This window comes from Harpia harpyja, chromosome 3 (genome assembly GCF_026419915.1).
Source record: "Harpia harpyja isolate bHarHar1 chromosome 3, bHarHar1 primary haplotype, whole genome shotgun sequence".
Taxonomy (NCBI): domain Eukaryota; kingdom Metazoa; phylum Chordata; class Aves; order Accipitriformes; family Accipitridae; genus Harpia; species Harpia harpyja.
This window is the reverse complement of record NC_068942.1, coordinates 15136475-15208563: the sequence shown is the minus strand read 5'-3', so window position 1 is coordinate 15208563 and position 72089 is coordinate 15136475. Positions and strand designations below refer to the sequence as shown.

The 72089-nt window shown below is 44.0% G+C and overlaps 1 protein-coding gene and 1 long non-coding RNA gene across 2 annotated transcripts; both read right to left on the bottom strand.

The window, feature by feature from the left end:
- Positions 1-42986: 42986 nt before the first annotated feature.
- Positions 42987-46958, bottom strand: LOC128139286 (uncharacterized). The gene is made up of 2 exons (XR_008234300.1): positions 46851-46958; positions 42987-46248 (listed from the first exon to the last, which is right to left on the bottom strand). It is a non-coding gene; the product is annotated as an uncharacterized LOC128139286 (long non-coding RNA).
- Positions 46959-47121: 163 nt separating this feature from the next.
- Positions 47122-70912, bottom strand: FAXC (failed axon connections homolog, metaxin like GST domain containing). The gene is made up of 6 exons (XM_052781454.1): positions 70584-70912; positions 69838-69973; positions 64334-64530; positions 57216-57433; positions 52150-52266; positions 47122-50560 (listed from the first exon to the last, which is right to left on the bottom strand). Exons 1-6 carry the CDS (start codon positions 70856-70858, stop codon positions 50277-50279), a joined length of 1227 nt encoding a protein of 408 aa, XP_052637414.1. The 5' UTR covers positions 70859-70912; the 3' UTR covers positions 47122-50276.
- Positions 70913-72089: the final 1177 nt, after the last annotated feature.

Below are 72089 nucleotides of genomic sequence, written 5' to 3'. Positions count from 1 at the left end.
CGAAGTATGGGGCAGAGGGCCTCACTCTTACATTTGCTTGAAGATAGGTTGCTGTCTCATATCGTTCCATTCTTCAATCAGGGGGCTGGACTAAATGATCTCCCAAGGTCCCTTTCAACCTGAATTACTCCATGGTTCCATCACGATACACTATAAAAAGTGAAGATCAAGTCACAGATCTCACCTTCAGACCTTGCAGGGCTTTGCTGTCCATCATCTTTGCACGATCTTAAAGTTCCCAGCTGGATAACAACTCTTACCACTGAAACACTGCAATTGCCTCTGTGATACATAGAATAGCATGTAAAGAAAATGTGTAATTTTGACCAGCTGGGATTATTTTATAAACCCTTTTAGAATTAAAACAAGTACCCCTTTTGGGGGGAAATAATTTTAATTCTTCACTTATTATTTAAACCTTCAGAAAAAGCTTTGCAAACAGTTATGTACAGTGTTCTTTGTAAAAAAAGTTAAACCATAAGATACATATATATGCGTTATATCACTTCCTTGAATTGGCCAAATATAAGAGAGACTATAAAGTGAGAATATAAGTGGTTGCTTAAGTCAAAATTCATATTAAAGTTTGGGATAGTTAAATACCCATCTAGCTCCCAGCATTAATAATAGCAACAACAATGATTAAGTTTACTTAGGAGATTTTTCCCAGTCTGTCTATCTAAGGCTTAGATTTTAGTGATGTGTAATGCTAATCCACATTGTTTAAATGCCTGCTGCCCTTCAAAGTATAATCCATCTGGAACCACGAGAAAAACAAGAATCAGGATCCAGTGGTGCTATTAATTATCCTTCATGGATTAAATGCTTCAATTTCACCGAGTTATCACCCTATAACACCACTGCTCAGTAACTTTGCAGTATCTTTCCTTGCCTAAACAAGCTGAATCACATCATTTTTGCATACTGCTGCTAACATAGTGCAGGGCATCGTCTACATAATGTTGTTCCTGGGAGCCAGTGATTGAGAGAGCACAAAATGTGTGTCCTGAGGGTTTCCACTGAAGGACTTAAATGGAATAGAAAGTCAGAGGTCCTGAGAGGTCTCCTGGTAAGGATTGTTTGCTGTGCCTTTGAGCAGAGCCCTAAACTGCAAAAGAAGCTGAATACTGGGTATTTTTTTCCTGCTTAAGAAACCCAGTCCTCTTGAAGTTACTCAGACAGCTCTGATTTTGAAACAATTTATTCTGGGTACCATAACTGCACATTTAACTTCTTACTTGCAATAATTTTATTAAAATTCACTGACATTTCACTGGGATACCAGAGAAAAACCAGTGTTACTCAGACCATACCCTGGTCTTAATCCTGCAGACTGAGTCAGTAGGGAGGTGGCTTGTGTAAGAACTCTTGGAAAAGGTCCTTAGTGGAATTAATCAGTATTAAATGTGCTAACATTTCTTGCAAGCAATTGACGCGTTTCTTTGTAAATCAATTCAGAAACCAGCTGCAATGAAATGGTGATCCTGTCTCTGCTTTACTCTTTCTCTTCAGGACTAGTGATGTGGGGACACACAGATCATGCTAGGGGAAAAGAAACGTATTTTCCTAACGTTTTCCCAGGCACCCAGGGAGGCCTTTTTCTCTCCCTCTGTCAGATCCCATCATCATTTCAGCTCTTAATTTCCTTGACAAACCCAAGCAGCAAGAGCTGGTACTGCAAGAAAATATATTCTTACTGAATGCTGAACATTTGCATTTTGGGGGGGGGAAGCCCTTTCCACCACAGACAAGGTACTGGGACACTATTCAGTGAGTAAGATTTAACTGCAGGATTCAGGGTCTGTCTTCTGCTCCCTGCAGAACATTTGTTCTTCAGTTTTTGCTATTTCAGCTATCTTTTCCTGAGTATTTGCAAATGCATATATACACAAAAAAGATGGAAAAAATACACAAACAGCCTAATTTAATATAGCATATGTGCTCTTCCTTTATGAAACTGTGCCCAGCCTGTATTTTAAAAATAAGCTTATTAATCAGTATGAACATTAAAATAAGAAAAGTAAAAAAGTCAGTATGTACAAATAGGTTCTTCAGCAATTCCAGGAAGCTACAAAATAAATGGAAACAGTCATTTAATGCTTACTAAGTACAGTATATATCCAGTTAATCAATGCAAGAATACAAAGGATATGATTAAAATGCAGGTTTTGTTATTAAAAGGTACAAAAGGCTGACTCTCAATACATATGACTCACCTCCACTAGAAGCAGAAACGGTCAGAAAATTTATGGCTTAGGAAAAGGTTGTTTTCACTGCAAATAACTGCAGGTGAAATCATAGCCAGTTCAGTGAAATTTTCTTTAAAAAAAAAAAAAAATCAGCATTTTGATGTAAGAATGTAATTTGGAATATAAAAATTTTGCTTTGCGTTTATTTGAATTTCATTTAAATGCAAATATTTACTTACTGTATTACATATTTACATGGTCAGAGCATGAATGCATATTTTAATTATTATATTATCTTAATGGCAAATTGACATTTTAAAATGTCACATAAAAGCACAAATTAAAGAGGCTAGCTTAATACAATAAACATGATGTGTGACTGAGAACAGGTACTTTCAATTTTCTTCTGTTAGCCTAGAAATACTTAATTAAGCTATTTTGGGGATTAATAAAACAGTTTCAAACCAGTTTATTAAAATACACACACAGAAGAGAGTTTGATCTAGCAAAAGAAGTTTCAATCCCAGCTAAGTGGCAAAAACTAATGATTTCTATTAAAACTTTACAACTTCACTCAACTCATGTTTTGGTATGCTACTCATTTAGGTAAAGAGTATAAAAATTTTAAAAATATACAAACAAAATTCAGGAATTTAATTTTCAGAGAGGAAGTGCCCAAAATTTGCAAAAGACACTTGAGGTAATTCCTGTTTCATGGAGAAATTGAAGAAGTTTGACATGATTACAAGGAAGGCAAGGCAGTGATGGTTTATGACCCTCAGCATATTGATGTATCGTATTGTGAATGGAAGAAAATTGCTCTGGAGGTCTCAGAGCTCACCTCCTGATTCCTTGTCATGGACCCTGCCCCAGTGCTCAGCCACTCTTGCAGGCAAAAACTCTTCTTCCCAGTATCTAACCTACATCTCCATGACTGCTCATCTGATCTCAAAAGAACACCCGGAGCACTTGAATACCTTCCATTTACGCTCACTGTGTGTTAAAATTGGCCTATGATGTCCTTACTTTTTTTTCTTCTTCAGCTGAAACAAAGCTAATCCTGAAATTTTTCCTCCAAAGGTCGTGTTTGCTGGTGACCATTCCCGCTGCCCTTCCCTGACCCCTCCTCTTTCTTGAATATACAGTACCTAACACTGGTCTCCAGCACCGAGCACCATGTTGTTTGAATATCTGCATACTAACATCTACTACATAGCTTTAATTATGCTTATGTAATGCTGTGGATGCACATTCATCATTACAACCTCCAACTCTTCTGCTGCCAAACTGTTCCCTAGATACTTATTCCCTTTCTTGCATTTCTGCTGTCAATTATGCTACTGAAGTGTAGGAGCTTGCATTTATCAAAATTTACCCCATTTTTGCAGATAAATTCCTCAAAATTTCAATACAATTCTGAATTCTAGCCCTGCCCACCGATGTACTTGAGGTGTTTCCCAGTTTGGTACTTCTCTAAATCTGTCTGAGAGCATCCAAGCCACGGAGGAGGGGCACTCAGTGCAGCCTTGCAGTCTGGTAGTGAAGGGTTGCCTGCTATTCTGTGGCCAGATTTCCAGCTAGCCATCCACCCATCTGTCTGTAGATCGTGTTTTCCAAATTTGCTCATGAGACTGTCATGTGAGACATAAGATTTAGGAATCAAGATCTATCCTATATATCATTCTTCCTTTATCCATAATGTCCGTTGCCCGTAAGTCAGTTACCTTGACTTGACGTATTTTATTCTTGATGAGGCCATTACTGGCTGTTGGGCATTTTTTTGTTTTTATCCAGATGGTTACAAATTGCTGATCCATTGGCATGTATGTCCAAGAATTAAGTTAAAATTAGTCTAATTCCTGGGATCCCCCCTTCTTCTCTATTTAAGAGAAGATAGATACCCAAGCTGCCATCACCCATGCTTCTGAAGCTGCACGCGCCCTTCCCAGAGCTCTGCTAATTCTCCAGCTCCTTCAGGCAGCTCCCAAGCTATCCACATTCAGTCCTGATGCGTCCAGCTGATTTGAAATGTCTCAATTTTCATATAAATTTCTTTCTTATTCTAGCCAGTCTTTCGGCATTAGTTACCAGTATTAATTGGTTTAGCCATCTCATTTAATCCTTCATGAAATACAAAAAATTGCAAAAACTTTGCCCTTCTTAGCTTTCTCCTTGCTAGATTTTCCTCACTGTTGAGGACTGGACTGATGCTTTTTCTGGTCTTCCTCTTACCAGTAGTATATTTGCAGAATCTTGTATCTTTTATAATTAACTTTGCTTGCTGCACTCCCACTTAACTCAGTAAACACCTCGTAAAAATCATTTTTATTTTAAGAGGTGCACACAAAAGAAAAATGCAATTGCTTTCCGTAACATAATCAAATAGAGGTTTTTCAGAGTTACCATGTCATTTAAATATCCCGGATCAGTAGTGACATGGTGAATGCCAATGAAATACCACTTTCATATTATACCAGCATCATTCTGCCAGTAAATTTCCCCATGTAGACAAGTCCTTAGCAGTATTCCCCAGTGTTCTCCCATTGTGAGTGACATTTCATAGAGCTGAGAAGAATAACATTGAAATGACCCTAAACCGTGATAGAGCGTGGCAAAATTGTGAAAATGCAGGGGCTTTGAATATGAATTATTTTAGATTTTCAATACATCTTTCTTTTATTAATCTAGCGGAATTAGGGAGCTATTAAATACAGCAGACCAAACAAAAAGAAGCCAGGAACTGTCGCACAAAAAAATTATTCCAGTCAAAGTGAGACCACCAGGCTAACAAATCTCACTGCAAAATACCTACAAGGTTACAGCTATTTGTACACGTAGACCCTAGTCTTACTATTCCATGTGGTGATAAATGCTAACTATGCATATTTTTTCTGGGAATTGGCCTTTAATAATTATCATAATCATAGCTGGCTCTAAATACCGGGTAGTTTCTCCACTCTCACTACCCTGTCATCCTTCTGTCTGACTTCTGTGTTTCCCGTGAAAAGCAGTGGCACTGTGGGTGTCAAACTGTGCTTGGCAGCTTCACCCGGGAAGCTGGGAAGGGCTCTGAGAACATCTCCAACCATCAGGCTTTTCCTCCTCCTCCAAAAGCAATTGCAGAAAGCCAGTAAACTTCTCTGAGGAGGCAGCAAGTCAAGGTGAGGGTGCCTTTGCATTGGGGGTCCTATAGTAGTTCCCCCTCAGCTGCAGTGAGGTAGATTGCTTTAGCTCCCACGCGTCAGTCATATTCAGGATTACAACAAAAACTCCCTCCTGTAACTTTCAGACACAAAATGGCCAAACTGTCACACCCTGTTCAGTAAGTTCTCAGCAAATGATGCAGAGAGAGAGAGGAACACCTCGATCATAAATTAATCGTGCATCAAAGGATGTCACATCTTGGGGATCTGCTCACTGGCAAAACTTTCCAGCGCAAGAGTTTCTCCCCAAAAAACTGGAAACCCATCGAGGTAGGTGATAAACAAATAGCAATTAATCAGTGTGATAGCGCCGTACTTGTTACACATGGATTTTTCTGGCCGAGAGAGAACTTACAAGAATAGCTATGGAGCTGTAGTGGGATAACCACTCACAGAAGTTGCAGAAGTGTATAGCAATCTATTTCAGAACAACGCAGCTCAACTTGTTTTGCAATACCCCAGCCAGCCTGATAGCCTAGGAGGTATGACATGGGGACAGTTCAGTAGTCCAAGCACAGGACTTGAGTCAATAGGATTTGGGTTTCTTCCTGTAATAAGCACTCTCCTGCACTCTGTCTTTGAGTAGGCCATATTTACAGATCTTTTTTTCGCCAGAAATACTAGTTTCCATTGCCTAACTTGCATGACTGGTAGGGTATAATTATAACCTTCATTGAAATAGAGAAATAGCCTGAATGAGTGAATATTCATAGAATCACAGGCTGGTTGAGATTGGAAGGGACCTCTGGAGGTCATCTGGTCCAACCCCCCTGCTCAAGCAGGACCACCCAGAGCTGCTTGCCCAGGGCCATGTCAAGACAGCTTTTGAGTATCTCCAAGGATGGAGACTCCACAACCTCTCTGGGCAACCTGTGCCAGTGCTTGGTCACCCTCACAGAGAAAAGAGTGTTTCCTGATGTTCAGAGGGACCTTCCTGTGTTTCAGTTTGTGCCCATTGCCTCTGGTCCTGCCACTGGGAACTACTGAAAAGAGCCTGGCTTCTTTACACCCTCCCTCTTATGCAGGCTGAACAGTCTCAGCTCTAACTCCTGTGTATAGAAAGCTCATCAATTTAAAATCCCGGTCTTAAAAACAGGCTTAACTAGGCACTCACCTGGGATGGGGCCTCTCCAGGATGCCTTTGAGCTACATCAGCAGACCACTACAGAGAAGACTTGGCTTCCATGGGCTCTGTAGTAGCTGCTGGGGATTTAAATGAGAGCCTTGTAGGTGCAACACCTTCCATCCAGCATGGTTTAGAAGTGGTAAAATTCCATTTGTTTGAAAGGTTTGTCACTGTATTTAATCATGCTCCTTGGTTGCTCTTTGATAATGCTTGTTTTGTTCTCACATCTTTTTTTGCATGATTTTAAAATGGGTGGGGGGAGATACTTCTCAGAAAAAAAATATATATATATTAGCAAAAGAGAGCTTCATGCAACTATAATTCCATTTAGATCACTGTCAGTGACAGGCGGAATTTACTTAAAGATATTTTCTGTGCTTTACGGTTACTCATTCATGCAAATAAAGATAGCCCTTGAAGCCAAGTCACCTTGCCCTCTCAATCATCCACCTTGCCCTCCAGAGCTCTGGGGGGAATGCTAAATTAAAATCTGTCTGCTCTGGCAGAGGTGGGTTTTTTGATATAAAGCCAGAATAATTATTCAGACATATGTTTACAGCTGCAAGGTTATATTTTGCTGAAGATTTTTTAAAGTGAAAATGTAACTTGGTTGCTAAAGGGTTTTCTTTTTAATCGCTGCAGAGGTATGGAAGAGAGGGAAATTTGTGGATTTACCCTCTTTCATCTCGCTCCTTCCAAATTTGTTTGTTTAGCTCACCTTTTTTTTTTTTTTAATAATCTAAAATTTGGTAGGCTTGAAAATATTTCCAAGTCGTATCACTTAAGGAGTTTCATGATATTTTTGTGCATAGAAACAAAGTTACATTTCCCTCCCCCCCTTTTTGGCCTTCTGTGCTGTTAACAAACACTGGTCAGACTGAAATAAAAGAGTAGAGGAAGGTTACGTTAGTCATATTAAGAAGAGTTCAGTGAAGGGCTTCAAACAATATTTAAAGTTGCTTTGCAGCACTGAAAATTAGCTTAAAGGATGACAAATGCAAATTGAGAAATGCCTAGCTGGAATTTACAAACTCTCCTGTAATGAAAAGAGATCCAGACTTTCATTTTTTAACTGTAGTGATCCTTGAAGCAACAAGGAGAACAGAAGAAACAGAAGGGGAAAATTCTCAAAAGGAAGACAACTCTGTCTTTGATGTTTTAATGGCACTCATATTGCATAACCCTTGCAGGAACAGGTAATATAATACAAAATAAAACTTCCTCAAATGCAGCAGGATTCCACTTCAGGTATTAAACTGTTGAGTAGCGATGCATCTAAAGAAACTGTCATAGGACTAACTTAATGAGAAACCTGAAATACCTCTAGATATTCTCCCCACTTTTTATTTAACCCAGCTTGAGCTTTCAGAATGCTGCCTGTTGCCAACCAGGTGTGGCCAGTTTGGCAGACTGTCCATTTCCACCTCAACAGCTGGAACACCTGTGCAGTGAATGAAGTACATAGTGCATCCTGATTTTTGTCTCTTTCATTAGTGTGTTGCCTAGCTTCTCTTGGAAGAAAATCAGTTATAGTTAGATCAGTGGTTTTCAGCTGTTCACCTGCCTTGAACTATGAAGCCCCTGGAAGCATTGCGTTATGAAGCTGAAAAGCCAGGAATATGGGGGGCGTGAATGCCGGGGCTGTGAGCAAGTGGAAAGTGGAAAGACTGGGAAAAAATCTCAAGTCCTAGTAAATGCTCAGAAAATTTGTCTCATAGTAGAAGACTCCCGAATCTTAGTTATATTATTTTAACCAGAAAAAGACTTAAGAAGTGATTGACTATTGTAAGCAGGCATCTTCATGAGGAAGTCATCTCTGATGCTGCATGGCTTTTTGATTCAGCAGAAAAAGACATCCAGGAGATAGAAGGCAAAGCTAGAAAAAAAGTAGAAACAGATTTTTTAAAAGCAGCATTATTAACACCTAAAAGAATCATGGGGTGAAGTTTTGTGGATCCCTCAAAGGTTACATTTCAGGACTGGATAGGTTTCTAAAGATGTAGGATCTGCCTGGGTGTAGTGACATGGGGGGGACCCTGGCTTGTGTCCTGAGGGAGGTCACACAAGATGGTCACTGAGGTTCCTCTGGCCCTGTGGTCCCGTGGAAACAGTCAGAGACAGCAAGAAAATAGTTTCAAGTTATGAAGCTTCCAGGCAGAGAGAAATTACCTAGAGCCTATGAACCCTGACTTGCAGCCCAGCATAATTTCTGATAAAATCTTTGAAATTAGCCCACACTTTATGGGGTGAGAATAGGCTGAAGGAGGGAAGAAATACTGCAATTAATTAAAAAAAGGTTTGCTTGTTTGTTTTCTTCATCTGTCTGTCTCATACTACTTTATACATAGTGGTGTTGAAGTCTTTAGTGTAATGTAATAATCAAGAGGGCTTGGGAACAAATTCATGTACACGAAAAAACTTTTTCTCACTTACAATCTCTAATCCTGGATAATGACATTACATTTTTGAGACACTGAGATCAACATTGTAACTGAGCCCGTTCCAAGACCTATCAGCTTTCATTAACACAGCCATTCATCCCTGCTTTAATCTTTCTTCTTAAACTAATCAAACTATGAATCAAAGAAAATGTCTGTGTCCATATGGCTTAAGTTTTACCAAAGTCTGATATTTAGCTCAAGGACTGATTCATAAAAACATCCACCCGCCAGTCTAGATTTGTACATTAATTTCCCAGTAAAACACCTTTCTTGAAAAGACCATACTTCACATTGGAATTTAACACTGAGTATAGAAAAAAACATACTGACATTCAGTGCAGGGGCTTAATGAATCAAACCAGAATGGTTCAGGCCTTATTAGCCCCAGTTATGTGTCATTTCATCTTATACAATCATTTTCCCCACCATTTAATTTAAGAATAATCTTTTGTCACAGTTATTTTTTTAACACTTAAGAATCAGGTGGACTGCCATCCAGGCCACTTTCAGATAAAATTTTTTCTTCTTTAATGAATTGTCCAGATGCTTTCAAGTCTTTCTGAAAGCAGCTCATAAAAGGCGCTTTTTTTTTTTTAAAGGAGTAAGTTTCTGCTCTTCGTGGATCTCGCAGAGGGTTTGGCCTCCTGTTTAATTGAACAGCAGATGTGTTAGATGGAGAAATTCCAACCTGTGGGTTGACTATTGAGCTGGGAAGTAGCAGTTGCCTCTCATTGGCCTTCTGCCTTTAAGGTTTCCAAACATGGGGTTGGGTTGACCAACGTTTGCCAGTCACGGGATTTTTGAATGCCAGCAAAGGCTCATCTGCTCTCTGACACATTCAAGGTATCTAAAATACCGAGTGTTCTGTTTCAATTGCATTATACTGTGAACAGGCAAGAAGCTAATTTATCTTTAGCAATGCAAAGAGACAGACGCCATCACCACCCTTGCTGCATTTCAGGTCAGTGCTGCAGTCCTGTAAACAAGCACTACATTTGTTAAACAAAGAAAGATCTCTTTTTAGAAAAGTTATTTGAAGCACATGCGCATATGTCAGAGTAACACTCATCTACAGAGAGTCTGCTGAACTCATAAGTACTAGTCCTTGCAGGCATGTGTTGCTGAAAAATAAAGGTGAAGGCAGAGGAATGGGGGTGTACAATTACACCAAGTTGTACACAAAACACCGAATCCTTGCCTCCCTTCGTGATCCGCTCTGGGAATCAACCTTTGAAGCCGTGTTTGCTGTCAATGTGAGTGGCTAAGAGCCAGATCCAATCCCTTTCCTCACTGAGAGTAACTCCTTACTCCCCGAGTAGTCTTGCTGATGGAGAGGTAAGGAAGTGGGAAAGGTGGGAAACCTTTGGCTGTACAGCAACCTAAGGAGCTTGTGAGCCTCCACAGTTCAAATAACTAAGCAAGGTGGCAAGTCCATTGCAATCATTGTATACACACATGACCTGATATACAGGCCTGTCTACCTACATATATAGTATATGTACATATATGTGGCACTTACACTTATCAAATCCAGATGGTTAGATGGGATGATAAATACCAAGCAAGAATTTTTGCAAATGGCCATCAAAAAATGTCCTACACCAGTGAGATTCAGCAGTGAGATTAAGAAAAGAGAGAGACAGAACAAGTCATGATCTGCTACAAAGCGTCTCTCTTCCTCAGCCTGAAGTCCTCTTAAAATGCATCATGACAACTCTATGCAGAGCTACAGCTGTCTCTACATCCAGTGAGCCAACCTCACGCCCTCCACAAGCCACTAGCTACAACACGAAACACTCCCCTGGATCCTGACAGCCATCCGGCTCCATCCCGAGGCTGAGTCCCTCTCCTGCAATGGGATTTACCTCCTTCCCAAAGGCCTCATGCCCAGGATCTCTGTTGCTATCCCTCCATTCCCTTCCACAGCCTCCTGCCACTGATGCCTGGAGAAGACAAGAAAAGCTAGAGAGCGAAGTAGTGCCATGTAGACAGCTGAGGTATGACCGTGAGGAGACATGGGCCGGTGCAGGTGGCATTCATTTCACAGCTGTGTGTTGGAAAGGCAGATTTCGGAGCTGTCTGATGTGTGAAGTTACTTTTCTGTCTCCCGGCACACTGCTATATGCTAGCAGGAGAGTTTTCATAGGCATCAGGAGAGAAAGACTCGTGACTTTTTGCCATCTCCCTTAATACCACTGGAGGCTTTATGCTCCCTTCGAGCAGGTAACACCTCCACCTCCCTCCACTGCAGCAGGCACTGCAGTGCTTGATAGACTTGTAAAACCATAGGTGACTCAGTTAATGTCATCCCTAGGGAATATGGGACTTGCTTGTAACAGGCGTTAGTTAGCTTTTGAAGTTCCTGAAATTGCCCAGAAGTTAAGGGAAAGAGAAGAAATTTGAACAAAATGTGTTCAAATGCTTTTGGGGGTGGACAGAAGGGAAAGATACTGAAACCAGTGTCATGCAGATAATGCTAAGGTATTTAAATTTCAACATTTGAAGCTTCAGATTAGCTGGTTATGGTCAAATTTTCAGTCTTAGGAGCTAGGTAATGTGCCTTAAATGTGGACTTAGTGCGATTAACCCTTTTCTTTGGAAGCCAAAATCATAGTAGTTAGATATCTCCTGAAATCAGGTGAATGTGTGTGCCCAGTACTTACAGACTCTAGTAGGCTCCTGTAGCTGTAAGAGAGACACAGTACTTCCTGCTTAATCGTTCATGTCTTAAATCAGTTTGCAAAGATGCCTCGGGTGAACCCTGTGGTCCTCAGAAGAAAATAAGCAGGGCCCACATCTGAATTTTAAAGGTGCTGCAAACGAAGTTAACAGAAAACAGGTATTAACCACAGAATTCTCTCTTATCAAGTGATACTGTGGTGGTTCATCTAAATTAGAGTTGGAGCAGCCCTTGCAAAGGAAATGTGTTTCCTATAGCAGACAGAAGAGAGAATTTATGTTCTGCATTGATGAAGTCTAGGTAAAGAAAACCATAACCAGTAGACCACAAATATATGGATGAATGAGACAAGACCTATTTTGAAGACGAAATTGTCATATCTACATAAGGAGATACAGATGGGCATTATAGTTGCCTCCAGTAACTGGGAGCAAAATGGAAATTGCAAAATGTGTCTTCATTGTTTGATGAAGAGCCATCTTGGCAGAGACTGGATATGTGCTCTCCATACCAAAGGACTGCCCATGTTTCCCAAAGCCCATCCATGAGGATGAACCCTCAGTCAACTTGCATTAAACAATGTCCCAGTATGCACCAGGCACAGGGAACATGCCTTGTCTGGGTGGGACAGAAAGGGCCTTGCAACTGTATGATGGCATTAAACATCTCATCATGCTCCCCCTGAGATGGAGCAGGATTTTGCGATGATCCCAAGGACATGGACACCGTTCGGGCAAGTTACAAAACATCTCAAAGACAAATACACCCTGGATTCCTGTCTTCCACTTAGACTTGGGTAGGCCAACCAGTGAAACTCATTAAGCTTCTGGGCTATGTTTATCTGCAATCAAATAGAAAGATGACAAGAAAAATGAAGGGAGCCTAGCCAAGCTTTTTAATAACACTGTTAGTACAAAACCCTGCCATTTAAAACTTTCACTTGGAAGTCTAAACTAAGCTTCTGGATAACTCTTATTTTTCCTAATGAAACTGCTCATTCTTGTGTTCAGGACTGTGCAGGAACGTAAGTGCCTGGAGTATGTTGGTATGCACAGACTCTCTTGTAACTTTTCCTCCTCCTACAGCTCCCTTCCTTAGCAAGTCTCAAACAAGAAAAGTTTCTTCAGCTTTTTCAGCATTTCTCTTACAGCGCCTGGCCAAGCCGGCCTGATCACAGAGAAAGGAAGTGACAGTGTTCGCTGCCTCATCTCCTTTCCTCTCTCTGCATGGTATAACCAGCCTGGATAACACTGGAAGCCACCAGTCTGGTGTGCATCCGTCTGATATGAACCTTTACTGATCATGTTTATCCAGCACCTACTCAGTTTGATCTGCATACCGAGCCACATGAAAGCTGTGAGGCAGAAAGTGCATTTCAAAAATGTGATTTTCCTTTCAGATAAATGCATTTTACTCAGAGCAAGCTGAATTCTAACTTCTCTCCCAGATTTTGCATTTAAAAATTGCTCTTGAAAGTTGAGCAGCTAAGCGTCCAAATCTATGAGGAAAGATCCAGCATCAGTGTGTAAGGCAGGAACTATCCTCTATCCATACCCTGTGCTTTCTGCTTCAGCTTTTGACTAGTCTTGAATTTATTTATTTATTATTGTTTTAGGTCAGTTTTGGATGCCTTCAAATATTCAGAGGACTGCTGATCAATTAATATAATTGTAGATCCATCCCTAAAATTACCAGAAATAGGGAAGTTCTTCATTTTCACTGAAGTTACTTGTTGTTACCTAGCTGGACCTCTTTAATTGATGTTAGTTGCATCAAAAGTGAAACTGGTGATTGGGAGATGCCCACCCAGCTGTCACTGCCCAAAGCTGCTGCTATGGCTTACTCACCTGAAAAGATTGCTGCCTCTGGATTAATTTCCCATGTGTAGGACATGATGCTGCATGGGACTACATGGGAGCTTTCTTCAATATTGTAACTGGGGTCTATAGGAAGATGAGACTTGTTTTTCCTGTGCTTTCTGTGACGTCCCTGTGTAATGCTTCAAGGGCAAAGGAGAAAAAAATGAGTATAACAAAAACCATGGAGAGAGTGAATGGTGTCAGGGAATCAAAGAGGGACCAAGAGTTAGGGAGGAAAATAAGGCTAGACCAATAGCCACACTGCAGTGTGCCAAGACCAAGATGGGAAAATGAGCTGAAACAAAAGCTGGGACAGGGCAAGGAGCTGGGGATCAGAAACTAGCAGAGTGGTGGGGAGAGATTTGCAAGAAAAGATGTGTCAACAGTAACTGTGCATGACATTACAGGTATATGCTTAAATGTAAATACAAGCAGTTTGGGAAAATAAAGCCCAGGTCCCATGCATTTCAAACTGACCACCTGAAAGAAGTCTATTTGCAGCTCCTCCTTGCCTCTACTCCTCATCTGTAAGACAGCAACAGCACTGTCACCATCGCCACCCTCACTGGGGAGCCATGAAAACAAAACAAGTTTTCTGAAGCACTGCAAAATACCAGCGGTGGACAATACAGCAAAACCCCAAGAAAATTAACAAATTCTGTCTGCAGAGCTGAGTGTGAACAGTACACAGAGACCATACACAGAATAAGTAAAAAATGAAGTGCTGAACGGCTGCCTGTTAACTAAGTATTGCCCCTTCCATGTACAGAATATGGCCACAGCCGCATGGGAAAAATATTATGCAACGCTATGACTAAAGCTTGTTATGCAGGGGGTAAATTAAGGGCTGCAGAGAAAACTTGCACACTATTGACATATCTCCTCTGAGTGCTTGTCCACTTAGTAATTTCTTTGAAAGCATCCTTTAGTGTAATAGATATAAGAGAGGGAAACAAAATTATTCAGAGCCACATGAAGGTCCAGAGAGAAATACTTGTTTTGTGCTCTTGGGTGGACTCTCAGATGAGTGCCCCTTGCATCGATTTCTCTGATTTCAGACCCTTTCTGTGAACTTTCTTAAAGAAAAAAATCCATAAATTTCTAGAAGCCAAAACAAACAGTTGGTTTGCTAAATTCAATTTTCTTCCATTTCCTTTTTATACATCCCCACAACCAATGGTAAATAAATGTCTTTTTCTGATAGTGTATGCACTAAAGGTAAATACAGCTGTTTGGAGGCTTTTTTTTTTGATTCACCAGATTAATTTCTGAAGAGCTTGTCTCAGAATTTCTACCCGAGTACACGTTTATAATTATATGATCTCAGATCCTGAGGCACCCCAGCAAAACCTCCCAGAAGAGAAAGCCCAAAATGTTTAGGATGTGTCTATATCTCTGTACCCATGAATCTCTCTATATATCTCCATATAAAAGCATATATGTATGTACTATATATATACTTACATTTGTATTTCTATTTAGATGTATTCGGATATAACAAGTGCTATGTCAAAGAGCTGGAGGACAAAATATTGACTCCCCTGTGCAACATGGTCCCAGCCTTAGCGTCCGGGGAATGCAGCAGGGAAGGGGAAACCCCCATGCCCTGATGTGGCCGCAGCCTCGTCCCGTCCCCCCGCCGGCGGAGGGTGCCTCGGCCGCCGCCAGCGCTCCAGGGGGCCTGCAGGGCTGGCACCGGTGGGAGCAGCAGGACCAGGACTGGGATGGGGATGGGGGAGGTTACGACATGTGCCTCGCTGGCGGGGTCCCCAGCGATGCCGCAGGTATCCCCTGCTGCAACTCAACCTTCCCAGGGAAGGACGGGCCGGGGGAGAGGAGGAGAGGCTTGGTTCCCCGATTAAATTTTATACATCCCTCCACTGTTTCTCAGGTTGCTTTCAGAATCAGAAAATCCAAGAAATATATTCACAGATGTTCCCTTGTTTATTTGTTGACTCTGTGTAATTTGTTTGCCCTAATTTGTTTTTGTCTATCATGGGACTTCCCTTTTTAATTTCCCTTTCTCTGTTTACCACTCTTTGTGGAGCTGCGGTCTGTTAAGCTGTGAGAGGCACATGCCAAATTAAAAAAAAAAAAAAAAAAAGGGAAAAAAAAAAAGGCACCGCAGATTGTTTTAAGCATTGGCTGCCCCTTTGGGCCTGAAGGCCTTGCTTGCAGCCTGCACCTGCTCCTCCTCTTGAGACACAGGGCTCCTGATCTTTATCCCCTGCCTTTAAGCTGCCTGATTCCTATTATCCAAACTCAAACAGCGTTCTCTACATTCACGCCTCCAGCACTTGGCATGAAATTAATAAGCCTGGCTGATATATTTCCCTGGAAGCCTGCCACTCTTTAACAGTGGTGTTAGATTAAAAATTTTGGCATGGTTAATGAACAGGGAAAAGCTGAAGCCAAAAGTTTCATGCAGCAACGCAAAGATTTGGGGGTTATGAAAAGAATACCAACTTTGTTCGCATTTTCTGAATGCTGTCCTAATTACAGGGTTAGATAACAGACACAACAAAATAGTCATGGCTAGAAGAAAGGACGCGTTCTCATCCTTCCCTCGCATTTGATTTTATCTGTAGTCTTTTCAATCGCATCCCATTCTGCTGGATTGTGTAACCTGAAACACAGTGGCACTCAGTTGGGTTCAAAACTCTGCAGTTCACACAATTAGCAACGAAAGGGGGGCCCAAAACCAGATACTGCCCTATCCGCCCTCCCCAGGGCCTGTGAGCAGTGCAGTCCTCCTTCAGCCTCTTCTGGAGTCTGGGAACAGCCTCTTCCCCAGAAAGCAAGGTCCAGTGCGGATTGCAGGCAGCAGCCACGTTCCCACGTCATTCTGGCATTTGGGCATTTCAGATCTTCATCCACCTCTGGTTTTAACAGATTCATTTACAGGATGCTGTCAGCATGGTTAGGTTTTTTCCTAGAAATAATAATCCTAAAAAGAAATTCCATATACTTAAGCATGTGCATGTATGTGAGCCATAAATGCATATACATATAAATAATTGGACATGTGTATGTGTATATGTGCAATATAAGAAACGCTATCTGAGTCTTTCTGGTGCAAGCCTTTTACCCAAATTTGTGTGACACACAGCATGCATTCACTGGCTTTCTGTTCTCCCACTTTGAAAATGTTTTCATAGAATCGCAGAATCATAGAATCATAGAATCATTTTCTTTGGAAAGGAACAATCTTAAAGTTTCCCTATAATAGCTACTTTCTGCTTCCTGGTTACTACGTCATGACTATGCTGTTACTACCAAAGCTATAAAAATACTCTGAAACATACAGTCTGCCAAACTGAAAGAGACGGAAAAGAAACTAGTGCTAAAACATCCTTAGCATGTCACCTAAGGGTCTGATTTAGTGTTAGGAAGAACACAAGACCTGTCTCTTTCCCCGACTGCCATAGGTCCCATAGCTGCAAAGTCACCGTGTCTTACCAGTGGCAGAAATGCTTCCCCTTTCTGTTCCCTATATACTCTGGGCTGTGCTCCTGAAAATCCCGCAGAGTACCTTACCAAGCAGCTGAACTCTATACAAAGGGCAATCCTCTACTGCGAGGAGGCCCACTCTGGGGAGACCTCTAACAGTCATTTTGCTCCTGAAAACTGTGCAACAGTGCTAATGACAACAGAAAAGAACAAATTCTCCAGCTCAGTGCTCAGGGAAAACTTGGAGTGAAAGGGCCTTGTATTGCCTTACTATTGTCCTACTTGCTTGCCCTGCCCTGCCCTTTTTTTCCTCTGTTACAAACACAGATTTGTCACCATGCCTTGACAAAAGCCATTTCGCATCTCCTGGCTCTTCTGCTGCTCCCAACTTCCTTCTCTCATTACCTCCTGCCTCCTGGGATGCATTTGTTTTCTGTCTATCAAGGTACCCTTTGGAGCTGTGTGTTCCTGGTCTTTCCATGTAGATTCCCTCCACAAAAATTTCCTTTTCCATAGTCTGTAATGTCTTCCAGCTGAGTCAAAGGAAGATCTCTTTCACACTAAAAAGTCTTGACCATTCTGCTACCATTGAGGCGGCCAAACTCCTTTCCCTTTGGAGAAATGGCCTGTCCTCAGTACTATTTTTCTAAAGTGACATGCGTCCCTCCCTTGAATTATCAACATGAGGCGTACTGGTTGGGCTGGCTGTTAGCTCTTCACCCACCACGCGCTCTGGTTTTGCTCAGAAAGTGCTGGTATCACACAGCAGCTAATGCATTAATGGCTAGCTTATACTACCACGTCAACTGTGGTCTCGGCTGATATTGTAGAAAAGTGTGAAACGATAAGGAAATTGCTAATCTGAGTGGTAGGGCATGGCTCTGTGTGCAACTCCTACCTTTCACAGCTGCTCTTTACACATGCATGCCCTTGGACAGCTTCCCAGGCTGTCTCACTCCAAGGGTCTCCCGTAACGCTCCTCCTCTCCACCTAGGGTCAAGTCGTCTTCTCCTACGCTAGCACCAACAGCTGGAGGCCAATGACACATGAAGTGCATGCCGAACATAATAAGAGTTTACAATGCTAATAACTTAAGCAGGCAGCATTTGACCGAGGCGTAAGCGTGACATGGCAAAAAAGTGATATGGAAACACAACTTGTCAGACTTCGCATCCTACATCCAGATGAAAGAGGCCACGTGCAAAACATGACCTTTCCTAAACTGTCCTGCTTGACCTACTGTGGAGCTATTCCAGGAGTCAGGAGGGACAGGCACATGGGGAGCTGATTAGACAGTGGGAGCTTTTGTTCCAGAATTTTGAAATTTTGCTGAGAATCTAGAAACCTTTTTTTTCCAATTGTCTGCCAAAAGAAAAGCAGTTTATAGTTTTTATTTTACAAGCAACAGTTTTAAGGAAAACTACTTTTTTTTCCATCAAATTGCCAATTTCCCGTTTGAAGAAAACAGGTTGGAAGGAAAGTTTTTGGCCAGTCCCAGCCACCAAGCATCAGTTTCTTCATTCTGCAATCCTACTTTATGAGTCCTTTGTGCACCACTGAGCTCAACTCTTCCAGGCTACCTAACAGCACCAGGCACAGTGACTTTCTCTGCACAGTCAGAGCAGGCTATGCAGACATGGTTTGCACCTCCATTAGGTCATAAGGCAAGGTAGCCCCAGCCATACGCTCCAAATATTGCCAAAGTTATGATGGTTTGTATGTCCAGCATGCCTCTAATTTTTAATGACGAGTTACACTTCAGTTTATCATCAGTAAAACAAAATCAAAATTAATTGATCGTGAGCTCACTGTGTATTAATCACAATTCTCTGCTACTACTAGAAATAACAATTAGTCTATATTATTACTGTGTGAAAAGCAGAGGACTGGTTTAAATATGTGGTAAGTCATCATTTAGTATTACATGGCTCCCGCCATTCCGGTCTCTCTATTCCATGTAAGAATGGCAAAATTAAAAAAGATGTAGAGCACAATGATATTGCATCAACTACTGCTGGTAGAAACCATAATAACACAGAAATTATTTGTTTATGTGACATTTTGAAAAGAATGTGACAAAAACGCTAAATATCTCTCTACATAATCTCACTACATAAGCTGTTTCTAGCATCTGAGTCAGCCATACTACGTGATACTGCAAACTCTTCAGATTACATGAAGTTTGAGAAGTGCGGATAAACACAAATGTTATAATTGCCAAAATAAAAGAGTGTTAAGCCAGGGAGATTCCAGCTTAAAGCCTAGCTTAAGAGACTGGATCCGTTGTCTTTCTGAAACAGCTTCAGCTGAGCACATTTAGAAATCTCCCTATAAACCTTCATCTGTAGCGGTGTTTATTTCCTCCATTCCCAGTAGGCAGCCTGATGCCTTCATGCCTTGGAATCCCCTCTTTATATTAATTCCCCCTCCCCTTATATTTTAGCTGACTAGAAATTTTTTTTCCCCCTTAATCTTTATTATTGTTTATGTTGATGCATGGAAATTAATGATCATAAGGGAAAAAGATATCTGTATTTGGACTGTATTGCAGGAATAGTTGGCATAACGAAGAGCGGCTGGGACCTAGTTTGCAGTATTTTCCCAGGAGATGCTCTGAAGACGGGTATGGACTAGTGATAGCTGCAGCTTAACAGTCTGCAAAGACCCACGATGTTACTCCCCATTTCAGACCTGTTCTGCCACGTTTGTTTGTCCATTCTCACTGCCCACCCTGTCTCCACACCTTTTCCCCAAAGCCTGTGAAAGCAAATCCCGGGCTAATGCTGACACACGATGAGGCACCAGCAGAACAACTGGCGCACGTCAACATTTAAGGTTGAATGAGTCGGGGAGGTAAACTCCAGTATAACGTGGGGGCTGTGCTGAGAAATGGAGCTGTGGGGGTTAGCTAGTGAATGAGGAAAGGGGTGCAGGAGAAATGGATACTATGTGTGAGAGGTGTACATGTGTTTTGGAAATCCACATAAAAGAAAAGTCACGGGGACAATATGCTAGAGAAGATACACCAGAACTGGACCCGATGACAACTACCTGCTGTCATTCATTCCGCTGGCGTCTCCCAAATGGCGTCAGATAGTCAGAGGTCAGCTGTAGAACAGTAAAGATCACAAACCCATGGCGATGCAGGACCTTGAGAAGGCCGCCTGTTCTTCGGCCACCTTCCCATCTCCTTATCGTCTGTGTTCACAAGGGGTTGGTTTGAGTACCGTTTCTGGTATTTCTCCAGAAATTACCCAGCATTTCCTTTTGCCCCCCTGTGTCTCCCAAGATTACGATTGGATTGTACCAATTTCAAGCTTTTCTCACAGTATGTTTCCTAGTGGAGGGGGTGCCAGATATTTCCCGTAAGACCTCGTCAGCTGGTGTCCCCTTGCTCCCGCTTCGCTGCAACGCCTTGCAGGCGGCGGTGCAGGTCCTGCACCACCACCTCTGCCGGTGCCCGGTCCGCGTGACGTGACGCCCCTCGCTGCCAGCCACACGCGGCTGCTGGGCCGATGCGGCCCCAGCACGGGGCGCGAGGCGCGTGCCTCCCGCGGCCTCCGGCTCCCCCGGCCTGTGACCCGGCACGTTTCGGGACACGGCTCTTGCATGGTCCTGTGCACGTGACCGCAACCGTCATACGATTCGGTATGCCAGATTTCCACCCCAACATGTGACTTAAGCAGTGTCATACTACATTTCACACTCGCCTAATTCCAAGTTACATCTCAGCAGTTCCTATTTCCTGTCTGCCTGTGGGTTTTCTTCTCTTTTTCTTTCTTTTTTTTTTTAAGGCAGCGGATGGTTGTCAAACGTGTTATCTGCATGTATCAGTCCCAGTCGAAGCTGGAACACATCGCTGGAGTTTTTCCCCGGGGTTGTCTGGGAACCGTGCGCACTGCTCTGTGGCGAGTTCTTCCTTGCCCTGCAACCAGCAGAAAGATCTTAAACTACCCCAGGTGCCAGCTGCATCCTGCCAGATGGTCAGGGATTTTTCGCTTTCAGTTTCCTACTGACCCAGCAGAGATGGCACGCTCCCACCAACTCTACGTGACCCACCACAAAACTATGTCCTTACGCTCAGGCAGCTTCGAATGGCTGCTCTCCCATAAATGTGTTACTGTCACTTTTTTAAGAGATCTGGGGGGGGAGGATCAATCTTCATTAATTTGTGGAACAGGGACCTTGCCGTTACCGAATGATTCGTTTCCTCCATGCCTGGGAGCGCGCTGCTACCTCCAGCCCTGGAAAACCCCGGTTCCAGGCACCAGAGGCACCTGGTGCAAAACTCGGTGCCACGGACTCGCATCTCGCCACACATTTGCTGGAACGCTGAAGGCCAGATACGCTGAAGATGCCATGCGTTATCCTGGGGGGTCTGCTGACACCCTGCCAGAGTCAGGCTGGCAGGAGCTGCCGAGGCAGATGCTTGCCCACGTCTCCCAGCAGAAGCACAGCCGAATGGTGACTATCCAGGAGAGGGGAAGAGGTACGAATAAAATCCTCAAAGTAAGAGCATGGTGCGCTCTTGAAATCTGATTCTTTCCTAATTATTTCACTTAGCACTCTTAATGTTGCCAATTATACAAGAGGGTGCAATTATTCATGCTATAGGAATTGCGACATGAGAGCAGGTCAGTGGACTTTTTATTATTAGATAAAGTTCATCTCTCCAGAAATATTCTCATGGGCCAGTCTGTGGCAGCTGAATGAACTCTCACAGGAGTGATGAACCATTGCTAATTCTCCCCTGATCCACATGCAGAGCACGTTTCACCACCCTCGTCATCTTTAACACTATCAGCAAGGTACCTTTTAAAAAATCTGAAAGACCCTACAACAGATGCCTCCACAGTTCTCTGCCCTGGGAAGAATACAAAATTAAAAAAAAAAAAAGAAAGAAAGAAAAAGAAAATTAAAATAGGTATTGTTTAATGTAGCTTAGGAGAAGCTCAGTACAGACACACTGAAGTTGGTGTTATTGTAATAGAATAGTGAGAAAAGGATAGAGCAGAACAGACCAGAAGTTACTTCTTTGTCCAGATGAATTAGCCTATATTCTGGCAATTAGGAGTAGTTAAAATTGATGATGCAGTCAGCTATCTATTTGAATCCTTTTTATTTACAGGCATGTATAAAACGCCTGTTTCCTGAGCAGGGCAGAAATCAAGAGGAAAATTTCCTCAGTCCCAGATCTACACCTCTTCCAGCCCACCCTCTGCCCAGAAAATGAGTTCTCTTTCCTTTTTTTTTTTCAGCATCATGTTTCCAGTCTTTTTCTTTCCATCTCTTAGATTTTCTTGGCTGTGTAGTTCATCAAACTCTTCCTCTCCCTTCCCTAAATAAGTTAGTTTCTAACCAGGCTTACAAACAATCTACATTTTATGCAACTGTTGTATCTATTTTGATCCTGAATGCTGTACAGTTGCCACATTCACCAGTTTTGATCAGGTTTCCCCTAATCTCCATCACAAAAATAGAATAGCCAAATAACCAAAGTTTGGTAATGTCCAGTGACAGATGGCTTGCAGGAAGATGCAAGAAGTCTTCATACAGATAATTAAGGAGAAACCCGCTCTTGGAGAAAGTGTCTGCTTAACCTCTGTCTCTTGAATGGCTTCTGTATTCACTGAGGCAAAAAGGTTTATATCCCTTCTGCGTTTTTCATCCTATCTAATGTGACTGTAGACTTCTTAGTTATCTGTAATTGCCCTAATAATAAATGTCTAATCTGCTTTTAATCCTGCTAACCCCTTGGAGCTCTATGATATCTAGCTACCATGAGCTTCACAAGTTTATTTTGCATTGTGTTAAAAAAGGTTTTCTTTGGATTTTAAGTAATAATAGCGCTTTTTAGTTCAGATATTCATTTCACTGGCATTACCAGAAAGAATATACAATCTATTTACTGTCTCCATTTTCGGTATTATATATTCTGCCAATATGTTCCCACTTCCTTATCTTCTTTCCAAACTAAGCAGTCTTAGTCACTTCAACCGTAACTCAGATGGAAGCATCTTCTATTTTAACAACCACCTCTGCTACTGAGATGGCAGCTTCTGCTTCACACTTCTCTTTGAGACAAAGGAAGCAGAACTTAGACTAGAATTCTGGATGATGTCATATTTTATGATTTGTGTCTTCATGACATGTCAGATATGACTATAGCATGTTCAGTATTCAGCCCCATTCTTTGCATGGGCAACCTTTCACCTATAGCTACATATTGATCAGCCACTTCCACTGAGCTCTTAGGCTATCCCAATTATTTTCTTAGTTGCACTGAACTGAGATCCCAACAATGTTTATAAGTAGCTTAAATTATTCCTTCCAATGAACTGTATTAGACGGAATAATTTAAGCTACCTTGTATTCACTGAGAACAAATCGTCACTTTCTATGTCACAATCTATTAAGTAGTTTATTTTCTTTTATAAATCCTCTTTTCAAAACCTGACTGTCAACACCGTAGTTTTTGGCATAATCTCTTCTCTGAGGTCATTGAACTTTTCCCCACTGGTCTTAGCTTTCAGTGGGCCCTCTGTACTTCCTACGTGAGCTCTGCTCTATGCCTGAGTTGACACGTCCACCCTCCTCCATTGTTTCTTGGCATAAAATAGAGTAGCTGATTTCTCTCCCTGTATATCATGAAAATTCACATCCAAACAAGGAAAAGTTTACACCCTGGGTCAGTTACATGTGATTGTGTATATACTTCCTGGTACTTGGGCCTTGGGCTGCTGAGGAGCTATTTTTGCCATCCTTCTCCCAGTATGACGTACTTAAAACTAGTAGTTCATTATGTCACTCATTTTGTTTTCTGTAAACACAAGGTCCAAAAATACATTTTAAGTCTGGTTTCTTTTGCTTTAAGGCTAAAGTGATACAGAACAAAATCTAGCATTCCCGCCAAAGGAGAAAGGGGGAGAGAGAGAAGCATGACCTGCTGATATAAGTAGGACTGAATACTGCAAATCCTGTGCAGTAGGTGGAAGAATTTCTCTTTTGGTTTTTATAACTGTAGACACCACAGTCAATGAATGCATTAAGCTATTCATAATGACATATCTTAAGCCTGGCTCTTCCAGAGTGTAAATTGGTTATAACTACAGACATACAAGAGAAAAACGTGCAATTATGCTTGGCCCCAAAGGTCTTAAGAATAAAATAATATCACTGGCCCACCTGCATGACAGAAAAAGTACAGCCTGGACAGTGTCAGGAGACAGGATATAATTATGTAACAAGGAAAGACCAAGATTTTGAAAGAGGGAATGAAACATGGGAGCCTAGCACACTGACAAAATGATCCATCTGCCCTAACTTTCAGGGCTGAAAAGATGGCAAAGCTTGACCTTGTTGATTCATGGTTTTTTAATTATCAATGGGAGGAAACAGAATTCTCCAGAGGTGATTCATTGCCACCTGTTGTAGGTGTCTGTCTGAGGATGCTATGCAATGCTCTCTGGAGATACCTGTTCCATATATCGGACTCCAAAGGGAACCTTCATGATGCAGTGTAGACATTCAAGAGCCATAACAGAACTAGCTTTGATTTAGACATCTAACTTTAAGACAGCTGAATTAGGTTGGATGTACTTCACCCAGTCTTCCTACTGTTTAATGCCATCTTCCCTTTCCAGAAGACAGAGAAGGAAAAGATTGTGACCCCAGCACATAGTGATCCCAGGTGGTCAGTGCGCAATGGACCCAAAGAGATGCTGAGCACAGCAGGACCCTGCAGCAGCTGGCATTGCAGTGCTCCAAACCCCAGCAGCAGCTTCTCCAGAGATGAGCTTGGCCATCTGCCTTTTTAGCTAGGAACAGTCCATGTATTGGGTCTGCATGGCAAGGTTTTGGTAGCTGGGGAGGCTACAGGGGTGGTTTCGGTGAGAAGCTGCTGGAAGACTCCCCCATGTCAGACAGAGCCAATGCCAGCTGGCTCCAAGACGGACCCACCACTGGCCAAGACTGAGCCCATCAGCGACAGTGATAGTGCCTCTGGGAGAACAGATGTAAGAAGGGGGGAAAGTTGCAGTGGGCACAGAACCTGCAGCTGGAGAGAGGAGTGAGAACACATGAGAGAAACAGCCCTGCAGACCCCCAGGTCAGTGAAGGAGGAGGTGCTCCAGGCGCCGGAGCAGAGATTCCCCTGCAGCCCGTGGGGAAGACCATGGTGAGGCAGGCTGTCCCCCTGCAGTCCATGGAGGTCCACGGTGGAGCAGATATCCACCTGCAGCCCGGGGAGGACCCCACGCTGGAGCAGGGGGATGCCCGAAGGAGGCTGTGACCCCATGGGAAGCCCGCGCTGGAGCAGGCTCCTGGCAGGACCCGTGGCCCTGTGGAGAGAGGAGCCCACGCTGGAGCAGGTTTGCTGGCAGGACTTGTGACCCTGTGGGGGACCCACGCTGGAGCAGTCTGGGCCTGAAGGACTGCAGCCCATGGAAGGACTCACGGTGGAGCAGTTTGTGGAGGACTGTCTCCCATGGGAAGGGCCCCACGCTGGAGCAGGGGAAGAGTGTGAGGAGTCCTGTCCCTGAGGAGGAAGGAGCAGCAGAGACAACGTGATGAACTGACCCCAACCCCCATTCCCCGTCCCCCTGTGCTGCTAAGGGGGAGGAGGTAGAGAAAATCGGGAGTGAAGTTAAGCCCGGGAGGAAGGGAGGGGTGGGGGTAAGGTGTTTTAAGGTTTGGTTTTCTTCTCATTGTCCTACTCTGATTTGATTGGTAATAAATTAAATTCATTTTCCCCAAGTCGAGTCTGTTTTGCCTGTGACAGTAATTGGTGAGTGATCTCTCCCTGTCCTTATCTTGACCCAGGAGCCTTTTGTTATATTTCTTTCCCCTGTCCAGCTGAGGAGGGGAGTGATAGAGTGGCTTTGGTGGGCACATGGTGTCCAACCAGGGTCAACCCACCACACTCCAGCATATACATAGTTCTGCCTTCTGCTGTAAACCACAGGAAGACTCAGGCTAACAGTTCATGTACCTGCATTCACTGCAAAGAATCAAAATTGCATGCAGGCAGCAAAAAAATACCCCAGAACTGCAAGATTTTCCCCATTATCCCATTAAACCCACACTGAAGAGGAGGAAGGGAAACATGAGCAGCCATGAGAGGCACACTTATATGACTGGGTGCAGACAGATGTAATCTCACTCCAGTATGAAAACCAGAGAGCTGTATTACTGCATTGATGTACTTGAGCTAAAAAACTCACCCCTATCTCCCCTCAGACCTTAGTTTCATTGCAGGAACGCTGATGGGAATGGCAGTTGTGAACACCTGCTTAACAGAAATGAGTGTGAAATGCAATACTGCTTGTTCAGCTCTTTGACTACATTAAGTGCCACTAAAACACTGCAAGTGCTACATATATTATTCAACTTTTAAGGGTATAACGGGAACTGGCAATCATTATTGGCCTGGCCAGAGTCTGTGTCAGATTTGTTCTGGCTGGAAATAAAAAGCATAGCTATTACAATTTGAGTAGGAAAACTTGATCATTAGCTCATATAATTGCCTCATAATATATAAGGACTGGTTTATCTCTCTGTGATCAGACCAGGGAAATAAGCTCATAATTCTCATAGCCAGTGCCACCTGTTTTACCATTGGCCATGCATGGGCTGAAGAGTCCAGCTCAAGTTCTGCTTTGGTGGAAATTCTATATAGACCTAGCACAGGCAAAAGAATTGGGTATAATGTGAACTCTAGCGATAACAGCAGGAAATGAGAAAAAAAATGGAAACAAAATAAAGAAGGAAATCCACTCCTACCATAAAAATACAACAACACAACCCCATCAGTTTGTTGCCGCTGGGCTTCTCTTGCAGTCAGACTTCTTCAGCCAAACCAAGGCTGTGCACCAGCAGCTGCATTGCCCCTGCACAGGACCAGCAGGCCCACAGGCACAACTGGCCAGGCAAGAGGTATTTAGTCCAGAATGTCCTGCAGAACATCTGCTCCAGTGTCACCACACTGCCTAGCCCAGAAAACACTTTCTAAAATGTTATCATGACCCTTAGCAAATGCCAAAAGCCATTGCCTCAGCGGCATAGAAAGAGAGCAGAAGACATCCGCCAGCACCTAAGATCATGCCATTTATATAATTATTATATTAATAAATAGGAAAGTAATATAAGTGTTCAGGAGTTGGGAAATGACAAAACAAATGTGACCCTAAAGCTGTCTTGTACATATGTTTTACAGTACAGTCCTTAATTACATTACCATTGGTTTTTATCTTTCTTTCAGTACCCAAGGTACTAGGTACAGGAATTGCTGTTTTCTGCTTATAATTTACTATTGTAGCACCCAACCTTTTCTGTCAGCCACCTACATCAATATAGCTACACACCCCCCAGTGACAGTCCCACACCCATATACTAGATCTGACACTTCCCAGAGCACAAGGTAAACTGTAGGTATGCAAGGTATCCCATCAGCTGGTTTGACAGCTGGATTTAATGCACTTGCACACAATCAGATAGTCCACACAATACTTTTTCTGAGCATACTCCATAAAACTGATACTTCTGGGAGTGTCTGCATGTGCAGTATCATGTCTTCAGTGGGGTATTGCCCTCTGGAGGAACGTTTCCCCCCCTCGATTACATAGGAGCAACCTCATTCCTGACTTAAGCATTAGCTGTTTACAGTTAGGCAAGACAAATAAGCACCCGTGATGCCTGTTTTGTTGGATAGCCGGCATTTTTGTAGTAGCCACACAGCAGTGTTTGGGGTCAATCTCCATGTATTCCGTTTAATTCTGTGTGTTTTGCTGCTGTGAGAACCAGGGGCTGAGTGACGCAAGCTGGACAGCCTTAAGAAGGGACCACACAGGTGTGGCTGCTTATGAATAGACCGTCATTTACATTACTTGGTCAGTAGCATTTCTTCACTGTGAGTGTGGTGAGGCACTGGAACAGGTTGCCCAGAGAGGTTGTGGCTGCCCCATCCCTGGCAGTGTTCAAGGCCAGGCTGGATGGGGCTTCGAGCAACCTGGTCTAGTGGAAGGTGTCCCTGCCCATGGCGGGGGGGGTGGAACTAGATGATCTTTGAGGTCCCTTCCAACCCAAACCATTCTGTGATTCTATGACCATCAAAAAACTCTGTCTATGGTGAAATCTAATTCTCCAGGGGTGCTGCCCTTTTTCTCACTGCAGTTTTCTGTTTTGTTCACTACTCACTCCCCAGCTTCTGCAAAAGACACATCATAGAGGCCCTGCAGGCAATAGTCTCTTCCACCACCCACTCCTGCAGCATCTCCTGCACATTGTCGCGGCTGTGCTCTGGGCTCCCAGCAGCTCACCTGGCCCCGATACCCCCCCTGGTTTGAGGAAGGGCTAACTGAACAAATAAGTTTACAAACTTCCTAGAGAATTTAGTTCCCCTGCACTGGAAAAAGTGGAAAAAAGGTTCACTGAATTCCATTAGTGTGAAAACAATGGCAAACAGGTTCATAAAGATCACTAGAAAAAATTTAAGTGCTCTTAAACTACACTTACAGAAGTCTTTGTCCCCTTTCCTAGAATTACATGTGTCACATGATCATCTTCCTGAGGAGTGGAGAGCATTTTAGGAAGGGTGCAGTTTGAGAAGTGTATTGGGCAGTGTGGCAAGGTTTTGGTAGCAGGGGAGCTACAGGGGTGGCTTCTGTCAGAAGCTGCTAGAATGTGTCCAACATGACAACATGTCCCCCATGTCCGACAGAGCCAATGCCAGCTGGCTCAAAGACAGACCTGCCACTGGCCAAGACCGAGCCCATCAGCGACGGTGGTAGTGCCTCTGGGAGAACAGATTTAAGAAGGGGAAAAAGTTGCAGTGGGCACAGAGCCTGCAGCCGGAGAGAGGAGTGAGAATATGTGAGAGAACCAGCCCTGCAGACCCCCAGGTCAGTGCAGAAGGAGGGGAGGAGGTGCTCCAGGCGCCGGAGCAGAGATTCCCCTGCAGCCCGTGGGGAAGACCATGGTGAGGCAGGCTGTCCCCCTGCAGCCCAGGGAGGTCCACGGTGGAGCAGATATCCACCTGCAGCCCGGGGAGGACCCCACGCTGGAGCAGGGGGATGCCCGAAGGAGGCTGTGACCCCATGGGAAGCCCGCGCTGGAGCAGGTTCCTGGCAGGACCTGTGGCCCCGTGGAGAGAGGAGCCCACGCTGGAGCAGGTTTGCTGGCAGGACTTGTGACCCCACGGGGGACCCACGCTGGAGCAGTCTGGGCCTGAAGGACTGCAGCCCATGGAAGGACTCATGGTGGAGCAGTTTGTGGAGGACTGTCTCCCATGGGAGGGACCCCACGCTGGAGCAGGGGAAGAGTGTGAGGAGTCCTGTCCCTGAGGAGGAAGGAGCGGCAGAGACAATGTGTGATGAACTGATTGTAGCGCCCATTCCCCGGGGGAGGAGGTAGAGAATTTGGGAGGGAAGCTGTGCCCGGGAAGAAGGGAGGGGGGGGGTAAGGTGTTTTCAGATTTGGTGTTATTTCTCATTACCCTACTCTGATTTGATTGGTAATAAATTAAACTAATTTTTCCCCAAGTCAAGTCTGTTTTGCCCGTGACTGTAATTGGTGAGTGATCTCTCCCTGTCCTTATCTCAGCCCACGAGCATTTTGTGATATTTTCTCTCCCCTGTCCAGCTGAGGAGGGAAGTGATAGAGCGGCTTTGGTGGGCACATGGCATCCAGCCAGGGTCAACTCACCACAATAAGCAAAGAAAAAAAAGGTAAAGGTGAGGCAGCTTTTTCAGGCTAGGCAGCACAAACATGGAGCTCACCAAGGTTTCATTCTTTTGAACCAAAATTAATGGATGCTCTGAAGAAGCCCCAGGACTGACTACATAGTAAGAAATTAATCTGACAGAGCAGAATCAGACGTTCTAGAGGATGAGGATGGTTTTCAATTTAGAATCAAAGGGAATGTTACAAAGGGGAGGAAAAAAACAGGTAACGAGGGTAGCTTTTAGATACCACATCTGAGCAAACAGCCCAGAGGAGCCTGAGACTGCCCAAATAATCTAAATGAAAATTTAAGAGAGCCCCCAGTACCAGAATTGAAGAACTTTGCCTGGAGCTCTGACCTGTCTCCAGCAAACAGCGGTGCTTAAGTATCAGGGAGCATAAACAAAACTGTTTAAAAACAAGAAGGTTAAATGCAGTCTTCACTTGAAATGGACTTGGTGATGACTATCAATTCAAGGTAATAGAAAACCTTATTCCTTCTACTCTTCCTTTGCAGCTTTCACCTGTAAAGCTTATCATCAGGCTCTTGAGATACATCTGTGACTGTTCAGAAAGTCGTAATAGTCAGCAAGGCCTGTTTCTGCACAAGGATTGTCCTCAGAACCCTCTTCAGATGCGAAGACAAAGAGACTGCAAAGCAACTAAGCACATAGCTTTCATTGGCCTTATAAATTTGCTCCATTAAAATTGGGCTTATGTAGAGCAATCAAGTTTGGGAACACCTCAAAAAAACTTTTGAAGAACCACTGGAAACCAGCTAGCACCACTTTTGTTGGAAGTTGAACCGGGGCTGACGTAACAGGTAAAAATAAATTTGGTCAAATGTATCAGAATTCCATTGGCATGCAGCAGGGATGGACTTGGACTACTGTTTTGACACTATAATTACCTGCCACCTGATTTATCCTCTACCCTTTATAAGATATGACAGTGTTCACTGATCAAACATAGCTCTTTTCAATCAAAAGGGGTCAAAACCTTTTGTTTTGTGAACCAGTGCCTGGCTAACCAGACCTCTTTGTATTAGTATTCTGACGGTGGCCCAGCAGCAGAGTAGCATGGAAGGTAGCAGTTGTTTTGGTTTGAGTCCACTTTGTGTTTTTTAGCCCCAAGCATTGCCTCCAGCCACTTGCACTTCCTTAACAGGATTATTTGCTAGTGATATTTTCTTGAAAAAACATCAACACAATGTGATGCTGTTGCCTTTGCTTAGGAAAATAAGAGAAGTTAATGACCAGGCATATGTCCAGGAGGGATTACTGATGTCATTAATATTTCTTGTTTATTTAGTGGCTTAAAAATAACAACAGCAACAAAATCAGACTTGTCTCAAAACTTTTTTAGTGTAGGCTAGCTGATCTTGGTAACCTCACGTCCCTCTCTCCCCTTCCACCACTCACTTCCACTGCATAGTCTGCAAGAAGCATTTGGCTTTCATCTCCACAGGCAACAGGAACAGCTCTCAGAACCAAAATGTTCCTTCGCGTTGACTCAGATTAACATTTTTTCAGCATTTCCAGTGAATTAGGCTGCAGTTGGGGTCATTTTTGGTAAAGACTAGATCACTGGGGGGAAGTCATCGTCAAAAAATATCTCCCACGAAGGGGCAGGTCATGATAGGGAGGACTTTGTGCCCTGGTGCTGAAGGCACTGGTGAAGGTTGGGGTGTATTGATATGGGGATGGCTGTGCTTCTGTGAGAGCACAGAGCTGAACCGAAACCCTCCACTGTTCAGAGCAGTGCCCTAAAGCCCCGGTGGTCCGTCTGGGCCCTCATTGTCTCTCAGAGAATGGCAGTGAGGGGATGCTGTTTTGGGAGGGCAGATGAGGCTGAACATGAACATGCAATCCATTTTCTTTGTCCTCTTCCTAAATCTACAGCTGTTGTATTGGGGACTGTGGAGAGCACATCCCTGCCTCGAATGTGTTTATGGACCCACAGAGCACTTATGCAAAGCAGAACAGCTTCAGCAGAAGAAACTGGGAACATGTCACTACAGACCACACAGCAGTCCAGTGGAAAACACTTGAGTTTGGATCAGGTTTGAATTAGAGAAGAAATTTGAAGTATCGTCTCTCACAATCCAAGTGACTGTCCTAACTCAGTTGAGAAGATTTGGTGTGTAATTGAATAATTTACAGGTAATGCTCAAATAGAAAAAGGTTAAAAGTCATTATGAATTGGGACAGCAAGCCAAAATTAACATCCTGCTCTGGAAACATTTGTCATTTCTATGTACTACTTCCCTCCACCTTCACTTGACACAGGCCTACCAGCCATAGGCAATAATTCCCTTTCCATGCAGCAAGAACTGTTTCTTACAGGAGAAACTTCAGTACTCCTTCAATGGGTACTCTGCAGGTATGTTCCAGGTAGGACCCTTAAGCACCACAGCAGGTTTCCAGCCTTCTACACAGCACCATTTCTCTATGTGCTTACACATTGCTCCCAAGATAACAGCACTCAGTATGAAAAAGTGAAAAATATCTACCGTAGGCATTCGTATGTCTCTCTTTATCTCAGGACATGGGAAACTCACAGTTTCCAGTGTACTTTTCCTCAGAAGAGGAAAAAAATGAAAGAGTATTGTTCCTACATTATAAATAGAGAACTTGGAGGCCAAGTGGGCTGCCAAGACCTCACAGCAAGGAGCTGAGTTTTTAGAACTGGTTGTTGAGATGCTGGGGAAGGCTCCAGAGAGTAAATGTATATAAAAAAAAAAATAATTTAAAAAAAAAAAGGAGATGTCTACTTATTGGTAGGTAGGTCACAAGCAGCCAGCTGACAGTATGCGATATTCAATATTTGAAACAGTTGAAATGGTCACCACCCCCATGCTGCACTCACTGTTCAGAAGAGGTAACATGAACAAGTATCTCTGCAGATACGGTTTCTGAATTCCTTCCTGTTGTGATACAAAAGTCATTTAGAACCTACTTTATCAGGAGATGTTTCTGTCAACAAACTTTTTGCCCTGACTATTGAGGAAACCAATCAGAAAAGGGAACAGAATCTACTAACAGAAATGCTCTTCCTGCGTCCCCCAAAAATCAGTTACTGGTGGGCTGTGTGTGGGTTTGCGCACACAGACCACTGCTGGGTACGAGCCTGGCGGCTCCATTTGATATAAGTGAATAGTGAAAGCAATGGAGAAATAGTGAAAGCAAGTACGGAGAAATCCTGTTTCTTGAATTTTACATGCAATTTTGGATGTACTGTAATCCAAGCCTTCAGGTGAAAGAAATGTGTTGCAACCCAAGGCAGATCATGTAGTCCCATGCAAAAATAAGCCAGATTTGTAAATCCATGTAAAACCACTGAGAGAGAAATCACAAATGTACCTACACAGCGAGTCCAATCCATTCACAGTGGGCATGTGGAGTCTGACCCAGCAAGCATCAGGCTGGCCAAATAGAGATTTTCATCAGTCACCCTGTGGTTTCTCATCTGGCCTTCACGGTTAAGGGTCAGGCTCCTTTTGCTTTTCCAGTGCCATCTGAGCGTCCTCTCCTGTCAGCGTGGGCACGCTGAACCTTGCATCAGGAACTGGTGACCAGCCAACCTGGCAGCTGAAATGATGGGTCAATAACCTACTGGTATGCATCTGGCCAGTATATCTATACACTGTCTGTTACATGGAGTCAAAACTACTTTGGCACAAGTCGCATAGCTCCTACCTTGTCAGCTACTAGGGGATGTTCTTCTATAACTAGCTGATGGAGCTTGTGCTTGGGGAAATGTGAGTTTTGCCTCTGCTGCGACTTTCTTTTTCTGCAATGCCTCAACACAAAGACTGGCTACTTTACTGCAAATATCAAAAAGCTCCAAAATGCTTGAGAGCTGGTACTACTCAAATACAAATAGGCACCCTCTCCCTGGCATCAAAAAGTTACAAAATCAGCTCTTTGACAGCCGTTCGGAGGTACTTTTGTCCCCACTTTGCAATAGGGAAACTGAGGCATGGCAAGCGTGGGTGACTAGCACAAGGTCATACATGCCAGTGGGAGTTCTGGGAATAAAGCCCAGAAGCTTCTGGCATATTGAGACACAGGCATATATTTCATACCGCCTTGGCAGGCTGCGGATGCTCTCCTCTCCTCCCCGCACTCAGTGTGCCACAGAAACAGCCTTTGTTCTCCCTAACTTGCTTCCAAATGTTTCAAACATCACTTCTGCTGTGAACTGTAAAACTGTTATTCGGTCTCTATGGAGCATTTGTCGAGACGGTGTGTGGCTGTTTCTGCTTGCTGCTAGGCCGGACTTCCTCTGATCCTGAGTATTTGCCAACTTCTATACCTTTGATCGAGGTACAGGGTCTGTCTGGAGAGCTTGTCCTGACATTTTTAGTTGTCTTTTGTCCATCACAGAGACCCTCTGACCACTAACACTGATCACCATGAGACCTGTTTTCATTTTTTTTTACCAAAAATGTTTCATTCTGATTATAATTACAACTTTTACCCTTGCTAGCTTAGCAAAAACTTAAGGCAAGAAGACACACCAGCCCATTAGCAAACCACAGGAGGGTCTAGAGCTGTAATTTTGTTATTAAACTGCTTGTTGACTGAAACCTGTGCTGATCGTGGGTCAGGTCTTTCAATGAAGAAGGAATAATTCGGAGTGCATCTAGGACAACTTGTGAGCACCGCAGATAGCCATTAAACTGTTTGTGGGCTCCCTGTTATTTTTTTCTTGGAAGGAAGTCCTGACCTTGAAAGTTGTGTAAACACAGGAGTTGTACAAACACGTTTCCCCTGCTCCCCTCTTGCCCTGCGTGCAGTACCAGGGACGGTATCACATGCTCTCCACACATTGATGATAAGCTGAACTAACAAGAATATGAAGAAAATGTGCCAAACCCGCAGAGGGAAATGAAAATCAAATCCCCTTTCTCGCATCAGCATCAAATTTTTATTTCTTGACAAGATAGGAGCTTGGTGGAAGGGAAACGAAACGATTAAAGAACAGATAAAAACTAGAAAGAAACCACATATACAAGTCATCCACTGCCCTCCCGTGGCTGTGTGTAAAGCACCTCCAAAGCACTTGGCAGCAGAGGAGGGCCTCATCTTCAAGTCCATTCAAATACGTTTGCCAAATTAGTAGATTGTCTTTATGTTGTCTTTCCCCAGCACTTAATGCTTGGCGGACGGCTGAAAGATTGTTTTTAACTTAAATAGTGGTAGAATATTAAACAAAAAAGAACAGACGGCATGTTACGTGTACAATTTTAAAACCATGGGAAAGTATAATGTATTAATAGTTGTCTATAATTTTTAGAAAAATTTAATAGTGCATTCTTGTGACAAATTCAGTAAAAACTCTTGCCATAATAGTATTAATCTCTGAGATTAACCCTGTATTTTTCCTTAATACAACGCAAGAGTCCCTGAAAAATTCCTGGATCGGGCGCAGATAGGATTACAAACTCTTACTCATTTTCCCGTGCTGTTGCCAAAGGGGCAGGATTGGGATTGTCGAGTACATTGGAATCATTATCTTGTGGCTTTTGATCCAGCAGCATTTTTGGCCTGTGGCATATTTGTTGTCAACGTGTATACGATTGAGGTTTAAGAGCTGTTCAACAATCCTAAATCAAAAATTGACTACACTTTTCAGAATTTCTGCTGTTTGCATGAGCTGTTTCCCACTTTAGCCAATCAGTAATCTACAAATTGCTAAATTACTGCCACACTGCAGACGCTGCGCAGGTGCGTTGTGTTTCTATGAAAACAATGGGAAGATGTGCTGTCACCACAGAGGCGAGTGCCGAAGGTCAGATGAAGGACAGGTTGCCGACAGAGGGGTTGTCAGTGCAGATGTGATAATTAAGGGACAGGTTCTCTGCTGTGGATGTCCCTGCCAGGGCGGAGTGGCAGGCAGCTGCCTCATGCAGCAACAGGGGAATCCGGTGGAGGGATGTCCCATGCTGCCCAACCCCACCAGAGCCACCCCATGGTTGTGAGGAAACCTCTAAGCAAGGGGATGGAGAGGGAATTCTGAAAAATGTACAAGTCTTTCTATTTAAATAGGGCTCCACAGTAAGTAGCCAACACGGAGGAAGAAAGAAGAGTCCGGGTTTCCTCTCCGCCAGAACACAGAAGAGATGGCTGAGTTGGTGACACACAGCGAAGCTCGGAGGCGTTTGTTTCAGCACAACATAGCATCTGCAGAAAGCACGTACGCTTGGACATCTACGTCCAGACACCACAAAAAGGAAGAGTGGGTGGTCAGGAACTGGAAACTAGAGAAACTAAGGAGGCAGATTTGTGACCACGGGCGGATCCAGGAGTCATCCGAGCATGCCGGCAATACTGCACTACCACCACGTAGTATCCATCAAGGCAAGCACAGAAGAAGTGTCTGCAGAGGAATGATTCAGGACACAACAGGGACCTTCTCTGTAGCTGAGAGCAATCGATCATCAACGAGGATTCTGCAAAAGGAGAAGAAAGGGGCACAAACAACAGAATTATGTACTTTTCCCTGATGTATAAATACAGCAAGACTGGATGGGACATCTCACGTCTCTCTTCTAGTAACAATACATAACTAAAATCAACAACAGTGCCACATGGGCAACCCCTTGAAGGAAGATGTCAGAGTCTTTTTTGCAGCTTCTTCCAGAAGATCTCTTCAGAGTCTCTTTCAATTTTCCCCAGGAAAAAAAACAGGAATATTTATGGTCGAAACGTTCATTGCTGGATCCTCTCCTAGTGAGGTGGCAGACTGCACAAACAGGAGGGTGCACATGACCGCGTGCGGGAGCAGCCGGCTCTGCTGGAGATTCATCAGAACAACCAGGAGGAGGTGGAACTGCAGAAGCAAACCGAAGGCAAATAAGGTAGGAGCTCAACTTCAGTCCTCCACAAAGATGTTTTGCTGAAAGCAAAGTGGATGATTTACTTCTGCTTCCTCATATATGGCTGCTAAGAGATGAAGTACCAAGTAGGGAGCACTAGATGTTTTAGAAACATGGTATATCTGCGTTAGATGACGTAATTGTGTCACTGAAAGCTCATGGTATGATTCACTTGGCTTGAACGTTAAACTGGCTGACTACACCCTGCTTAGGATGGGGAGGTTAAAGGAGCGGAAGGATCAGCACTTTAAATTACAAACATCGTTCTCTCATTTAGAGTTCTGGATAAACAAAAACTAATGATATTTTGAATACATATGGAACAAAATGCTGACTAAACGAGGCCAGAGGGGGGGCATCCGAGGGGTCTGACATCTCTGGTGTCAGTCAATCACTCATATCTATTTCATTTTATTCACATGTCAAAGAGAAAAAATATTTACTTACCTAACAAAGCTTCGTTTGCTTATGTTTGCAGTGGCCTGATGACATGAGCTACCCTCAACTCCGGTACGGAGGCAAATAGACTTAGATTACAGTTAAAAAAGGCACTTCTGTTTGACAGAGATTACACACAGAGCGAGAATGAAAAACCAGCTAAACGGGGACTTTGTTGGGCCTTTCCTTATTTGGCGCGCTGTTATACCAGATCAAAATCAGGGTGATTGACACCTAAGTTGTCATTTTAACCCCAGCACATAAGTTTGGGGATGTGCGATTAATAACTGGCCCTGGCACCTCCCAGCAGCAGGGAATCAGATAAGGGGCACGGTGTGAGGCTGCTGCTCGGGCCAGGGCTGCCTCAAACTCGTTTCCCTAAAAATATTTTTACTTTGAAGCATCCGTCTCTCTTGAATCTGGATGGAAACAGGGAAGTTTAGTAAGATTTGTAAGCAGAAATGCTGCAGGACGACTCGTTCTGCTTCAACATTTTTGGCCTTGCTGAGTGGCACGGTGCATACGGAAAGGCTGCCCCAGAGAGCAGCATCTAGCAGGCTGCAGGGAAGTACTCAAGCCAAAATAAACAACTTGTGTCTCCTCGGAGTTGTTCCAGCCGTGTTTTGGTATCAGTGAAATTTAATCATCAATGTTAGTAATCAGGGCTGTACAAATTATGATTTTATAAACACGTTTACCTGAATATTAAGTATTTTATTTATCATTTCCTTCCTCACCCCAGTTTCCTCTCCCTCTTCCCATCTCCTCAGCCATCAAAAGACAGTAGAATACAAGATTGTCTGTAGAGCTGAGAAACTGTCTAATTTAGATGATGAATTAACCTCTTCCTGACTTACAATTCAATGAGAAAAGCATGCACTTACATTTGTGCAACTAAAAGTGGTCACAGAATCTACTGTTTACTCCTCGTGCTAAAAAGAAACCTCAGACAACAGCAGTAAATCCAGAATTTTCTCACCTTATTAGCATGGAAATTGTTCAATTTTAAGATAATCTGATAGAAGCCATTCTGAAGCCTTCAAGATGCCACCAAGCCTAGGAGCCTGGTTTTAGGCTGGTAAAAGTTTGTCACAAAATCTACCTGGCATCTTTGCCAGCATCAGCTACTTTGAGACAGACTGACCCATCATTGCAATAAAGCAAGCTGCTTCATACGGACTTTGTGAATGGGAACCTGCCCACTGCAGCCATTCGATCTCTATTGTTGGGTATTGTAGTGTTAAATATGTTGGAGATGCTCTCCTGTGGATCTCATCCTTTTTCCTCCCCATGAAGTTTTAAAATTCTACATAGTATAATTGTAAAACTTCACGTAACAACCATTAGGTTTGCATGTGTAAAATGATTGCTCGTCTTCTATATCATCCTCTTATCAAAAACTTCTGGTTTACCCCATTTGTTTAAATGATTGCTCTCTTTTCCCCACCAGCCACAGCTATTTGCCAGCATATACCACATACACGGTCCCTTCTGACATTTGCCTGATGCTGACTCAGGAGTGCATGTTTCCAAAGCTCTCCAAAATCTATCTATGGATTAAAAATAAAAATAATAATAGACATGGCAAATCATTACTAAGTACTTGGCTTTTATCTATCTTGTTAGCCAGCTCCAAAACCACAGAGAAATTAGTTAGCAATCATACCATTCATTCTTGTTTGTCATATTTTTAGGCTCATTGTAAAAGTACTAATATTTTCATGGCTTCCAATAAAAGACTGAAGACTTCTTTAACAACTTAGATAAGGGACTTGATATTGTGAACCACTTCATTAAGCAGGCTTTAAAAAGATTGCTATTCGCTCCGATTCCCCAAGTGTGTTCCAGATTTATCCATAGCTATATAAATAGTGTTTCATATTTGGTTACTTTTTTCCCCTCTTTGGTTAAGGTTTGCTTTTGGACTCACAGCAGAAAGGAAATAAATTAACTAACAATAGTTATAACAGCTAGAAATCCTTCATATCATCCTCAAACTTTTACAACCCCTTGGTATTCTGCAGGGTTTTGGTAGCTGGTTATGAGCTACAATGAAATCCAGGCATTTCCCAACTTACATTTGGACACGTACATTAAAGTAAATGTAAACCTTTGAATTATTTTAATGGGAATACCAGGGCTGGCATTGGCTTTCAGAAGATAGCTGGGAGAATATTTACAATTCAGATGGCACTAAGCCTGAGAAGGCAGAATAGCTACAGTCCCACCTTTGAAATGTGTAACAGTACTTTACAGCTGAAATATTACAGGAAAGTTTTCTGAAGCTGTAAGAGGGAAAGCATGGGCTGTTCACAACTTGCACAACAACTCAGGAGAAAGGAGGCACAAACTTCACCCCCTGCTTTCTCAGAGGTAAAAGATGCACGCATTTGGGAGCCAACTGCTTTCATGGTGACGCTCTCTTCATCAGCAAACCTTCACATTTTCCCTTTCTGAATCGTTGTGTGACAATGAATCACTGATGATCTTCAGCTGCGGAACCAAAAATAGGGCTGAGCACAGAGAAAGGCTGGGGCAGGGGCAACCTTTCCTATGCTCAGCCCAGGGTCTCCCAAGCAACAGCCAGCACGTTGCTCCACCTCCAAGCACTTCGGATCCTCCCGGGAGCAATCACCTTTGCCTGCTCCACTGGCTATTTCTGTGATGTTGTATTCACAGATTAAAAGGGGTGCCAAAAAGCCACGCCGACAAGAGCCACGTTAGCATGTGGTGAAGTTTGTACAGTGAATAATTATGGTTTTCTTTGTCACAGTGAATCACTGTATGTGAAATTGTGGCAATTTCTCTGTGTGTAGATGTAGTCAATAAGTCAAAGCTTCTTACTAGATAATAACTGTGTTTCAGGTGGCTCCCAAACAAATGCTGCCCTCGAAACAATGGCGAAGCGTGGCCCAACCTAAAAGCCTTCGCGCCTGGGCAGGGAAAATTCAGCTCCTTTCGCTACTGTCTGTAAGGGCAGCACACCCCCAGCCGCTGCAGAATTTGCTGTGAAGGCCAGAAAAAGGGCCTCTGCCTGGTGACAGCCCATGCCTCCTCTCTCCAAATCTTATTATTTCTGTGTCACATTTCTCCTTTAAATGATTTCCTTCCTGTTTTGACGAACAAGGCTCTATTTTAGACCCTCAACTTCCATCCTAGAGTAATCAGCACTTTTCTAAGACCCTCTAACCCACATAAAGTGCATCTGCTAAGAATATCTTTGATGCCTATTGCTTGTTTACATCTTTCCTTTCTTTGAGTCCATCCACTGGCTCTTCCTATATCAAATTCCAGTTTCTTGCACTTAGTTTCAAGGCTCTTGACAACTATCTTTCTAGTCTTGCCTATTACTGCATCTCAACAGGGATGTTGTGAAAATAAACTTGTTAGTATTTTTGAAGCACCCCGAAACCATGGTAATGACTGCCACAGAGAAACTCATGAGGAAATTAATCATTCTGTTTCCATTGTAGGGCTTGAATCCTGCACAGTAAATAAGGCTTGGCGCTCAGACTTCAAATGAAATCACCACCAGCTCATCATTAATTCACTAGTCTCCACCCCCTGCACCAGATGAGGCAAAGGTCTTCAGGAAAAAAAAAATAGTAAGAGAGTGAAAGAACTGAAATCTGCAACTCGATACTTATACAAAAAAGAGGTGGCATTAGAACTATATGGGCAATCGAACTGGTATTTCCTAACTGTGGAGTGCTCAACATTATAGCCTCAAGTTTCCTTGAACAACTTCTCCTGTCTGCAACAGTATGTCATTTCCCAAAAAAAGTATCCAAATAGAGGTGATGGCTGGGCTTCAAGGTAAAGACAGGGCCGTTTTAGGGTAGGATTCAGCCTGGGATTAAGGGGGGTTAATGTTGATGTCTGGCTGTAGGGTATACTCCTGAGCTATATGTTCAGCTTCCACTGTCACCCACAGAGACCTGGGCCATACAGTCAGCACAGCGGGAGCAGTTCGGCTCACCTGAGAGCAGACACTTCTCCTCTGCTGAGGAGCCCCGAGGCTGCGTGGACCACTCGGTGCAGATCTTCATGGATTACGACGACGCAGACACCTAGAGATGCCTAGTGAAGTCTTAACATAAAAGCAAATGTACAGGGCCAAATCCAGAGCCAAAAATTGAAACAATAGACTGTTTTTTTCTTCTCACTCTCGTTGCATCACTTTTTTTCTGCTACTGTAAACCTCATGTCAGGCAGCCTGAGCCTGTGAAGAACATTGCACGCAAGAACTCACGCTGGTCAGATTATTTGGGCCCTACCATGATATAAACATTGAATAATATTAGTTGCAACACCACCACCATCACTTTCTTTCATTTTCCCTTTAAAGGGGTTATCCAGGGTGGGATTCAGTTGCCTGAACACAGGTGTTCAAGCCATCATTTTAGATGCTGTAAGATAGCCTGCCTGGCCTCAGGCTGCCGCTCCTGGTCTCAGGTCTCCCCCGAGTCCTGCCAGCCAGCTCTGGACAGATGCCCCAGGTCTCCCAGGACATCTCAGGAGGTACTGGGCACCTACCTTGGGCAACTGAACCCCAGCCTCACCACAAACACCAGCGCGGGGACAGAACTGGCATAGAGGCTTCTAATCAGCCGCTATTAACAATTTCACTGGAAAATGAGGAATATTAGAATCATAGAATGGTTTTGGTTTGAAGGGGCTTTTAAAGGTCATCTAGTCCAACCCCGCTGCAATGAGCACGGACAGTATTTCCAGCCAGGATCTGGCCAATGGCTAAACAGTTTTTCAGGGAACATATTTGTGCAGTTCCCTTAAGGGTGCCGTCCTGGGGCACTCTTGGACCACTTGCCTCTATCTCCTCACAGGGAAGCACGGGCACCCTCAACTTTTTCAACAGTGCTCTCTGAAGTAAGGATCAGGCTTACCACCAGTTACTATGATTGACCAAATTCCTGCCAGCAAGGCTGCGGTAAGCAGTACATGCGCCTGCATGGCCCAAAACTACTGTGTAACATCCAGAATATTCTCACATGCCGTCATTTAAAGTTTTGGGGACTGGGGGATAAACATAATTTATGAGTATTTCACCAAGACAGTTCACTGGAACAGAGAGAGACCTGACCTTGACAGGGTTCTCAGCTCTGGGTGCCAGCTCTTCTGAGCTTGCAATATTTAATGTTTTAAGTCCTAGGTACATTTTTCTGACCTCCATGTTTATTAAATACATTAACATTTCTAACCTTCATGGAGAAAAAGTCTATAAACATGAACCTCACTGCCCATAAAACTGTAAGGCAATGAGAGGAGCTAAAAATCTATTCAAAATGGTACTACTGGGTTGGGCCTGACTTGTCTTTTTTTCCATGTTCAGGTATGTGAAGTGCACCTACAACACTGACATCATCACTTACAAAGCGGGATTTGATGTCGATCCTGTGTGAGGTCTGAAGGCACCTGTGTATAGTCTTGCACCTTTATCACCTGCACGCTGTTGCCCCGTGTTTCTTCCAGCAAGGCCACATCTCCTGTCACGCAGTCCCTATGCTGCATTCAGGGCAGCATGCCAGGTCTGGCTAAGGACTTGCACTTGCTGAAAGATTTCCAAAATATTATCGTACAATGAAACTAGCCAGGACACTGCTTTAGGCAAAGACCTTAAAGCTTATACACTCCTGACAGAGTTCCATTCTCAGGATTATTTATTTTCACAATGGTAGCAGTAGCCACAAAACAGAGAGAGGAGCAGGGACCCCTCCTTGTGCCCAAGTTTAAGTGCAGTCCTTCCTCTTCTGCTGCTCCCTGAAATCCTTTCTGCAGTGTCAAGGGGAGAGACGAGCCGTGACGGAGTGACCCCATCCAAATAATGCTGGTGGCTAAAGTATTTGCCTGGGGAGATGAACATTTAACTCACTAGCCATTAAAGTTTCATGGACTCCCCGTTCTCGCACTTAAGAGAACACCATTAGTTCACAGCTCTACGGAAAGCAGACATGTTCAGAATAAGGACGTGAAGCAGAAAGGTATTTTAGATCCGTTAGTTATAATTTACACACCAGTGACATACGGCATAAAGACAAAATATACAGATTTTCATATATATATACATGGATCAACACAGTGCACAATTTCAAGTTATGTTACAATTAAGTGTACAATTTTAAATATGGCTTTATAAACTAGTAGTAATAACAGTGCTAAAATAATGTATGTCTCATGTAAGTTCATACAAACAACATAATGCAGCTACAGTATTAGAGTCCTCATTTAGCAATGTGTTGCTTCATTTTGTTAGTTAAACCTCATACACTGCAGCTAGCTGGATATATCCCTCCCCCCATACCCATCTACATATACTGTATTCTTGCTGGATTGCACACCCCAGTGATTAAAACTTTGGGACTTGCATTCTTCAAGTATCCTGAAAAATAAAAACCTGTACATTCCAGGAAAGATTAGTTGTCAGAACAAACAAAGAAGTGAGGGAAGAACACACACAAACATAGTGCCCAGTAAGAATATCAACACGATCAGTGAAGCTTAAAAAAGCAGTCTTTTTTTTGTTTGTTTAGAGAGCTTAAAAAAAACGATGGTCACATCTTGTTTGCCTTACTGCTCCAAATAAGGCAAATTTTTAGGTGAGGATAATTAGACAGAGGCATAAGAGAAGTGGTAAATTCTGGGTCACTTGGAAGCTCGGTCAGAAACTCTGGCCCCGCTGAAGCAAACGGCACTTATCAGCGGCTTCAAAGAGGACAGGATTTTATTTGTTCTGCAAAAGTTGAATGCCTTTTGGAAGCATATGCTCCATTTCAGCTTTAGTTTATTGAGCTGAATGTGGAAGTCATTAGATGAAATCCTACAATCCTTTTTATGCACGAGTCAGACTAAATGCCCATAACTATCTCCTCTGGCCTAAAAAACCTGGAAGTGGGGCAACCAGGACATGGTACTAACAGTTTAGCACTGTAGTGACACACTGAGTGTTTTCATTGACTGTACACAGACATCCCTTTTCTTTTCCAAACTCCTCAGGGAGCTGCAGAAACATCTGCTGAGAAGTACGTCACATTAGGGTACTTCCATAGGGAAGGAGTGCAAAAGAAGCCCTTGCCGATGGCCATCAAAGAGAGAATTGCCCCAAACCACCGAGACAGAGCTGATTCATGTTGCAACACTTTTCTCCAGAGGCAAAGCTGTGAAGACTAGGGTCACTGGCCTGAAAATTAAACCCCACCAGCAACCCATGCGGTACAGGGGAACACCTTCCCTCAACAGGGCACCAGCTGAACACGACGGCCCACGTTCACCAGGAAGCTCAAAGCTGTGCTCGCTGCAATGCTCTGGAAAGGGGTCAAACCCGAGCAGATCCTTGTCCTTGCCCTTCATCACCAGGATGCAGACGAGACTGCAGCGCGGGCACGGGATGACAGCATGCTGACAGCCTCACTGGAGCCGCAGCTACCGAAATGAGTCCCTGCGCTGCCTACGTAGCACTAATACCTGAAGCACAGCACTGCATACATGAATACCTGTAGCACTAATCAACTGCTGAAAACCACTGCAGTCATTTAAAGGTACCTCTCGTCCTCTTGGTCCACAGGATTAAACACTACTACTTGGGTACTCCTCCAGTTCACAGCCACTGACAAGTATGGGCATGACTCACACCTACACTATGTATATCCATTTCCATATGCCAGCTACTGGGACATCCAATGTAATTATGCATTTAGAGAGCATAATTTGCTTTATTTCGATCACATGCCTAATTCATAACTTTGCAGTATTTGGGGATGGGAGGGGTTAGGCTAAATAGCTACTTGTCAGAAAACAGATTCAAATTCTTATTCAAACATCTAATGACAAGACCCACTTGAATTCATCCCCTGCCACAGAAATTTCACTTGGTGAGCTGCCCTGCATAAATCTGCACATAACACACTTTTCCAGCAGGCAATATTTTGTAAGGCTTAGTATCTGACAGATACAGCCCTTTCAATGAAAACAGTATGAAACTGTCATGATTACTTGAGCAGACATCACTGACAAAAGGAAATTCGTGCCTGAACTGTTGCTGCAGAAATATTTCAGGCAATATTTTTTCAAAGAGAATATAGATCTGGAGGGACATTGCCAAGGTTTTAAAGATCAAAATGTGTGACTCGCAGTGTTATAATTGGATGGAAACAGTCCTCCAGTTCTGAAACATCGGGTTTGGTTTGGTTTTTATATCAACCACCACATTTGTAGGATTTCTGTAGGACCTATACATCCCAGCATCTGTTTCCCCTACTCGGTAACAGTGAGCTTTGCTGACAGAGCCAATGAGTCCAACAGGGGTAAACGAATCCCTTTTGACATGACAAGAGTGTTACACAGTCAGACACTGCAATTCACATGAAAAAACAACAGACTGCTTCAAATCTAACTCTACTGGAAACGGAGGGCTTGCTTTAAACTCCTGTTTGCCAAACAAGGAGCAGACCAATTATCCATTCTCTTACAGCAGCACTATGGAAACAAAGGTAGTACACGGCCTTAGGTGGCGTTTAAGGCAAAGTAACTGGGAGGAATGTCACTGTCTCCTCACCAGCTCGTGAGCAGGGCAGGGCTCCCACCCAGGCCGGAGCAGTGGCATTAGCCAGGCTGCAGGTTCAGCCCAAGTCCTCCTGTGGAGACCCACCACTCGGCACCCTCCCCACATCCCACCGTCTCCCCTCCTTCCTGCTGCCTCCTCCCCTGACCATCCAAGGGCTGCCTGCCCTATTTTGGTTTGGTAGGGGCTGGATAGTGTGGAGGAGCCCCAAGCTAGCTTTCCTCCTGCCAGGACCACGTACCACCATCTACCCAAAACCAGCCTGGGGCTGCAGCTGGAACCACAACCAGGTTTGGTGCTGACAGCTGTGATGCTCTCGGAGACAACACGGACATTTGACTCTTGTGACAAGGGTCCCTGAACCCTTCCTAACATTGCCCCACAATTAGTTTCTGGCCACAGTGGAGGGACTCCCAGCCAGGGAAAAACCTTATGTGGTCCATGTCACCTCAGACATGACAACATGGCATCCATTGTCCTCCACGTCCAGCTTGAAACGGCCATCCATCCCAGCTCACCTGCTGGGTGGCTGGCACCCTGCGGCTGTCCCAGGTTTCACAGTTGCAGAGACACCTGATGTCCCTGACCCCCATCAGCAGCACAACCAGGACCTCCAGCATCCCTACAGTGGACTTGCTTGGAATTTTGATCAGTGAGGGTGTGGGAAGGAAAAAAAAAAAAACTGTCCTGGTTTCAGCTGGGATAGAGTTAACTGTCTTCCTAGTAGCTGGTACAGTGCTATGTTTTGAGTTCAGTATGTGAAGAATGTTGATACCACTGATGTTTTCAGTTGTTGCTCAGTAGTGTTTAGTCTAAAGTCAAGGATTTTTCAGCTTCTCACACCCAGCCAGTGAGAAAGCTGGAGGGGCACAAGAAGTTGGCACAGGACACAGCCAGGGCACCTGACCCAAACTGGCCAACGGGGTATTCCATACCATGTGACGTCCCATCCAGTATAGGAACGGGGAAGTGGGGCAGGGATTCGCCGCTCGGGGACTGGCAGGGTGTCGGTCGGCGGGTGGTGAGCAATTGCACTGCGCATCATTTGTACATTCCAATCCTTTCATTATTGCTGTTGTCATTTTATTAGTGTTATCATTATCATTATTAGTTTCTTCTTTTCTGTTCTATTAAACCGTTCTTATCTCAACCCATGGGTTTTGCTTCTTTTCCCGATTTTCTCCCCCATCCCACTGGGTGGGGGGGAGTGAGTGAGCGGCTGCGTGGTGTTTAGTTGCTGGCTGGGGTTAAACCACGACAAAAACAAAAACCAAAAAACCAAAATCCACAAACCACACACACCAAAAGGAAATAAAGATGCTCTCCAACTATATTTAGTTCTGTACAGCCCCTCAGGACTAAGATAAAAAATAGAGGTGATTGGGGGGGGGGGGGCAGACAAAAAAAAAAAAACACACACTGCAGGACTGAGAAAACATTGCTCTTCTAGTAGAATTTTGAAAAGTCAGAAAAATCTGTTCTGTTTTTTTTCGCCTTCTCTTTCCCCATGCAAACCCAAATGAACTACCACTTTTTCATAGATGTTAAAAAAAGTTTTTTTGTTTTTTTGTTTTTAAAGATTCCCCCCCCCCCCCCGAACACTTCACCAAGACCAGCTTCCAAAAGAAAAAAAGCTTGGATTAAATCCTTTTAAAGAGGTCTAACAGTCAGTATTTGTTTCTGAACGGATAAACAAACCCAAGGCTTTCCTACCAAACATGGACAAAATACTACACCTATAAATTCCTAAAGAGATACTGTTTCCTAATTTCACCTCTAGTTTGAAACACAGCCAACCCAAAAACACAGACTTTATCAAGAGTAGCTGTCATGAGGAGAAAGCCAACTAACTTCTCCTCTGAAGTAACCTGAGTAGTCCCTCAGAAACGGAGGGCATGTGATGAGCCACAAAATACATTCACCTCAACGATTAACACCCTGAAACACTCAGCCGACAGCAAAGAGCTGCTTCGCCTTCTGCAACCCCTTCCAATCCTCTCTTCAACCTCCCCAGGGGCAAGCCCATTACCTGGCCAGTCAGGGTGAGGTTCAGCCTCTGCTGAGGCACACCAGTTATTTGAAACAAAAGCAAAAAACATCAGGTGCAAACATAACTGCAGCCCTGCGAAGCACCTACATCCTCGGTGCAGGTCCCCAGGCTGCGGTGTGGCAGCACTGGCCTGCCAGCAGCTCCAAGTGCCGGCAGACAAATGCGGCTGTGCTGTGCACTGCGTTGGCATCTCCCACCTCTGCGCCCGCTGCTGCACGCGGCCACATAAAATACAGATCCGGCTGCCTGCACACAGGAGGGTAAAATGACATCACTGACTTCTGGTTAACCCGCTTTTTGGGATGTTGCAAGGGCCACTGCCACGGACAGATCTGTCAGCCCAGCAAAATTATAAAGGTGATACGGTCCACTGAACTCAGGCTGGTCTTTTAATAACTGTGACTCACAGCTGGGACTCATCTGCTGCAAGCACACCCTCCCAGCGCTGAAAAGATGGAGAAAGCACAGCCTTCAAATACGCATGGGTAAATGCATGAGAACATCTCTATCAGAATTTCCAACACACAAATGTTTTTAAAGAAGAGCTTTTTGACATGGATGCCTTTTATCCAGAACACCAATACCTACATTTTGCAGGTTGAATCTGCCCTGACTTGGCTATGAAGTTTCACAAGCATTTCAGGCCACCACCTCTGTGCTTTCAAGCCCAAGACTTATCTTCTTGTGCCCTATTCCTGTGCTTAGTTTACCAAGAAAGGTCCCAAGTAACTGGATGATACCTTCCTCCTTCTCGATTTTGGTTCACTTTGCAAGTGATACTTGCCCACAACAACGGAGACCATTGACTGCAACATGGCTCCAAGGACATACCTGGGGAATTGAGGAAACAGGTGCAAATTCACACCCATCTCAGACCACACCAAACCTGTCAGCTCTCGCTGCGGCAGCTCCCATGCATGAACAGACCTGGGAACTGGCTGCAGACATGTGTCCCTGCTTTCAGAGCCACAGCTAGCTCAGTGTTTCCCCAGAGCAAGCACTTTCCTCTGTAGGAGACACTCCACGATCCAAGAAAGAGAAGTATTCTTTGAAAGCTGGAATTATTTCAAGCTCCAGACTATTAGTACTGCCAACAATTAACATCCTAAAGCAGTTGTCTGCCCTGTCTGCTCCCAGAACGTATGGCACAACCAACACATTATAAAAATTTTGCTGAGGGATCCCAATTAATCTAACTGTAACTCATTGAGAAAGTCATAATTAAAATATTTTTAAACGGGCCACCACCAAAGGCTGCAGGCAAATACCTGATTTTATATGCATGTTTACAAATACCACAGCTGTCTATATATTCTATATGCTTTATCTCTACTTAAAACCAACTAATCATGGCCAAGCAACACTGATGTACATGCTTACCTTCAAAGTGGTGAGTAAATCCAATGGATTCATTCTCACCTCTAACCTGCATTTAGGGAGACACAAACATGAAGCATGTCAGCACCTGTGCAATCATTCTGGATTTGGGGTTCCAGATTCACAGATGTGCTAGCAAAGGCACCTTAAAATCAATTCTGGTCACACTTTCAGCACCCGGAAATCCCCAAAGACAGCAGTGATAACACAGCTGTCCTATCTCAACTGCCTCCCGTGCATCAGATTTAGGTATTGTGCACTGTAAGCCAGCACAGCGCCCAGCATCCACTGAAGCACCTTCCTAGGCAGCTCTAAAGCATTTGATTGCCTGGGCCAACATCTTGCATTTATACAGCATCCCATGCCTAGAAGTACTCCAAATCGCTTCACAAGCATCACGGGTTTGACATGTGTGTTGGTAAAGAACACAAAGCACCCACTACTGAGATGCACCAGATTTTTAGTAACAAATCCCAATTCTTTAGCCTTGCCTAGCAATAGCAGACAACAGCCAGTGGCAGGAAGTAAAACCATAATAATAATAATAATAATTTGAAAACACAGAAGAAATTTGGCCAACACGCATTCCAGATGAGTGTCTGGAAGATTATACATTAAAACTGACATTTCACTTCTGAATATTCTAGAGTAGCAATTTCAATCTTCTGCAAAGAACAGGAAACACTAAAAAGCTCCTTTCTGTATGAATATGTTTTCTTCCTGTCTTCCTCAACCGCCTCCGAAAGAACTGGGAGCAGTTGTTTCCTACAGACACTGTAATAACACATGCACCCAGAGTACAGGTAGCTATCAAATAAAATCCCCCCCCAAAACTCCACGAAATCAATACAGCATCAATCATTTTCTTCCATGGGAGAAAGGTGTGCCAGTCATGCCTCTTCCATTTTTGTCCTCAATCCATTCCTATAAAGATAAGATATCAACACAAACCAGCTCTGACAAATGCTCCACTTCCCAGAGATCTGTCCCACCTGGTTACAGGATCTGGTTTTGAACATGAACAAAAACATAGATTGAACAGTCCTGTTGCCCTCTGGACCTCCAGTTTGCCCATGTGTGTTTTAAATAACTGTTTACCTTGGTTCCACCTGAACAGTTACACAAAATGAAATGAGGTTGAAATAGTCCAGGTAACATGTGACAGCTGAGTCAAAGCACAATAGTCTCTTCCAAAGTGGTATAAACCTCTTCCTGACCTGAAGGAGAAAATAAATCAGACTAATCCCAAGAAACAGCTTGTCTTCAAAATGGGAGATGCTTGTACGCATCACTTGCATTGTTCATGATCTCTGTACTCATCCATGTCCACATCCGAATCAAAAAGGGATTGTCCAGTGTAATCTGTGTCAGGGGTTTGAGAAATACTGTTCCCTTCCTCATCAAATGTTTCTGTCCTTGAATAAAAACTGAAGTCCTGCAAAGGGGAGTAAGTCTTGCTTGCTTCGCTGCTTTCCTCAGATTCATACAGAGTGTTATCATCATCATGGTGCCATTCTGGCCAAAATTTCCTCCTTATTCTTTCACAATACATAGCAAGGTTAATCAGTTCACCTGCAACACAGCACAACAGACTCCAGTAAATACATCCAGTCAATAATGCTCTAACTCACCTGCTGATGCAGAAACATTAGCGCTGTTTGGAAACTGATTGTGCAGGCTCCTTCCAAAAAGATTTCAAAATACCAAGATCCCATCAATCCTCTTAGCGGCTCTGTTTGTAACTTTCATGTAACTTAAAACATGTATTATTAACATACATACAACAAGAAGGGTTACACTGGAATGAACATAAATGCATGTAGCAAAATAACTATCCCCAATTCAACCTCTGCAGAAATAAATCAAGACAAGATACTAGTTTTGCACAGTAAAATTCTTGCTTATTTTGCAGAAACTTGGTTTCTAACGACAGAATTCGATCCTATATACACAATACATTTATTAAAACACAGTTAATTTGGGTTTTCCACCACCAGATGGCAGGGTTGTCTGCAAGATAAATTCACATCTAAAAGTTTTTATATGTCACTGACTCACCCCTCATGTTCCTAGCCTTAGTACCTTACGCCTTATGTTTACACATACATGTACACTTAGAGTGTCCTTAAAGAAGAAGTTACAAAAAACTTCAAAGAACAAAGAAATAATAGTATATTAAAGGGAACGTGTATGTGAAACCTGCACTCACAATAGCATGAGTAGGTGGATGGGTACAGAGAATCATCCATACTCCTTGGGTATTTGCATCTATTACCATCTATTTATTTTCATTAGAGACAAACTAGTTCAACAAACACAGTATTCCTTGAAAGCCATGGACCCTTCAGAATTTTATCTGTGATTCCCCAGACATCAAGGGGAAGAACTGTATAGACAATACTTACGTCCTTATGCCAAGTGTTTTCTTCCTCAGTTTTAATAATGAGCAAGTCTATGCCTCCTAACTATTGCTTTAGTAGCTCTCTTGCGCAAAGTAGATCTACAGGTCACACTCATTCCTTTTACACCTATTTCCCACCCTTTTCCTCCTTAGCTCTTTCCATTTTTCATACCACATGGATTTATTCTGAACAGAGATGCAAGGCTACTTTCACATGCCTATCCCACCCCACAAGAAAAAAAGAAAAAAAAAAAACCAAACGTGTGGAGGGAAGGGGTATGGTGGTTTCCAATTCATGCAAAAACACAGGGACTCCAAAGTCAGGCTGGACTTTTTCCTTGCCCAGCATCTTCGGTAACAGCAAAGGCTGTAATTTCAGTGGGACAATAGCACTTGCAGTTCTACTGTCAATGAAACTACTCAGTTCAGCAGAATTTGGCTCATGGTCATGCTTCTGTCTTCTCATACTTTACCCAGCATTCACTCCTTAGAGGCATTCAGTCTTTGCTATGTTAAACAGGGAAAAGATCGAGTACAGGAATAGAAACAATTATCGTGTAAAACATTAAAGAGAAAACAAACAAGAATTTTAAGAGAAAACAACATTACAGGATACAAATGCTACATCAAAGGCAAGAACAGTCTGCGATGCAGCTGAAGTGCTGCTGCAGTCTTCAACTGTCTTTACAAGGTGCTCCAAGTTTAAATGTGGCAAATGCCACCAAGAGTTTTTCATCAGAGATCACTTAAGCTTTCTTACCTTTGATTAGTCTCTCTGGTCGAGTCCCTGGTAGTGTCCACATTGCCTGTGCCAGATGCCCGAAGACAGTGGCATCAACAGTGGAAACATTTGGTCCCATAATGTACTTCTTGTCACCTGTGAATACAACAGCAAACATTTCTCAACTGGATGTCCCTTCTCCCCACTTAAAAAAAAAATTTACCCTGGTTAAATCTTTAGCATATTTTTTTTTTTACTGAAATCATTTAGCTGAAAAGGTTCACCGGTTCAAAGACAGGGATTCAATGTTGAATACAGGCAGCTGTATTCAAAAGCTGTTGCTAGGGTTCAGGAGGTGAAATCCATTACCACAGCTTCCCCTGTGTTCACCAATTCTCTAACTAGGCCAATTACAGAGCCACCACTGGCCAAGTAACCTCCACTCATCACAGCTAGCAGTGCATACACACTGCACTAGTTCTGCTGCATTTAAAATCTTCTCTGCAGCCAGCAGGTGCCCAAAAGCATGATTTTCTCCTTTGGTGCAAACCCAAAATCATTCGGCCATGGTTAAAAATCATGAATGCACTTGCTGAAAGAAGCTGGTCACCCTGTATCTCTCATGTGTGCAGATCCAGTTTCAGGTAACTCATGTGATCACACAAAAAAAAGAAAGTTGTACCCAAAGCTTTCCTCTCCCACCATTTGTTCAGGCTGAAACCAATGCACCAGTCAGACTGGCAGTGACTGCTCCAAAATGACCTGCATCTCCAGGAGGACACAGCTGCAGGCAGGAGTGAACAGCTCCTCTCACCCACCACCAGTGTGGTGTCCCCACCCCCAAACACTGGTTTCTACCTGGCAGGGACCAAACAGAGGCACATCAGGCATGCTGGCAGGCAAGTGAAACAGCAGCCGCTTGGGACTGGCCTGGTCCAGAGGAGTGGCATTTCTGCTCCACACCGCTATTCTGCTTACCTCTCTGGGCACCCCAATGCCATGATGGTCCTAAGTGGCCACCACAGCACAAACAGGTGGATAACTACCTAAGACAGGGAAGAAAATCACATTTCAAAGCCACCGTTTGCAAAGAAACATCTAGTATAAACTCGTTTCCTCATCACAGGCACAAGACCTGCAGCAAAGACTGCACATGTGGCACACAGGTGAAACATGCAGTATTGCAGAGGTCAGGTTAGATGGTTGCACTGTCCCTGCCTTGGCCCAAAGCGCTAAAAACTCTGTGAAATGTGGTACATAATTGAATTTTCCAAATCCAGTTATCCCATCTCCCCAGGACATTATTCCCCTGCCCAATATAAGCTGCCTGTAATTCAGCAAGTTATTAAATGTTAGAGTTATTGAGTGAGTTTAGAAAAACTGTCCAGCAGTAAAATGCATCCAATTCTAGAGTATGGTACAAGGAATACTGTCATCTCCCTGTACTGTAGCATAGCAAAGCTCAGGAATAACCAGTAACAATAACCTCCTCTAGCCTGTCAGATGTAATTTTAACATGGAGTTAACTCTCCCCAGCTCTTTCACAGCTGCATCAATCTACTGTTTGAAAACCACGTACAAGGTAAATGTTGTGCCTTTTCAGTATTTATCTGATGCCTAGCATTCATTGATCTTAAACACAGCTCAAAAATTGGTCCCCAAACCACAGTTATATGCCAATACTAGGAATTTAGCACCACACAACTGGTTCTGAGACTCAATCCATAGCAATGTTGCGCTGGGAAGTAATACTGCCATTTCCATCTCACTACAACTAAGGCAGGCAGTGAGCGAGGGCTGAACCATCTCGCCCTTTTGCAAACACAACGGCTCCCCAGGCACAACACCTGCACCTTCAGGTACGTGGCAACAAAGGGGAAGAGGAGGAAATAGAGCTGTGGTTCCGTAAAACTGTAAATATGGTTTTAGGTCACCCTGCACTGCATAACACAGCCTCCAAGCACATTTCTTTCTACCAGTTCCAATCTGTTCCCAAAACTTCCAGTACAACTTTTTTCCAGAAGACTTTCTGACAGACCAGATACCATCTCTCAGCATCTAGTTTTATGCCAGATTACACAGCGCCTGTCACATCAAGGCTGCCATAGTGCTAATCTCAAACACCTCGCTGCATCCCCTAGCTAATCCAACAGAAATGCAATCACCTGGTCACACTGGACTTGGATCAAATTTGTACTGCCCAGGGATTTGACAGCACACAGCCCTGCTATTTAAGAACGCATGCACCAGAGGATTAAAAAGCAGCTACTTCAGCACTACTTCAAGTAACCCTGTCAAAAGACAGATCTATGAGACGGGCCAGCAGGAGACCTACACCCTTCCACAGCAGCATGTACAGCCCATGCAGGCTGCTGCAGGGCATTTCAACTAGCATTAGGGGCTTGCATTCAGGTTAGTCCCACCTCTGTGCTCTGAGCACCCCTGCCCTCCACAAAACATCAAATGCTTTTCAAAAGCCAGTTCAGGCAGCTGCTGCCCTGCAACTCCCTGCTCAAAATCCCCATTTACCCAAAAGCCTGAGGGAGGCAGACAGCTGAGAAGGCACCAACAGATTTATGGGCACCACTCACTCACTTGCATCTTTTAAATAATTACCAAAATGTATATTTTTAATTATTGCTAGTTCATATGCCCAGTTCCCCCCACTTCCTTACACTACTACCAAGCAGTAGGAAACTACTACAACACAAGGAAATCACATTTATGCTTTAAAGACTGCAGGACAGAGAGCCAGATGATACCAACAGGGCAGGCTGATCCATCATAGGAGGATTAGTTCCAGTTTCTTTTATAAGAGATCTGGTAGAGTCTGTTAGGGAAAGAGGTACATGGGAGAAGGAAAAATGATTCTCAGAAATGAAAAAGAAAGAAAAAAAGCATCCAAGATGTGACTGGGAATGTCAAAACGAGTGTCACAAGACCTGGCAGCTGCCAAGTTATCATCCTCTGGAAGCAGCTCTTGGAATTTAAAAATTATTCTTGTTCCTGTGGGAATGGTCTCTGTTAAAAAATGGGGAACATTAATCTGATATGCCTGATGACTGACAGCTACCGTTTGGTATGTGCAGCTATTCTGCATGATAGGCATCCTTTTTAAGCTCTTAAGATAGCCCTCTCACAGCCAAAATCCCAACTGCTTCCTCTTCTGGGAAAATACAAGGGCACATATATGTGGAAGGGAATCTCACAAAGATTTTTGTGCAGGCAATAGGCTGACTGACCGCCTTCTCCTCCACCCTGTGAAATGGGAGAGTCTCCAGTCAGGCTAGAAGTCCTCATCCCACCTCCTGTCCCCATCCCAGGCTACTACCCGGAGGCCACAGTTACTAGACCCAACCATAAACAGCTGGCTGGAGAAAACCTGAACATGCTGGTGTTAATGAAAAATCAAGGCAATTGTAGAAAAGCAGACAAATGCACCAATAAAAGGGCAAATATAATGATTCACATAACTGCACACTGATTAATCTGACGTCCGTTTCAGAGGGGAAGATGAAAAAAAATTGTACAATATTCAGGTGGTAATGTAGTAAAATAACAAGAATACAGCAGATGCCCATCAAGGTTTTTTGAAGTACACAAGGCACAACATTCTCATCAGTAATCTGGAAGTAAAAATAAAACCCCTGCTCCCAAGTCATAGGTTGAACTTGCTCCAGATCCTGTCCCAACCCTGTTCCTCTCTGCAACATGCATGGAGCCACACAGTGCCAAATTTGAAGCTACAGCAACAGTAGTCCCACAGTTGAGGGCACTTGAGCTGGCCACAGCTCTGCAGCAGATATGCCCAGACCTCTTCTAAAATGAGCTGCTCCCTCCCTCCCCCAGAAAGAAAAAGGACCTCTTAAGCTCCAAAACCAGGTTTTCTTTGAAGAGGCCTTAGAATCCGTAACTTTTTTTGTTAACAAAATGCAGCATGAGAAAGCGTTGACCCAAGAGGAGCTGTCAACAAATCTCCCCCTTGCCCATTGTGCCCATGCATCACATGTCTTTTTTCCACCTTGCTCCCAATCCAGCAATACAGCAGGTTTGTTTCAGAAAAAAGTTATAGAAAACTCTAAACAGCCCAATCTAGGTCCTCTGCAAATATCTTTGTTTCCAAAACACCTTGGAAGTGCAGAAGTATCTCTTCCTTCCCTGTCTCAGCAAGCACTCAGTTTCTGCCTTCTGCTGTGCTCTCCTCACCTTGCTCCCTCCATCCACTCCACACTTACCTACTTCGAGCATGTGAACTATAATATAACCTCCCTCAGGAGTGCAGGGCAAGGAGGCATCCCTCCTACCCTCCACTCAGCCACCTCTTTAAAGCAATCATAACAGGGAACAAAGCAGCCACACAGGTACCGTCTCTCTTGGTTCCTTGTGCAAAAGAGACACAAGCTCAAGGGAAGCGACCATCTGCCCCAAACCAATTCCTCAAAATGCAAACTTTACACAGAAGCACAATATGGTTAGCTCTCAGCAGACTGCAAGGCAAGAAGCACAGCATAAACGGCTCCAGTGCAGATTTCAGCCTGAGTTACAAAACAGAAATGAGGCTCATGTGATTCTAACGGAGATCAACCTTAAGACTAACCCTATGAGATCCACCCATGACAACCAAGAAGCCTAAAACCACCTATTTTGGCACAGGACCTGTCTCCTACTAGCAGCTTTGAATAAAGCTGCTAACACCAACCAAATACAACAAAGGCCCCCTCCCCCCAATATATAAATAAGAGGTTTCATCTGAAGAACTAAACACTATGTTTTCCTAAATTCACATAGCAAAATGCTCTTCCAAAATCGCAGGCCACATTCTGCTCCTCTAGATACACATACCGGGTGCTCACAGAAGAAAGCCATTTACCCCTCTGGAGACACAATTAGGTAGCCAACCTAATTTCCCCTAAGTGGGGAAAGGAACACTGTCCCTGCCAGAGCAAGGGTGGCACTGAATGACAGCAGCAGTGTGGACTCTACATACTGACAAATGAGATTATTTGTGTATGTGACCAAGCTGCCAGAAAGCACTCGCAGTCAATTTCATCCTGTGGACAGCAGGTTGTGAACAAACAGAACAGGAATAACTCGCTGTACATTACCCAGGAGGCCTGCTAGAGTCCGCATGTCCTTCTCCATCAGCGTGTACATCTCCTCCTCTGAGAAGCGGCCGATGCCATGGCCGTACATTTCCCGCTTCACAATCCCTTTGGTCAGATGGCAGAGGATCCACTTCAGCAAGTCACTGAAGGGGCCAAAAAGTGAAACCATCTTTTGCGTCTCATGAAGATTTTCCACCCACTGGCAATAAGCTAAAGTCCTAGAAGGATGTGAAAATAAGTTATAGCGGTGCAATACTTCCATCAGCAGCCCACCACCAACCTGCAAAGGCTCACACAAAGGTTAGGCAGCGAGCTTTCTTAAGGCTGAGTGCTCACTGCCCTGATGGAGAGGTAGTTTCCAGTAAAGAGTAGACCCTGATGCAACTCAAAGAGTGACAGCAGAGAAAACTGACTTTGCAATACTTACGCAGACTGCCCAGTGCTTATTCTCTCAGTAAATCATGACTCACTTCAAGAGAAAATGAGATTCGCATTGAAATATAAGACAAAAGCTGCAGAATTCTGCTAAACTCACATAACAAAATGCAGTGCCAAAAGGATTTATTAGCTCAAGATGATTGACTGCACAGGCCCGGGGAAAACAACAACAAAACAGCCCACAAAGAAACCAATCCTTCCCACCAACCTGTTCTCCTTGCTTTCTATACTGCTGAAACTTAGCCAAGCAGTAACTCTGCCCCAACATAAATATTGTAGCAGTCATTTTTCAGAAGATGTCTGCTCTCCTCAGAAACTAATAATGACACAATCTTTTAAAAATAAAATAAATGAAGGGATGGTTGTTATTGGGTTGGTTTTCCACTGTATTTTTTCCTCTCCAAAATATTGATTTTATGAGAGAGATATTTCTGAAGGACTGTTGTATTTCAGGCTGTATTTCAGCTTTATTGAATGGCAAATATATTATTTTGAAAGGTCTTTTTATAAAAATTTGTCTTACCAGCTGAAATTTGTTTCCTACATGAATTTTTGTTCTTTGCTAATATTGTAGGCAAACAAAAAATTGATTTGTTGCTGTCACTACTCAAGAAATTTATGAAAAAAGAAACATTAACTTTTTTAACATCTAGCATCTCCTGACATAACCAAGAAACCAAAAAGACCATATCACTTTTGTCACCAAGTTCAAGGGATGTTGGAAAAAGGGCTAAAGACATCTCAAAGTAAACATGACAAACCTATGAAGCCAATAGGATCTCAGAAACACTAGGAGTTGATACCCATATTCCATTATGTTTGTAGCAATTTCCAAACTGAAAAATCTAAAAGTGTATTTACATATTTGAGATCATATGAAAACACGCTCATGGAGACATGATAAACTAGTGAAGCTAGATTGAAAAGTTAAAATACCAAAAGTTGCAAGTTCATGTACACAATTATATTAACTTAATAATCAAATGTTTTCATTTCCAATATGATAGGAGCTCCATTGTTTTAGTTTGGAATATTACTTCAGTTTTATCATTGTACATATTTCTAATTGCACCTAAATTCCTTAGTGCTGATACAGACCGCCTAATTCAAGAAAGAAAAAAAAAAAAAAAAAAAAGGCAGTACGTCCTGGAGAACTCCTGTGAATTTTTTTTTTAAATGTATGTTTTATCAAACTCCTGTATGTCATGAACAGAAGCTGAATTCAGCACTACCATCAGGGAACAATTACGTTTACACCATGAAAATGTTCTAAGCTTCAAGTTTTCACAGATTCTTCACTTGAATTACTAATATCATGAGGTAAAAGGAAAATATTTGGCATAACAGCTGAAAAAAAAAAAATCCACTCATAGCTCAAATTTAGAATGCTCCCAACAGAGTGGGTAAAAGATTTTTTAATTCTATTAAAAATTGTCTACTGCAGGACAATGCCTTCTGCTCAAATTGATTTCACTAAAGTCAGTAACAGTGAGGCAAGTGCAGGTTTTATTGCAAATGCATGAACAGTAAATGCAAGAACAAAAATGCACCTGCTATGTTTCTGATGGCTTTTATCCCCAACAGTCTTCTCCACAACCTCTTGCACTGTATTAATATGACAAAAGCATCCCGCTGACGTTTCACACGCTTCAGTACCACTCTGAATGGGGGTGTTCTGCGCAACCATTTTTTTCAAAATGGATGGATCAACTCAAGTCATCGGGCTGGTTTCAGCACAGCAGAGTTTGAAACACAGCCAGATTTAGTGAGAGGCACCAGCTCAAAAGCAGCAACACGAAGCCAGCAAGCACAGGAGTAAACGGCTACTGAAACTCCAGAAGTATTAACTTTGGCTAGAATATGTGGTGCAAGACTGCCTCGCTCCAGGAACAAAGGTAAAACAGGATTTAAGAAGGATGGAAAGAAGACTGGACTGAAAGCATAAGGGCGCTCCACAGAGCACAATGTTTCAGTAGTCCTGTTTCGCAGGCCTGGGAAAGGACAAGGTCCTTTGGGCAGCTACAGCTCTGAATAGGAAGAAAAACTCTGGTCTTGATGCAAACACTGGGAAATAATTACAAATACTATCTATATCTGTAAATTATTATTTATTACTTGAATAAGCTAAGAAAAACTCGCTCTCCAAGAGCACTGCTGTGTGTCTCACTGCAAAGACCCTCCTTCCCCAGCATGGACCTGACAGGTTTCACCCGGCAACTCTGCAACACAACTTAGTTGCTTTAGGACAACAGGCCTGGCCAGAGAGGGACAACAAGAAAAAAGAAGCCAAAACAAAATGGAAAAAGAAGAGAGGAGACTCTGCTGCAGCATTTTTTAAAAGTCACCCCAGTCACACAAAACTAACTTGGCCCTATGGACTTGCCATCTCTATTGTTCACTCCAACCCCACCAAAAAGCTTGGCACCGCACCAAGAATGAGCAGCCACATCCAGGATGGTTTTAATTTCATGAGATGGGATGAACAAGGTTTCCCACACAGCTAATTAGCCTGTACTTTAAAGTACAAATACATTTCCCTAGCACTCATTTGCTCTGGGGGAGAAGGTCTTTGGGTCTGGAAGAGGCAGAAATCAAACAAGTGTTTAATGATCAGGACAGCAATGCAGGAAGAGCAGAACTGCACAGGATTTAGGTAATCCTGCTTAGGCTAAACTGTCAAGCACAATCTTAGACATCTGCTTGTCACTTTGAATGAGTAAAGTTGTCACATGTCCCAAATCTCAAATTTACACAGGCAATGAAGGCAGCTAAACAGACAACCACAGAGTCTACTTCTAAAATTTTACGTTTCTGAGCACACAAAAGCAAAGAAAAAAGTAGGCTCAGATTCAAAGAGACAGTTTAAAGCACTGTTAAAGCTGGCTTTACAAGCACTTTGTTAAAATAACTCTATTCAAAGGTTCATTAATCTGTGCTTCCTACCAAAACATGCTCCTCTGCATTTAATTCCACCCATCACCCCTCTGCTCAGACTACATTACTAGAGTATTACCAACATTACAAAAGGTTAGGAAATGCCAGAAATCAGGTAGTCTACATAACGTACTTCAGCATAACTATACATTTTAAACTACAGTTAGTATTTATAGGATGACAATTATTTTAAATATTGGCCTGAACTGAGCATTTTGGGAAACATTAACATTCCCATTTGTGCCAGCACGTCTGTACAAATTTTAGAGTATAAATAAAACAATAACACATTAAAGAGCAATGCTGCAGGGGTGAAGCAAATCTGAAGTCTAAATGTAACAGCAGCTTTGGCCTCAATACATAAATCAGGAGAGGAGATGGAGAAAGTGACTCACCATCAGCGGCCTGCCTGATTATCCCCAAACTGTCTGAACATCAAGGCGAGGGGGAGGTGTTCACAAGGATGTAAACTGGGGGTTATTTTTCCTATCTGAACCTGTGCAGACTGGAATTTCTAGATGTACAAAAGGATTATAACAAATTCATTCCACAATCAGCTGTAGAAACCCCACCTGCTGTGCAATTTCCCAGAGCAACTGGCTTTTAAGCCACCAGTGGCATTCAAGCCTCATCATTTTTAATAGCAGGAGAGACATCGCTCTTACAAGTGGCTTGATGTATTTAAACATGTTTATATTATAAACATATTTTATGTTTAATACATGGCAAGTCTGAATACCTACCAAAGTCAGATTCATTTGTATTCTCATACCATGCTTTTCCTGTACTTCAAGCACTCATCACATATGTGATATTTACACAGTCTTCTTGAAAGACAAAGCAAGAAATGAGTTAAATATATACGTATATATATATACACACACACACACTTACAAATCACAAAGGTTGTGTTTGACAATACAGCTAAACCAATCTAACAGGTTAATTTGGTTAAGCTGCATATTCAAGGCTTTAGGTTCTCACTAAGCACATTAGTGTCACTGATCTCAGACCCCTCTCCTGAGATTAAAGTGCCAGAAAGCACCTTGCAGGGACTGCTAGCCCTCCAGGCACCAGGACCTGCCTGGCTTGAATGCCGGCAGTGCCACCAAGCCCAGCATGCCAGCGGCAGAAGGACATGAGAATCAGGTGTCCTCGACCCATCTTACACAGAGGTCCAATCCCACAAATGTGCTGCAGATACACAAAAACTCAACAGGTCCTTAAGTCGGCTGTGGGTGCCCCGCTGGTTTCTGAGGGCCGACGGGTTGCTGCAGGCAGTGGAGGCGACCCAGGGCAACCCTTCAGCACATGACAAAGCTCTGCACCAGACCCAGGACCCAGGGCGAGAGCCACAAATCGGTCCACTCCCATCTCTTCCCTGCATCTCGTGCATCTTGGAGATATGCTCTAATCCCTGCACAAAAATAGGCACACTCGCTTGCTGGCTGTCTGCCTGACCCCTGCCAGGCATAGCAGCCTGGGGCGGAGGCAGGGTGTCTAGAGGCTGAGGTTCACAACAGCCCTGCATTGCTCTCAACTCCATCCAGAGCAGCAATTTCTACCTGTAAGAGGCACTAATTGGTGAAGATGAGCAATTACGTCAGCAAAAGCTAAACGTTTCAGGATGAAATGCTGAGCACCCACTAGGATTAGTTCCATCCAGAGACAGCACACCACAGGATGTACTTTGCTTCTTTGTTCGATAAATGTACTACAATATTACTTATTTATCATGAAGCTACTTTGCATGCTGCTGGCAATGAAACAGTATGAATCACATTTTATATCACTGCTTTGGAGGCTTGATTTTATAGATCTTATTCTGCAGAAAGGCAATCACTGTTACAAATTCCTCACCATGGGACTTGAGGACACCACGAACAAACGCTAAGCTTCTGGTGGGAAGTGGGCAGGTTCAAGGATCAATGTGAAGGGATCCCACAACCACAGTTGCAATGCTGTCAGGGAGAAATGCGGCCCTACACAGCTAAAGCCTGATTTTGTTTTGGTGTAACTACAGAATGGTTAAAGTTATTATCCAGGAATTACAGCAGTACAACTGTGATGCCTCATAGCTCAGGCTTTGCCTAGTAGAGAACCGGCATGGTGTAACCTCACCAATATAGCAAGCCTCTGGTACAGCCACACAGCAGGGACATACAGTAAGACTTACAGTTGGATGTTTTACTACACTGCAGCAAAAATACATGCCTTAGGGAAACTCAACCGTGTGACTAAACAGGAAAGGCAACAGGGGTATACAGCCAGGCATGCACATCTCTATTCTTACTTGGTCTGGCTTTGTCGACCCATTTCAATGTCATCTCCCTGGGTCAGCACCTGAATTTGCAATACCTGTCCCCCATGCTCCCCTATGTCATGCCCAGCAGCGTTGAGTCAGCTCAGAGGGAGCCTGGATGGACAAACAACAGCTTCACAGAGGAAAGCGCAATTTGTAATTGAGACACAACAGCAGTGTAAGTCTGTCATCAGTAATGTTACATTTAAAGCAGTTAAGTCTATGGACCGCAAAACAACCGACACTAAGGCAAGGAGATGGAGCATTAGGGGATTAAAAGGCCTCATCTTCCCTTTGGCAGCTATTATAATTGAGGAGGGAAAAATGAACAAAAAAAAGTTATATTTGCAGGCTACTTGAGTCGTATTTTTGAGGCTATGGCACTGCAGATGGGTAGAATTGGTGAAGGTCACACTTCCTGGAAGGCAGGGATTACATTTCTAAACCATATCATTTAAATCTTGCCTCCTGAATGCTAAAATTGCTCCCAGGAAACACTAAAAGTTATTTGAAGAACTATATGTACACATGTTGCTGCTCATCTTCGATCACAAGGTGAAAGAAAAAGCACATAAATGCATTCAACTTAAATCACACATTGTTTTGAAGAAAAAAAGTACAACATAAATGCAAGACTTAATACAACAAGGACTTAAATGCATGCTAGAAAGCAAACTACTGGGAAAAAGCCTTGTGCCTGCCGAGGCAGCCAATGCAGCATCCAAGATACATGTCCACCTGCCACTTCTATGAATCCAGACTAGAAAGGGCACTTAAAAAGGACTGAAATGTAAAGTGGGGAGTATTATTTTCAAAGGTGTCAGTAAAACACAAAGTACCAGCAAGGTTATATTTATGTTTTCCATTCATGTACATACTTCAGCTTCTCAGGATACTGTGACTAATGCTGTATTCTATCTACTGTCAGTGTTGCCAACAATACATATTAACAGGAGTATCCTGTGTTACAGAAAAGGAAACAATCCATATTATAATTGCACACACAGATAATTAAAATCAGTAACTGTAAGAACACAATATTCTGGATTCACACCAAATGCTGGATTTGTTCCCCTCCCCCCCCCAAACCACAAATGTATTCAGCCATCTTGATTTTTTGCTCTTTATTAACGAGGCTGTTTCTATACAGAGGTCACATGAAACTGGACAGAGGAACAGCCCACTGCTGCTCTGTTCGGCAAAGCTGCAGGCAAAGAGCCTGTCTCCTTACCTTGCCTGCACAGCACAACTCTCAGGGGAGTTACCCCCAGCTCATACTAGCGTACACAGAAAGCAGCAGTTTTCTAGGGTGAAGAGAGTTGTGAAATTAATAATTGGGTACCCAAGCTTTCTGCAAGAGAAAATAAGTATTCACATCCAGGCACAAGCAGAGGGGCAGATCTGAGAGCACAAGAACGCAGCCAGCTTCGCCATGCAAGCTTACCAGTAGAAGTGCTCCTCCACCATTTTTGTCACAGCTCTGGAAACAGCTCTTTCATGCGGACCAAGGTGTTTATTTAAATTCACTCCAAGTTTCTCTTCCAAAAAGTCAATAATGAACTCAGTGCCAGACACTTTCTTGTGATTGTATTCAATCCAAGGCATTTTCCCTTGAGGGGAAAGTTTTCCATCAAAATAGTTCTAAGAAAAAAAGCAAGTAAACAAACAAACATACAGACAAAAAAGGCCCTTCAGGTTCTGTTTCAATGAGAATAAAGCTTTTTAAATATTTTTCTGTGTTTTTAAAGGCAACATTATCCAACAAACTTTTTTTTAATTAATACTTTAGACTAGTGGTAGCTGTTCAATCAGATAAAATTATTTCCAGGTCTTGCAAGGTATATGCTTTTATGTTGGATCCCATGTGATGTAATATTATTTAAGTATCCAGGTTATTTAAGGGTTGGAAATGCTCAAATCTCCCAAACACCGAGTCAGTTATTCTAAACAAGTTTTTAATCACAGGACTCACAACTAAATTTGGCTCTTGCACAGAGCAACACTTTTCATGTTAAAAGATTAATTCACTACCTATCTCAGATAGCTGCATTACCTCCAAGGATAAAACACACACAATCACAACCATATAAAGACAGACATATCATTCCCTCACTGAGCAGGAGGGAAATGTGCCTTTACATATGCTTCTGCAACTTCATAACTTAGAAATCTCATACCTTTACAGACAGACTTGTTACAATTGGATTTCCGAAAGCCCAGCACCAGTACAGTACTGGTACATCTGCTCAGCATAACACTCACACAGAAGTAGCAACGTATTTTCCCCATTTTACAGTTAGAGAAGGTGAAACACAGAGATTAGAGATTTTATGTCTCCTCTGACAAACACGAGAAGAATTGCTGGCTTCCAAGACATGATCAGACATTTTACTTTAATTCTCTCTTACCCCTGAAGGCAGAGCTTTCTTCCTTTCTTGCGATTCCCACCCTCACATCCTGTTATTTAGTGAATGAAAAAACCTAGCTCAGAAGGCCAAACCATAAAGGCTCACAATAAAGGCTCAGCACTCAGTCTCTGGCAGTCACACTAAGCATTTTGGGATCTACCTCCTAATTGCTGGAGGTTTAGGGTTAGCAGTTCTGGACTGACCTGTTTGGGTCTCAAGTATTTATCCTTCCTGAATCCACTAAAGATGGATTAAGGTCCTCTCGCAGCAAGGAGTATACACCAGAATGTGCCTCCAGCTCAGTCTGAGAGCACAACATCCTGGCTACCGCTCAAAACACAGATGTGCAATGCACTACTAACACACGGCCATTCCCGGAGGCTCTTCCCTTGTGGATGAAAACACACAACACGGGTAGCACTGCTGGGAAAACAATGCCTTCTGCCCGTAGCCTTTTCTGGGACTTCTGCCCAAACAAATAGCATGGTAGGGACACCAGATTATATAATGTCTCATCTCCTGCATCCCTGCATGGGTGAATAAAGCAACTGAATCTACCTCGCTTGCACATGTGGGTGACGTGGGAGTTATTAGTCCAGTCCATGGAAGAAACTCTGAAACTGCTGAACACCTGAAACAAAGGAGAGCACTACCCCATCCTTCCACATTCCAGACTTTTGCTTCATCAAAAAGGCTCTTTCAGCTCTCAGACTGACTTGATAGGTTTCCATAATTTTTCATTATGAATTTAATACAGAATTGTAAGCTTTTCCTGGAACTACATACATAGTGTGTCTATATGGCACTGAGCATTGCTGGCTTAATCTTTGTTAAGCCCTTTCAATATGAGATTTCCGTTCTTCTGTACAAACACTGATGTTTTGCAGAAGCTACTAGACTTGAAGATGTGTTTATCACATATTGCAATTACTGTAGTCCATATCATTTGCAACCCAGAAAAAAAGCAAGAGCTAAAGTTCTTATAGGAAAGTTGGTTTACCTAAACTTAAAAAAACCTTCTCAGGATCTTCATGTTTCAATACATACAGTTTATCAAACAAAATAGGAAACATCTTTCAGTGACCTGAGAAAACCTTGGTCTCTTGACAAATCTGTCACACTGTTCTTGTATCCACTGTTCTCAAATGGGTACTTTTAGGCTTGAAACCTCGGTATCCTTATGGCTGCTACTAATTGCCATCAAATATTTATCAATATTTATCCCTGCAAAGCAGGGAAAAGCTGTGGTATTATCATTAAAAAAACAAAAACAACCCAACAAAATATCCCCTCCTACCTCACAGTACATTTAACTGAACCGCAGCCTGCAAAGCAACAATAACGAGAGCTCCCCAGAACCTCATTTACAGAGGAATTTATAAACAGAATGGCATAGGGCACTTCTGGGGTAATTTTATAGTACTATCCAGAAGAAATTAGGTTCCACATTTTCAGTTACTGCTGCTTATGCTTTTACTTTTATTCATGTCTCTTCCCAAGGAGGCTACCATCTTCACAGACCTGGCATGAAAACAGCACGTTTCTGCTGTGCCAATTACTTAGCAGATTACATAAACACTCAGGTCTTCATGTTCCTGAAGGAATCAAGGAACACCCAAACGATCTCCAGAAGCACCCAGAATGGGCTCCTTCAAAGCAAGCTTTATCAAGAAAAGCATCAAACATTTTGAAAGAACAGCTAGGTACTATTGACAGCCCAGCTGGGGTGGGGCTGCTCGAATTATTTTTGATGGAGAACTTGCACCTAGAAAGGCAGTTTCAAGAAAACATAAGCACATTACAAGAGTGCATCTGTTGGGAGAAATTCAGATGGTAGTAAGGTAGGAATGCATCACCCAATTCCACTTCTCACATGCCATTAAAGCATGTTGTGTAACACGCAGCACGTTATTCAATAGTCTGATGCATTATAATAAAGTATAAACACAAGGAATTGAGAGAGTAAAAGCAGTCTGACCACCCCTCTGCCTTTTCTTCACTCTGTTTCACAACCTTCCCTTCAAAGCATCCCCTCCCTGGGAAGGCAATGACCACAGCTAGTCTCCAGAGGCAGGCCCCCGGCACCAGCTGCCACCCGGAGTGCCATCGCTTCTCTATCACGGCCCCCACCAGCATGCAGGGAAGCGAGGTGTTTCCTTCTGTGTCCAGCCGTACCCCCCCCTACACACCCACCCCACTGCCCACTGGGAGGGCCATCGGTTGTCTCTGTCACCTACAGTGTCCTATAGGTAACACAGCCATGAGGGAACAAAAGAAAAGTCTCCATGTAGTCCAAGTACAGGAAACTTCGTAACTCCAGCTGAGAACAGTGCTGCCTGCTGGCTCCCCTCCTGCTACCTCCTGCTCCCCTACCACTTAATCCCATGGCAGCATGCATGCCTTTCTCCACCTGCTGGAGCCAAACGCAGCACCATACTCCTAACACAAGGACAGAAACACATCTGCCTCTTCTGGAAAAAAAAGCTGCATCCTCAGCTCGTAAGCTCAGCTCCACCAAACTGATCTCTAAAACCCTACATAGAGTCGGTTACCCCACAAACACCTTAAACCCGTATAATCTGGCACAGCTAAAAGCAGCAACGTGGCATTCACAGCACCCGCAGGACCCATTCCTGCTCCTGCAGTGTGGCCCCCATGGAGCATGTGGATAAATGAGCTGGGTTAAAACCAAACTAAATCTTCATGGCTCCCACTAGGCCACCTCTGGCCCAGCCTGATCTGGCACAGAAAAGGACATGCAGAAAGGGACAAGAGGGAGCTGCTGAAGGTAGGGCTGTTGCTTTTGGTGGTCCTGCTGACCTACACCAGCTTAGCATGCTCACAGCTAGCAAGTAGGGATAGAGAGAGATGGAACACCAAAAAGCAATGCTGACCTTTATTGCAGAAAATAAAGAACGGAAGATAACCATCTGGAAATCCCTCTCTCTCCGAAAAGCTAGGTAACTCAGTTCTACACAGCATTAGCTGTCTAAACGACTCCATCCTGAACTGCACAAATGCACAGTGCTATCTTTTAGAAGTGACCATATCCTGTGGCAACCATCTTTTATACTGCAGCTTTCTTTAACTACTCTCCACTCTGATCATCACAAACCTCTGAACTGCATCAACTGCCATTAGAAAGAAAACAGATCTCAAAATAGTCTTCCCTTCAAACGTGCAATTACTACCCAAATTACCCTGGGCGGAGAAGCAATGTGCGCAAAGTCCTCCTGCTCCAATGACATGTTCAAACTTCGGTATCTTGCAGGTTCTGTATGCCTAAGTGAGGAAAATATATCCCACAGGACAGAAATCTCCCTATTTAATGCTCTGAAGCATCTGATTCAAGTACCATTAAATCTCAAGACAATGAACATTAAACTCAGTCTTTTAAAGACTTAAGCAAAATGTTACTAACTAGAGCTTCTTTCACTTCCAATGTAAAGGAGTTTAATCACATACAAAGCTGAATGAATATCAACCACAAATGTGTAAAAAAAAATTGTAATATGGTTGGTTTTCCTCTGTAAAACACTGGACATAAATGAAATATTCTTCCTAACATCTTGGTATGCAGCAGTAAAAAGTGACTTGAACCCATGTGGGGTGAGCATGCAACCTACCCACAGCTCAGCCTCTTCGAGGCAAAGAAAGATGCCAAATTTACATCTCGGGGGGGGGGGGGGGGGGAAGAAAAAAAGACAGACATTTCTTCTACCCAAGATCGTTATATTTATCACCACTGTTGTATCGTCTTAAATGCACTTAATGCTTCACACAAACAGAAAAAAATCCATCCCATGTTTCAAAGAGCTTGCATGCTGTACAGCTTGCCGACACCACAACGAAGCATGCACCAGACTCGCAGCATCACAGCTAAACCCTGACGCTAACAGGCAGGACTGCTAGATTCAAATTTCTGCTCTCCTGGCTTTCATCCACCAGAGTAGCTTGGGCTTCATCCCCTGTGGGAAGATGGCACTGGATGCACCCAGCCACAATTAAGGAGCAGTATTCACGACCTCTGAAAGCAATCCTGTCCTCCTTCACTGGAGGGGAAGCACCAGCGATGGGAGGTGAAGCAAAAGGCAAGAACGCCTTCCCAAGAGAGCTCCAGAGAGAAACCCTCCAGGAAAATGAGCAGCTGCAGCTGCCTAATCTTGATCTCTTTAGCATAGTGAAATTCAAAGACCAAATAATGTTACACTTTAGCTTTGGGGTGTTATGTAGCATTATATAAACTCCAGGCTACTCTCCCACTTCAGCATTTCCAGCCAAGTTAGCTTCTAACATTCATTTAGCTTTGCCAGTTAAATCTAGAGCTGTTCCAGACCAATGTTATTCAAGTCATATCTTTAAAGGTTATACACCAAATTTAACCGGAGACATAAAAGTGTCGATGTACCCACCTAGTTGTAGGCGTATGTTTACATCTCCCTGGGTGAGACAGATTGGGGGGGAGGAGAGACAGGATGCCTATTTGCCATTTCATGCAATTATGGTGAGCCTCAATGTAAAGGAAAACTGCACAATGTACCTGGTAGGGTAAATCAGCCATCCTCAAGTAAGTTTCCATTTTCAGACAGAATGGAGATAAACTTGGAACACCATTGTTAGGCCTTGAAAACTGATGCAGGATGATAGCATCTTTCGAATCAAGCTCTTGCTCTTTCCTGTCAAAGAGAAAACAGAATTAAAAAAAAAAAAAAAAAAAGAACAGGCGTACGATACGTCAGTACGTTAAATACACGAAGGAGAAATCCTGGCCGGGGCAACACACGCGTCCTCCCTTAACGGGCGGCTGCAGGTTTTTGATTCACCAGATCCGGAGCCAGCCAGAAGCACTGGGGCCGCCGCGGCAGGCAGCAGCCTCGGCTCACCCTGCGCCAGAGCGCCGAGAGCAGCAGAGCCCCGCACCGCCCCAGCACGGGGGCTGCCGGGGGCCGGCCCCCGCGGCCGCCCGGGGCCACCTGTGGAGGCGAGCGCAGGGCACCTCTTCAGAGCCGCCTCCTGCAGGGCTGCAAAGGGTAAGCGGGGGGATAAAGGGCGAGAAATAAAGTGGGGGGGGGGGGCGAGTGGCAAAACCGCGGTGAAGCAGAGGAACCACCCCGCCAGGCCGCAACGCCCCCTCCCCTCAGGTGAGGGCCTCCCAGCGCCGCCACGGCCCGGCGGCCAGGGCGCCCTTCGCGCCCACCGCTTCTTGCCAGGAGCCGGCGCCCGGCCCCGCCGCTGCAGCCCTCCCCCCCCGCCGCCGCCGCCGCCGGGAGCCCCCCACAGCCTCACCGTATGGCCAGCAGCTCGTGGAGCAGGTAGGCGGCGGCGGCCAGCAGGGCGCCGCCCGTCAGGTACAGCGTCTTCTTCCACCAGGAGTCGGAGCCCAGCGCCGCCATGGTGCCGCCCGCGCCCCCGCCCGCCAGCGGGAAGGCGACGATCTCGCCCCCATAGAGGGCGGGCGGCGGCTCCTCGGGCCCCGCGCACCACCCCAGCGAGAGGCTGCGGTTGCGGCTCAGGTCCGCCACGCAGGAGCGGGGCGCCGCCAGGCCCACCCCCCACAGCATGCTGCGCCCGGGGCCCGCATCCCCCGCCGCACCGCGCAGCCCCCCACCTGCCCGGCCCCGGCCCGCCCGGCCGCGCTGGGCGGCTCCGGCGGCTGCCTCGGCCGCGGCTGCGCAAGGCGGCGGGGAGGGGAGGGAAAGGGAAGGGAGGGGGTGGGCCGGGCCGGGCCTTGCGGCGGCCGCCGCGTCCCCCCCCCGGGCGGGAGGGCTGCGGGGCCGGGGGCCGCGCCGGCAGCCGCTGCCCGAAATGCCGGGCGAAAAGCCGCGCCGCTCAGCCCGCTTCAGGCCCGGGGCCTGGCGCGTCGGCCAGTCCTGTTAAAACATCCGTGGCACGCTGCTCCCTTACGGAGGAAGAGAGGCCTCGTGTTGTATCCCGTGTTTGGGACGGCAGGCGACCGCCGCCGAACGTTCCGGCCACAAGCGTCTCCAAACGCCTGACCTCCCGCGGCAGTGTTCGGTCTGCCATGCTGGTGCTCGATGAGGTGCCGAGGAGAACACCTGTACGGGCAGAAAGGGAGGCGAAGTCACTTCAAAGCAAATCCCTCAGCCCGCAAGGTAGCGAGATTTTACTGGCACTGAGGGTCCCGGCGGTCCCTCGCCTGCAGCCCGCCTGCTGCGGTGGGAGCCTTGGGTGCCCCGTGATGGTATGAGCAGGAATTCGCCTTATATTCTGCCAAATATCCGCGGCTCTGCACGTCACACTGACCCTAAAACACTAACAGTGACCTTCGTTTTCTGATTAATACCACTGCCCAAATACCTAGTCCTTCGTCAAGTGCCATGGTATCTGCACAGCTGCTCCAAAGAGCTCCCACAAGTTAGGTATTTTATTACACCATCAAGGGGGCAATAGAAGTGACCCAATTCTTCGCACAGATGGAGCCGCTTTCAGTGTCTGGTAGGGGATGGACGGGGTCTGGGACCAGGGCTTTGTAGATGCTTTATCTCAGGGTATGGGACACAGTAGACAAAGGAGGAAGGTAAGGAAGAGGAGAGCCCTGGGCAAAGCCGTGTGGTTCAGATCCATGTGCTGACTTCTCCAAGTGCCAGCGGTGGCCAGTTTTGCATTTAGTTTTGCTGTGCAACATCAGCGAGAGCAATGGTCTCTGCCTGCACTCACCAGGAAGGCTGCTGTGCTCTGACACTTTGCTACCTTAGCTTCTTGCACCATTTTGTTTTATTCCTCACTTTTAACTTGTTGTTTATGGATGTTCAGTAACCACAGGCTACAGCG

Coding starts and splice junctions, on each gene's coding strand:
- FAXC (XM_052781454.1), bottom strand. CDS start 70,858: ATGCTGTGGGGGGTGGGCCTGGCGGCGCCCCGCTCCTGCGTGGCGGAC. Junction 69,974..70,583: donor CACGAGCTGCTGGCCATACG/GTGAGGCTGTGG, acceptor TCTCTTTGACAG/GAAAGAGCAAGAGCTTGATT. Junction 64,531..69,837: donor TGGCTGATTTACCCTACCAG/GTACATTGTGCA, acceptor TTTTTTTCTTAG/AACTATTTTGATGGAAAACT.